Here is a 72,089-nt window from a genome sequence, read left to right as displayed (position 1 = left end):
AGATGGAATTCCATATCTACTCCCATCTACATCTAAGTTTACTTGGACCTGGGTGGAGTTTTGTTTACAGTGGACTTTCTCCCAAGGGGTCCATCTCCTCTCTTAAACCCACAATTAATGACGAGGTCTTTAGCATATGAATTAATGATAGGGTGGGTGTTCATGCCGTCCTGCTATGACAGATGTACATACCTGAACATTGAACTTATTTCAGGTACTTTTAAAATAATAAATGTATTTGTCTCTATTAATTGGAAGGAAACGCCTATAAGGTTTGTGGCCTTATTACTGTGTTGGTGTGATCGTGGGGCAAACATGGGATTCCAGATTAGACCAAACTCATTTTTCTCTGCTTTAGCGGTGACGCAGCTGACTTCAGGGGATTAATGCACAGTTACATTTATAATAAATCTTAACATAAATGATCACCTTTTGACAGATACCCTTTCTTTCATAAATTCAAAGTCACAGCCCATCTGAACTTGATTCATGGCTGTCTTGCTCAGAGCTCCACCCAAACTCGTACCATATAAAAGCATTAATAGATGTTGATGTTAGAGTTGTTTTATTAATCTTTTGATTTCCTATGCAGCCCTGTTCTCAGTCATGTGCTACAATGTGCTCTGTGACAAGTACGCCACACGCCAGCTCTACGGCTACTGCCCACCTTGGGCTCTCAACTGGGAGTACAGGAAGAAGTCCATCATGCAGGAGATCATGAATTGCAGTGCGGACGTCATCAGCTTACAGGCAAGCTCACATTTATGGCTTTTTGTTGACTGTGAGTTTGGACTATGGCAATTAACCCAGACACTGGCCTAATTCAGAACCCATGCCTCATCTCCTGTTGCTGAACAAGTTAAGTGATATTATATATGATTGGCTGACAATGTAAATGTCCCAGGTCAGGTGAAACTTCAATTTGTCAATAGTAATGTAGGTGAACTATTAGAAAAGGATGCTGGTGAAGCAGCCTCATGTTGATCTTGTGTCATTTTATTGTGTATTGTATATTGAACAGGAAGTTGAGACTGAGCAGTACTACAACTACTTCTTGCCGGAGCTGAAGGAGCAGGGATATGAGGGCTTCTTCAGCCCAAAGTCACGAGCTAGGACCATGTCGGAGTGTGACCGCAAGCATGTGGATGGCTGTGCCATATTTTACAAAACGGACAAGTGAGTGCAGATGCAGTCCACCAAATCTTTTTGAGGGATCACAGTGTTTCAGCTAGATCTGTAGCTGTTGTCTTTTAGGGCCTGTTTTCTGATTTAAAAAAATCTCCCCACCCCACCCATCAATGCTTTCAGGTTCAGTTTGGTCCAGAAACACACCGTGGAGTTCAACCAGCTGGCCATGGCCAACTCTGAAGGCTCAGAGGTCATGATCAATCGAGTGATGACCAAGGACAACATTGGCGTGGCAGTTCTTCTGGAGGTTCGCAAAGAAATGATGGAACAGTCGGGTAAGAATTGCCCTCGCTGCAACACTCTTTTGTTCTGCCTGATGGCTATTGATATGAGCAGTGGCAGGTAGAACAGCAACATCCTTCTAAAATAACTTCCACTCTTCTTAGCTGGCAAGCCTCTGCATGGCATAGAGAAACAGCTCCTCCTGGTGGCCAATGCCCACATGCATTGGGACCCGGAGTACTCGGATGTGAAGCTGGTGCAGACCATGATGTTCTTGTCTGAGGTGAAGAACATCGTGGACAAGGCCACGCGCAGCCTCAAGCTCTCCTCCGTCTCCGGGGAAATCAACCCCATTCCCCTCTGCCTGTGTGCTGACCTGAACTCCCTGCCTGACTCTGGTGAGTTCAACTTGTGTCCCAAGCCGAGGTTGTCTCTTTGAAATATTTACAGCGAGTCTGTACTTTTGACTTCTCGAGGCATAGTTTGCTGCATGGCGAATGCGCAGCCTTACTAAGTTTCTGTGTTGTAGGAGTGGTTGAGTACCTTAGTACAGGTGGGGTGGACAGCACACACAAGGACTTCAAGGAGCTGCGCTACATCGACTGCTTGGCAAACTTCAACTGTAATGGCAAGAACGGCACGTCCAACGGCAGGATCACCCATGGCTTCAAGTTGAAGAGTGCCTATGAGGATGGTCTGATGCCGTACACCAACTACACATTGGACTTCAAGGTGAGACCCTTACCCTTACCTCATGCAACACTGGCTCAGGAAAGAAATATTATTCGCTGACATGCAACTTGGTCAGTGCAGTTGAATATAACATCAATAGACTTGGGATGGAAAGGTCTTAATATTCAATGATTCCGTCTTCATAGTGAACTCGCCATAGTTTAAGAGCAATGCCGTAGAATGTCCAAGGAAAGGCTTATTAGCACTGGAAGCTTATGTCGATTGTGTGGAAATTAATTTTCATGAAAATGTCAGGTCAGAGCTGTGAGTCACACCATTTGTGCCAGCTTTCTGTGAATTTCTTAGAACTAGCAACAGTAACTAAGAGACCCTTTGTGTTGTTGTCCATTTGTTTTGTTCCATTTTAAATATATTTGTAATCCTCAAGTCATAGGGCTAAGATCTATTAAAGTCCAAAAAGTATAGATACAGCCTTCAACACTAGTCTCAGTCCAACATTATTCCACTTGACTAACCTTTTATAAAAATGGCATTGAGATTTTTTTTTGACTGATTTACAGCTGGCCTGTATGTTCAACCTGTTTGTGTCTTTGCAGGGCATCATCGACTACATCTTCCACTCTCAGCCTCTGCTCAACGTCTTGGGTGTTTTGGGTCCTCTCGATACCCAATGGCTCTCTGAGAACAATATCAGCGGCTGTCCTCACCCCCACGTCCCCTCTGATCATTTCTCGCTGTTTGCACAACTGGAGTTGATTCTTCCCTACCCGCCCTCAGTCAATGGAATCCACCTGCCTGGACGCAGGTAGTTCTCCGAGCCACCAGGGGGAGCCAAACCACACTGGGCCTCTTCCTTTGCCACTGGCCAGGGTTGCAGACATCTGAATCTTGTAAGAGCGGTGTGGTATGGCTAACTCGTAGTTCCCAATGGATTTTAACTGAAATGGACGCTAAGGTCAATCTTTTCTGTATCACCTTTTTTCTGGGGCACAATTTTAAAAGAAATGTTCTATACTTTTCACACTATGTAAATGTAGGGGTCCTGAGTATTCTGTGTAAGTTTACTTACAGAAATCGAAGCTTTTTAAAAGAAAAAAAAAAACATAAGGCAATACCTTAAGTCACATGCAGGGCTTTTCGTAACTACAGTGTCAGAACCTACCTGATAACATATGAGGTGTTTTGGAACATGCCATCCCAAGGCCAGTTAAGACCAAGCAGCTACTTTAAAGGGGGGACCAGAAGCCAGCCGTGTGACCGAGTTAAACAATAACCTTTACCTTCTTTGTCACGTCCAGTCAAACCTTCACACACACACACACACACACACACACACACACACACACACACCCTCTAATCCATTTTTAAAGTTCATCTGTAGTGTACAAGGCCCAACGGCGCTGGACCTGTTTCTGCCGTACACGCTGGTGCTGAGCCCAACATCTTGGGTGCTACAGGCCTTATGAGAGCAGCCGCTCGCTCACTATTTTAATTGGAGTAGTGGCCCAGAATTTAGTAAACGGGGTTCAGAAAGTCACTGTTTTGCTGTTCACTTGAGTTCGCTTCTATGATCTGCTTTTTGTCTCTTTAAAAAAAAAAGAAAGAAAAAAGAAAATGCTTTTTTGTCTGATTTTTAAATCCTTCTCTCTGTCTTATTGAAGAACTCGATCATGCTAAAATCATGCCCTTGGTTGATGTCTTTTACGCTTTGTCCCCTGCTGTTTTTTATGATTATCTGGATGTACTGCCACTGACCTGTCCCCCAGCCCTGCCACAGCCCATTCCCCCGACTCAGGCGAATCTCTTCTTTTTGAAGATGTGTTTTTCTTTGGTCTTCTGTAGCTACTTCTAGATCTCAGCTGTACCCTCCCTTTCCGTATAGTGCCATCCTATGCATTCTACCATAAGGCCAAGTGTAAAGCTCCCAGTCCATCTGCTACTGTAAAAACCTTTTCAGAGGCTGAGAGGCACTCAAATGGACTTTCTTTTTTTTTTTTTTTTTTTTTTTTTTGTTGTTGTCCATGTGTTTTGACGACCTTTTTGCTTTGGAAAAAATGTGTTTTTGCATCACCATAGTGGCACAATAGTAGATACCCACCCTAAAAGTCTGATTCATAGCAATTGTTCACATTAGTCTCTCTCTCTCTCAATCTTGGTCAGGTTATTTTAAAAGTAAACAGATTGACAAGCACTTAATGCAGATCACTGGTGCAGCTACTCAGTGTGTTATTTTAGAAGTTGTGTGTTTTGCTACAAAGCAAAAGCAAACTGAATGATTTCTTTCCCACCGAGTTCTTTAAAGTGGTGGGGGGGGGGGGGGGCACTCCTGTCCCTCTCTGGTGTCTTTCTTTTTTTCCTTTTTTTTCTCCACCCCCCTCCCCCTCCCTTTTCTGTTTTAGCTTCATTTCAATACAACATGTCTGGATATTATATTGACTCTCTGGTGGTGTTGTGGTAGCAGAAAGAGATTTTTGTAAAGTGTGAATAAATTATGTATCTTGTTTCCTTTCTTTGACATGAATTGTGTTGATGTGTGCATCATGATTGATATATACTAGTCAAAGTGTTTTTTCTTTTCATTATGCTCATTGCTTTGTTTTGTTACACTCAAACCAAATTTTTTTTTTTTGTAAAAGTTGTTGGCACACTGAATATTAGACTTATATGGTCGCTAACTTGACTCAATATTTAAAGGAAAGTTTCACTGAGAGCTTAGAGGAAAGTCACCAAGAAATTCCCGTTATCGCCAAAAGAAGTTTTCCAACATTTGACGTTAAGCTTTATGTGATGAGAATATTGCGTCAGCACCAAGTTTGTGGTAGTTTTGTGTTGTGTTGGATGCACCCACGTCATGCTAAAAGAAAAAACTGAGAATGGAAAGTGTCACAGTAGAAAGAACATCTGTTTATTAACCCATACATATCCTTTGCTCTGTCTGGTATAACGTGGGGCATCCCTTGAGTGGCCAGGTAGGGTTTGGACCCAGCTGTTCCGTCTCTGCTTTGCAGCGGAGTGCAGTCTGGGTCACTGACAGGACGAGGCAGGGGCTGGCTCTGAACCACTGACACGCTTGACCTCTCGGAACACACTAGCTCTGTGCAGTGTTCTCGCTTCTCAGTAGAATCCGTTATCCAACCCTTCCTTTTCCAGCTTCAGGTGTAATCGAGTGACGCGAATGTGGAGTAAAGCTATCATGTCAGCATCCCAGAAACCTTGCAATAATAATCATTTTAAAATCAAACTCATTTCCCGAGATGTAACCGACCCATTTCTGTTTGATCGGGCACCAGTTTTGCCACTGATCTTTTTTTCCTCTTAATACGCCATTTGACTGTCTGACTTTTTGTTTCTCTGTTAGTAGAGGTAGGCGTGCAATGGTACAGATGGTCAGCTGAAAGTCAGTAACTCCATAAGTAATGTCACTATATAATGCACTGGACCAACTCTTGTTTACCATTTGTGGAATACCAGCAAAACACTTGCACAATGTTTTGAAAGAATGTTACATAAATATATATAAAAGTATATAGATATAAAAAAACATGGCAGCTGTTTTTAAATTGAATATTTGGAATTGTAAAGAGACCTTATGGTAAACAAGGCATTTTCAATCTGTTACCCTCCAGTTTTTCTTGGTAGTGATGTGTTTATAACAGGGTCAGCTTGTTTCCTCTACTCCTCTGTATTCTTTTCCTACTCTTGGTCAAATAAATTCTATATGTTTCAGCTCCTGCTGTCCTCGTTTGCTTGGTCTTGCCTACTGTGAAAGCCGTTCTCTCGTGTGCTAGTCTCGCATGAGATCCCAGTCCTCCTCCAGCTGCGCTGGGTTGCGGTGCCCTCTTGAGTGGGTCGGGATCGGCAGCGCACTGGCTACTGCAGACATGGAGGTGACCAGCAGGGGGTGCTCATGCCACACTGGCCACTGTATTTGCAAGCTGGTCTGCCTGGATCCATTCAGGTTGATTAGTCCTAGCCAATCTTAAGTTGACAGATACACTGGTGGTGAGAGTACTCCGTTTGGATGATCCGTGGTGCCCCGTTGTCTGTAGGAGATTACGTTATGTGCTGTACTTCCAGTGGCTAATGGCTTGCTGGTACTGAGGTTACTTTGTTTCAACAGGGTTATGCATGTTTGAATAACTAAGTACATGGGTTAAGTCAGAGTTACTTCCCAAATGAATGGAATGTGTTAGTGTGGTGTAATGTTTTGATGGTGCACAGATCTCTAGTTTATTGCCACGTGGCCATCATTTACTCAAGGGAAAGGCAAAAACTAAGTCATGCAGGATAAAATGAAAGTAAGGCACTGCTTTGATGGAGGCTTTAACAGGTCATAAAATGTGACTCCTTTGCTGATATATTTTCTGTTTTATCTTTTATCTAAGATGACGTATGCAGCATACAAATGTCCCATATGTTTTCTTCTGAATCCCTGCTGGGATGATGAAAGCGTTTAACCTTTTGGACAGGACCACCACTGCCACTTTGGAAAAAAAAATACCACGGACAGTTTTGGAAATGTGAGCACAATATCACAGAGACCATTTACTGCTCCTCAAGCAGACCTTTTATTTGTCAAATACAACCTAAAGAGTTCACCCTGTCCACCTCGCCTCTGTCATGCTTTACTGAGGCTGGTCAGTTAACCTAAGTCTTCTGGTGATCCATAGCTTGCAGGACATAATAAGTCTTGTCTATAGTCTTACTGTGACACAGAGAGCCTTACATGCATCTGACTAACTCAAGTTGGCGAAACGTCAGCGCTGACCTGTGACCCTGGGTTGTTCTCAACAGTGTTTGCTCTGTCCATTTTTCTAGCTTGACAAATGGCTTTGCCTCTCAGGACTGGGGTGTTATTTCTTGTGTCTAATAGATTTGTCACCTAGTTACCTGGAGTTTGTCATGCTCTGTGTGGATGGAGTCTGTCTTCCCACTGTCCCACTGCACTTTGGCCTTTGGCCTCCTCTCCTGATCCTGCTGCACAGTCGCTCGGGGTCATTGTCCTTGTGGAAAGTGAGGGTTTCTGCTGGTATGTATTCGTCAGCAGACTGACCACAGAGATTTGCTTGCATGTGGCATCAATTACTCTCCAAAAGCCCCAGTTTGTGACCTATTGGCCAAGTATCCTTGTGGTGTGTGGATACCATCGCCACAAGGTGTAGGAGGAATGTCATCCAGGAGAAGACTGGGCCTATGGAGCTTAGTGCAAAAGAGGGGGGGGGGATAAACAGCAAGAGAGAAATAACAGATATTGTGAAAGAGTTAGACTGGTATTACATTGATCTGAAATGCAATACCCTACAGATCCTAACTGATTTAACTTACTCTCTGGCAAGAAAATAAACTCCGTAATGGAGACACCGCTATGAAATTTCCCGTAGTCAATGCATTTCACTCTGGGCTGGTCTTATCTTGGCACTGTTATGTACAGAAGATATTAATGTCCCTCCTGAACTGTCAGAGAGGCCATCTAGTCCCATCTGTTAGTGGAATCCCCAGGCTGCGGGCTGAAGAACAGGAGAGAGGCTGATCTATCAGTCGTGTCATTAAAGTACACCCAAAATTAGCTCTATTTTCCCCACGGTTGGCAACTTCAAAACAGAACATTTTCATTTTTATACTGTTTTTAAACAAATGCTTCACCTGTAATTCTTTGGGTATGCTGTACATGTGAGTATGCCATACAGTACGTGTTTCCCCACCCCTTGCGAACAGCGTGAAGCACACGAGTTACCTTGGTTCTCTAGGTCCCGTGGCACACTGACTTCACACCTCTTCTATTGCCCACAAGCAGTTGATAGTCAGACTCCGACTAAGACTTTGATAGCATGCTCCTGTCTTATTCTCCGTTTTCTTCAGTTGTCTGTAGCACCAAAGCGCCACCAACAGGCGTGGGGGATGTACTACAGCTGAGTCAATCGGATTCACTGGGTTCATGTGCACGCGATGTAAAAAGTGGGTAGGTGTGAAATAGGTGTGAAAAATGAACCCGGGTTCAGGCAAACTAGAGTCCGTCTGCATGGGGCCTAAGGTATGAGGTGTTCACTGTCACATGAGGCCAGCTGACTGCCACAGGCTCCTTGTTACAGCTCCACTGTGAGAGGCACACAGACACCCGCTCTCTATATGAGAACATCTGGCTAATGCGAAATGGACATGACATCCAGATGGGTGCTAACGTGTGGACTTCAGTAAATGATGCTCTAGACCCCATTCCTCCCTCCCATCGTAAACACTTTGGTTAATCTCAAGTGACAAATGCTTAGGATACAATTTTAAGAAGACAACAGGCACATGAATTTAAGGACTGAACCGCCATGATGGTCCCAAAGTCTGGTGAGTCTGGTGCAGAATTTTCCTTGTGTAACCTAAAAATAAACCATAGCACAACCACCTGTCGATGAAACGCAGAGGCCAAAGTGACCATTTCATACATATTGTAACTGTTAAAGCAGCATGACGGATGAAAGCCAGGGGCTGTAGCAGCTGTTTTTCATTGGCATCAGTAGACAGACATTAGCATTAGTTTAAGGGCGTTACAGAATGTGAGAATGTATGAAGAAGCATGTTCCTTATGCTTTATGTTCTGTAGTCTTCAATGGCAGTTCCCACAAACCAGTGAAGTACATTTAGTGTCATCCACATCCACCTCATAAGTCATGACACAAGCCACATCAGTAGAGAGTTCAATATCTGACCTGTCTGGTCTGCTTTCCCCTAATCAAAAACCCCTATAGGATTCCAATAGGTATAATCCTATAGGATTTCTATCATATTTTGGAACCAAAATCCTATAGGAATCCTATTGGATTTTTTTTAACAAGAAAATGATGATAAAGGGAGTTCAGTGTTCTGACCGTCAGCGCAAACTAATAAGAAGCATATGTAACAGCAGTCTGGTGTGTGTAGAGCGAACATCACAGCTGCACTTTTGAGTTAGTTACTGACTGAAATACATAAATCGTCTTCAGTGTCTGACATATGGAAATTCCTTACTACTGTAATATCCAGACTATTAACCACGGTTTATACATTGATGCTGCATTGTGCAGCCCTGCAGTTAATACTCAGGTGCGTCATATACACGGAAAAGCAGTTTTTTCCCACTTGGTAACGCGCACAGTAACTCTGCCAGATAAAGCGTGAATGGGTCTCTCTCTCTCTCCCTCTTTCACATATGAAAAACAACATCAGATAGATAACACATTTTCATTCACACTCAGTCAAATTCAGTCTTTCATAATGATAAAGTAAGGGGTGTCGTGTATTCCTACCAGACTCTATTTAACAGGATGCTGTGAAGCACAAACCTCCGCAAAAGGTGTGTGAGTTCTCATGCCAGTTACCCTGGCTATGAACTATCCTAGCAATATCTAGCTTAGGGAACCATCTTAACAGTTGGTAGTTGCTAGTGTGTGTAATATGAACTCATTTTAATATGAAGTGAATATGAACACGTGTTAATATGAAGCTGCACAGGCCCCCTGGGGGTTTCTATCTTTTCCTATTATAATTGTCTAAGTTGAGACCATAACATCAGCTAAATAACTAGTTATCATTTAATGCAAATGGACCTCTTCCATTTAAACCGTTTATGAAACCGAAATATGTAAGGTTGATTGATTAAAGATTTTTTTATCTATAAATGATCATAACTGTTTATTTTTTGTCTGTCATTTTTTAATTGCGGGAACAGAACTATGGAATACTAGTTAGGTAGCATAGCAACTAGATAACCATAGCAACACAACATAAGCTGCAAAGTTTAATTTCTCAAGATCAGCACACCAATAAAAAGCTTGGGCTTGGGTTCAAAGTAATCACAACCACTTGGTGATGTTAAATGGCTTCACATAGATATTAAACAATACTGAGAGAACGAATGGCACATCAACAGAGCAAGGGCTCTGATATCAATGTAATGTCCCCCCTCCACTTTGCACTTCTCGAACACGTACATTTAATGGTTGCAATTTTCATTCATTCATGGTACTATGTTGCCAGGGGATCAATTAACAATTAGCCTTTAGTGTCCACACCATAACACTAAATAAATACTCAAGAAATGCTTTTCACTGTGAGTGGGAATGGGGTATTTCTGTGTGCACATGCCGGTTGGGGGTGTGTAGGTGTAGTGTTTTTGCTTGAAATGCCTATCCCTACTTCATACAACTTTTTAGGCTAGTAGCGCTTGCACTACAACTATATGGCATGACGTACAATAAACTGCGGTTAATACACAGGTGCGGTCAATACACGGGTTTGTTTTTATACAAATTTCATAAAATACTAGAATGCAGTTCATATACGGTGCTGTGTATAGTCAGAAAAACACAGTAGTATTTCTACAACCCTAAACCCTATTGGTGAGTGCACCCATGACTAGGCATCTAATGAAGTTCCAAAGGAAACACTCTGGCAGACTGCAGCAGTAGAAAGGCTGATTTTATATGACCATAGCTTGAGAAGGGAAAGACATGAGAAGTAAGAGTGTGTGTGTGTGTAAGTGTGTGTGTGTGTGTGTGCGTGTGTGTGTGTGTGTGTGTGTGTGTGTGTGTGTGTGTGTGTGTGTGTGTGTGTGTGTGTGTGTGTGTGTGTGTGTGTGTGTGTGTGCTTCAGATTTCACTTCAGCACCCATCTGGCAGAGGCGTCTTACCTGGGATAAGGACCAAAAGGACTGGACAGTTGCTCAGTGGTCCAAAGTAAATTTTGCATTTCATTTGGAAATCAAGGTCCCAGAGTCTGGAGGAAGAGAGGAGAGGCACAGAATCCAAGTTGCTTGAGGTCCAGTGTAAAGTTTCCACAGTCAGTGATGGTTTGGAGTGCCATGTCTTCTGCTGGTGTTGGTCCACTGTGTTTTCTCAGGTCCAAGGTCAGCGCAGCCGTCTACCAGGACGTTTTAGAGCACTTCATGCTTCCCTCTGCTGACCAGCTTTATGGAGATGCGGATTTCATTTTCCAGCAGGACTTGGCACCTGCACACACTGCCTAAGGTACCAGTACATGGTTTAAGGACCATGGTATCCCTGTGCTTGATTGGCCAGCAGACTCATCTGACCTAAACCCCATAGAGAATCTATGGGGTATTGTGAAGAGGAAGATGCGAGACACCAGACCCAACAACGCAGAAGAGCTGAAGGCCGCTATCAGAGCAACCTGGGCTTCCATAACACCTCAGCAGTGCCACAGACTGATCGCCTCCATGCCACGCCGCATTGCTGCAGTAATTCATGCAAAAGGAGCCCCGACCAAGTATTGAGTGATGTACATGTTCATACTTTTCAGTAGTCCAACATTTCTGTGTTATAAATCCTTTTTTTTATTGGTCTTCAGTAATATTCAAACTTTCTGAGATACTGAATTTTGGGTTTTCATTAGCTGTCAGTTATAATCATCAAAATTAAAAGAAATAAACACTTGAAAATATATCAGTCTGTGTGTAATGAATCTATATACTATATGAGTTGTGGCACGGTGGCTCAGGTGCTTGCACTGCCGCCTCACAGCAAGAAAAGTCCTGGGTTCGATTCCCGCATGGGGCGCTGTTGGTACTGGGGGCAGGTTCTCCCCTGGCCTTCAGTGGGCTATCTCCCGGTGTACCAGGCCATAGTATACCCCCAGTCCGGACTATAACTGGGGTTAAAGGGGCCTCGGCTAGATTATACCCTGGGTATATTATGGCCTAGACCAATTTATACTCCGGGGTTTAAATTGGCCTAGGCCAATTCGTAACCCCCATGATATCAGTAGTGTTGAGTGATATACACAAGAATTACTTAATGTTTCAACATTTTATTGGGGGTTCAGCTTTGTCAGGTAAGTTAAGTGAGAAAGCTAACTGACATAAATCTTAAAACTCTAAAAACATAGACTTTTATTACTTCAACCAGAAAAACAGAAAAAAATATTAGACTTCCACAAAGATTACTACGTCCTGAAACTTCAACTTGTAAGACTAGCAAGTCCTCGCTACAATATAAATGTTCAAAGTTAAACACTGATAACAAAATCAAAACATCCACAAAGGTCAAAGATTACTACAACACTTCGCATAATGACATCGCATAACATAATCATTGACAGTTACTAGCTAATTTACCGTAGCATAAATTACAGGGTTGTGCGCTTTCAGGTGCCTCTTGAGGTTTGTTGTGTTCTTCCAACCTATTTTGAAGCCACACGGTTTCTCTCCCGTTATTGCAGTGCGTTGTGTTTTATTATCTGTCAAGTTATAATAAAAGAGGGTCCAGATATCTATTCTTTTTCTTCCAGTACCAGAGTCCAGAGTGCTTGAACTTTAGCCATCATCTAACGTTTGTTAGGACGTCTCTTGCATGTCTGGGCATCTCAGGGAGTGGAGGAGGGATACAGAACCGGGCAACATTCAACCAATGATATTAGGAATGTACTGCACTAGGTGCATGCAAGTTTCGCAAAAATTATTAATTAAATTTTGTACTGTCTGTTCGACCCACACTCGACCCATACCAATCAATGCGCTAGCATGTTCTGACAACACCCCTACCTCTTTAGATTTGTGGCAAATGTTAAAAAATATATTTTTCAATGTCAAAATATTGGTTGGAGAAATAGAAGGGGCGCAAAAAACTCTAAATAAATATATATATATATATATATATATATATACTGTATTTCTTTTTTTGCTAGGCGCAGTTTTTGGCGCCCCCCTCTAGGTGGCGCTCTAGGCCACTGCCTTTGTCGCCTATAGGAAGGACCGGCCCTGTCTGGAGGGGTATAGTCTGGCCTAGGCTATTTTACATCTCCGGGTATAGTTTGGCCTAGGACAGTTTATCCCCTGGGGTAGACTCTGGCCTGGAGGGGTATAGTATGGCCTAGGCTATTTTACACCCCTGGGTATAGTTTGGCCTAGGACAGTTTATCCCTGGAGTATACTCTGGCCTGGGCCAAAGTATACCCAGGTTTAATCTGGCCTGGGCCAAAGTATACCCAGGTTTAATCTGGGCGGGGGTTAATTTGGCCTGTTACACCGGGCCTTTCTGTGTGGAGTTTGCATGTTCACAAGGGGTTTCCTCCACTAAGAACCCCAAAAAACAGAACACTCTCCTGTCCGTCCCTGACCAAGACGGAGCGATTACTTGACTTGGTCCCTGGGCGCCATAAAGGCTGCCCGCTGCCCTGGAGGAAGGACAGTCCAGGATGGGAAAATGCAGAGGAAAAATTCTCTGCGACCCCGGTGTGTGTGTCCTGTGTCGCCACCCTAAATGCACGTGTGTGTTGCTGTGTGTCGTTTGTGCCAAATAAACTGACTTTGAGTTTCACTTTTTGAATCGAATTACTGAAATAAATCAACTTTTTGATGATATTCTAATTTATTGAGCTGCACCTGTAGTGTGATTCTGACATCTGTTGTTGTGTGTTTTGTATGTGTTACTGGTTATTCTGAACGAAGACAGAGAATCATTCTTAAACCATAGTTGTCTCTAAAAAGGTTTCAGTATACTCTCTCTCACACACACACACACACACACACACACACACACAGGATGTACTGAACAGCAGGACATACTCCGGTGGGGATGAAGACAACCTGAAGTTAACAGCAATTGACAGCTCTGCCTCCTACCGCATTCGTTTCATTCTTTAATCAGCTACGCGTCCCTCACACCGCTACCCGTGCTACACAGGACCTCTTTTTATTTTAAAGTGATTGATCCAGTCAGATTTCTTCAGATGATGAATGTCAGCACCACCCTAGCCCCCACCAGAGCCTTGCTCTCTCTCTCTCTCTCTCTCTCTCTCTCTCTCTCTCTCTCTCTCTCTCTCTCTCTCTCTCTCTGCTCACTGTGCCAGCCCACAGCCCAGGCTGTCTATCTGAGTAACTGTGAAGATGCGGAAACCCTGAATTATTCAAATTGAAGAGAGTTCGTCTTCCAAAGTGACTGTGGTGGCAATACTCTCTCAGGCCAGCACCATGACCGTGCTATTTACTTTTAGGGTCAAACTGATCCTCGATCCTAAAAATAATAGACGGAAAGTTTTAAGGTAAATACCTCTGTACACGGAACTGTTTGTCTGTATCCTTCTAATTCTTCACAGTTTAGCATGATATCCATGCCTGTCGCCATCTGTCTGCTGTTTTTGCGTGGTTTATAGCTTTGACTTTCTCTATTAGTGGAGCGTGATAGAGATTCTTCACCACCTTTTGTCTTCAGGTGACGAGGAAGGTCTGGATACCGGGAAGTTTATGAAGAGAAAAGGAACAGAAAGTGGACATATCAGGAAACAGGGACTTGCTGGAAAATGGGCAAAGTGACAGTGAATCCAAGATAGCTGAGAACTGTGTGTATTTGCATGAGTTTGGTACCAGCAGTGAGAGCATTGGAACCTTCTAGAACCACTTGAAGGATATGAAGTCTGACACTCTGTTCAATGACTACCTTTTGGTATATCTTTGGCGAGCTTCTCTCTGGAATGAATATAGGGCCCGTGTCAACCCATGTGTTTTTGGTTAAAGGCATGCACTAATCTCAGATGTATAGTGCAGGCCCCTGAGATGCAGTCTACTTTGAGGAGTGTATCACAGAAACATGCATGTGAGACTAACAGGAAATGTAACAGCAGAGGCCCCGAGAAAAAGGACTTGGGTTTGGAGAAGTCATTTAGCAGAGAGCACAGAGAGCAAGTGACAGCTGCCTTTAAGGGTCTCCAATGACTTGGTAGGAGTAATGTGTCAGGCATGCTGTTTGTTCCCGTGCAGCACTTTTGTTAATGGAGCTCCAGATGATGATGATGATGATGTGCTAAATTCAGAAACCTAGCAACCACCAAGGAGCAACAATGAAACTAAGAGGCTTTGATTTGGTATGTGTATGTACAATAGTAATGAGGGGAAGGGTGTGTGTCTTGTCATAGATCATTTGAAATACATGACCCGGGGATACATGGAAAATTGAGATCTGCGTTTACTGTTGACAGTTTGTTTCCTTGTTGTTTGGGTTGGCATTCTCCACAGTGGTGTATGTTCAGTCACACTGTTGGGCATACTGTGCCAAATGCCGATTTCTGAAAGGTCACACAAACATTTTCGGAGTGAATAGGCTTAGTTGCTGTCATGAAGTGATGCTGAATGCTCAGGATCAACTACGCAGATTCACAGAACTGTTTGAGTGCCTGGGTGAGCAGTAAAAATACAAACTGTTCCGCAAAATCTGGGACTGGTTCAACTCTTGGAGACTTTATTTAGGAAAACTCTCTCCCTCATTCCATTTTATTCCACTCCAACATTTCCCGTGCTTTTGATCATGGAACGGGAGACAGCATTCCTGCCACACGTTTGCCAAAGCCACTGCCCCTGCCCCTGAGGCTGTTCCTGGTTAGATCACAGACCTGGCCACTCGTACACAACCCGTCATACGCTAACACACATCACAACCGGAGCTGAAAGGAGGTGATGTTGCCCCAGTGAAATGTTGTCAACACCGTGAAGAACTCCACTGCTTTCAATCAGTGGTGACCATTCTGCTGGAGGGCACGCGGGGGTGACGAGTTAATCTGCGTGTGGATTTCTTTTTTCTCTCTCCTCTCAGCATCTGTCAGGCTTCTGCGTGGCTCCGCAGCGCTGCCTCTGTGCGCCTGCCAGAGCTCCAGACCCTGATGCTCAGCATGTTATGCTTTTGTTTGTGTGCTGAGAGAAAGGCATCCCCTTATTCTTTGCAACCACTCCTCTCCTCTCCTCTCCTCTGATATTCGGTGTCATCAAAGATACTGTGTTGGGGGAGGCTTCAAGACAAAAAAAAAACCCAAACAAAATCCTAAGAACGCGACAGGACCTAATGAGATTCACGTTCTGTTCCTCTTGGCACCTCTCCTCCTCCTCGTGGGGCTGGATACATTGAGGTGCTGGATAATTGCCATTGTAGTCTGTGTCATCTGAAGCGCACTGACATAATGAGGGAAGCCACGATCGCTCTGGTGGAACAACTCTGCAGAATTGATTTCTGCACCAACACCAGCATCACCATCTAGCCTTGAGGCCCTGCTGGACCCTTCTGGAATGTTACTGATCCAGCATATGGCTACTCAGTTGGATTTATTGGTGGTTACAGCATGGAGCTGATCGACCTCCCACCCCAGCAACTGACTAAGTGTGGAGTGGCAGATAACCTTGATATGAACCGCCTGAGGATTACGCCATCAAAGCTGTGGCCCTATAGTTGGGCTCTCATCCACATTGCACTGTCTCGAATCCTGTTAAAAGGAGCTCTGACATTTGTTGGGCCTCTCAAACATCAACCTATCCCTCCCTCTCTTTCCCCACATCATTTTTTAAGTGTCAACCCTTCCTGCTGTCTCTGTTGGAGACATAATATTTTATTGGTGGAAAACTAAGTGTGTCAGGTAGCATCGGAACCAGACTGGAGACGACTGGAGGGGAGACTTTGAAGATATGGCTTTGGTTTATGAGGTTTTGTGCTGCCTGAAAGATTCCCATACATCATCAGTGGGCCTGTGTGGGATTATATGAGGGTATTTGCAGCAAGCGAGCAGTGCATGCCTGTGTGATCATGTGTGTACGTTAATCATGCATTTTGGAATAGCAGGACAGTGTACGTCATAAGGATGCCAGTTTTACCCTTTTAATAGGCATGAGTTTTCTGGACCAGTAAACACTACAATGTCTAAGAAAGAGTACTTCAGGCTCTCTGGAAGCGATTCACTGACCAAACCGGTCCGTTTATTCTTTTGTGCTGAACAGCTTTATTAAGCTGTTAACATTTAATTTCACTCTCTCAAAGGGAAAGAAAAACATGTCTGTCCAGTAAAATAATAGAAATGTAGCTAGAGGGCAAGTCTGCCTGGCAGTTTTACCATATGGCGCTTCATTCCACCACAAGATACTTCAGTTGTCCACAGTCCATGAAAGTGGAGATTATGTTGACAGCATAGAGCTGTGCGACAAAAACATGCCCACTGTTTACGGTATAATGTAAATCATTCAGAAGTTTACATATATTTACATCTGTGAGTTATTCTGTATATTCAGTGTGAGTGAGTGTGTGTGTGTGTGTGTGTGTGTGTGTGTGTGTGTGTGTGTGTGTGTGTGTGTGTGTGAGCGAGACAGAGAGGGAAGGAGGGGTAGAGAGAGAGAGAAAGTGAAATAGCGAGATTGATAAAAAAGACTGGCTAGCAGCTGCACGTGTCATATAAGAGCCTGGTGCAATATCCCCTGTAAAAGAGAGGAGGAGGAGGAGGAGGAGGAGGAGGGGAGCAAATGTGAAACACACGTCTGGCGGGACACACTGACTCGGCTTTGCTTGGGTTAAGGGCCAGCGATGACGTTGCCCGGTTCCACTCTTTCATAGACATACTCCGCTAACAAGTCCCCTGTCTCTATTACACCTAAACCACTACTAGTCCTTCAAGCCTGTCTCACCCCAGGCTCTGGGTCCCAGCCAGACCATCTATTTCTCCTCTGACGTTTGAAATGGTCCACAGCTGAGTACTACGAGCCTTAGGCCAAGATCCTCTTCATGCCTATAAGTGACAATCTAATAGGTTAGCAGAGCGTTTAATGGGTGTTTCCTTATGTAAAACGTGCAATGCAATTATCTTTACTCTACAAATACATTGCAGTATTTTAATAGCCACTTAACTGTGGCCATAGAAACTGTGGCCTAACTGAGTATCTGAATTTAGCCAGAAGAATGCCACAGCACAGGCGATACATGGTCCACACCAATTTTCTTCAGCTGTTGACAGTGACGCACCAACTCAACAATCAATGTGGTTTCAAACTCCATCATTCTCATCTCCTCATGCCCCACACTGACGGACCACCGCCCTGCTAGTCAGCTAACACAGCCACACCTGACTATACAAGTGGAGGCCAAGCAAGCTCAAATAAAGATGCTAACTTCTACTGTAACCACTCCTTTGCTATCATTACCTATCCTTCGGTATTAGCTATTCTTTATCAGTTTTCGGTCAGCTTTAAGACACACCACACACCGAGAAATAGAGAGTAACTTGAAAGTTCCCTGAGTGCAGTATCATGGATTAATATGGATGACCATCTGCCTAACAGACCTTCATACATTAGAGGTCAGATATTTCAATTTCCATGTATTTTTTCCCCATCTGTCGATGGCAGGCTATGTAAAATGCATAGCCTTAATTTGCAGAGTTACTATTTGGGCTAGTAATTGCTGCAGGCAATATGTGCATGGTTAATGATCCCCATTTACCTCAGATGCTTCTAAACCACTTACCTTAAAGTTTGCACTTCATTACCAGGGTTGGGAAGATGACTTCAAATGTAGTAGGTTACATATTACTAATTGCCCTGTTAAGAATATAATAAGTAATGTAAGTATTTTAATTACTTCATTAAAGTCATGTAACGTATTACATTTGATCACTTCTGATTACTTTTTTTTTTGGTTTTTGGGCTTTTTGCCTTTATTCAGATAGGACAGTGAAAGTTTGGACAGGAAATGAGATGGGGAGTGGGATCGGGAAATGACAGCTGGTCGGATTCGAACCCAAGTCCCCGTGGGCATTCGAGCCCGTATATGGTCGGGGCTACTGCTTGCACCACAGTGCCCACCCCCTGATTACTTTTTGATTGGCCCGTGGCACTGCAAATTCAAACTAGAGAATCAATCGAAAACAATGCACTAAATTTGAGTGCATGCTTTCAAATGAATGGAGAATCACTAGACAGCAAAAAGATGCAAATCACCTCAAAACTTTTGACCAAAAAGAACATATTTGGATGTAACCCCTTTGTAATCGGCAACATTTTGATTGTAATTGTAATTTGATTTGATGGTAATTTGATTACATATTTTTCTCAGTAACTATAACAGATTACAATTACTTTTATTTTGTAATTTAATTATGTAACTAATAGTTACTCCCCGACATTGTTCATGACGTGGAAGTGACCTTATCACAGAAGTAATCACTTTGATTATGGAGGGGTAAAAAACAGCACACCAGTTACAGAGGTCCTTGTCCACTGCGTTCCATAAGTTGCCCGCTCCCAATACTGCTTCATGGCTGAACGTTGAAATGAAAGAACTGGGGAAAGATGCTTTTAAAGTTGACTTTGATGTCCCTTTCATGGACTGCTACCTATAACACATGATAGTAATGTGTAAGAAGTAGTGCATTCTACTATAAGAGGGCTCTTTTAGCGTGCTGGTTATATGGGTACTGAATGCGTGCACGGGTCATTTATCATTCCTTTTGCCTCATTAGCTCATTTAACTGATACCTGTGATACTGAAATATCCAGTAATTAACTGTTCAGGGAGGCTACATCTCCTGACTGAGGGCAGAACAGAATGAGTGACAGCAAGACAGACGAGCCTGTGGTAACGGCAGGAAGAGAGAGTGCATCAGTAAATTAACTGGGTTTTTTTCTATGACGACTGCAACTGGCAATTCATGGGTTGGTGGTTTTATGAAATAGCAAGAAGATTGGCTCTGTTCAAACTAGAAATGTATGTACACTGTCATTTGTGACGTGAGAAAGACATGAAATCAGTCACCTCACCCATCACATCTGTCAAAAGACAGATTCCTAAATGACTCTGAATCACAAAAAGGGAAAAAACACATTAGGTATGACCGTTAGGCGAATGTAAACACAAACATGTGGCTTGTAAAGGGCATTCTCAATGACCATCATGCAAGACATAAAAGTAGAATGTTGACGGGATAAGTTACACCAAAACTTCAAGTGCCGAATGTGCAACAGCAACGCTGAGAGAGAGAGAGAGAGAGAGAGAGAGAGCGAAAGAGAGCCGGGAAGAGGGAGGGAGGGAGAGAGAGAGAGCTATATTCTTCATGGTGCACTTTGCGGTGGGGTAGGGAGGGAGAAAAGAGGGGAGAGGGGACCACGCATATGCTGGTAGATCGCTTATCGGAGATCTCAAAGTCCGCCTCTCTCCCGTGCGATCTACCTCTCTTCGGACCTGACATGGATGTTACGCTTGGATATGTTTTCTTTTTTGTTTTATTGCGGTTACAACACATGAACGGTTTATATCTCACCAATACTATAGGTAAGAACTGTTCAGTATGGTTTACTCTTTGATGTACTATTGCAAAGCCAGTTCAAAGCGTAGCAACTAACGTTCCTATAGGCACAACACATTTCGAAGGAAAACGTGATTCCAAGTTTTCTTTTTCTCTGTATTTGTTCGTGTGGTAGACCTATTCAGCAACCTAAGTGATATGGTGGCACATAAATGCAATCGTGTGATTCTGTCTAACCCATGTCATCCTCATTTGTCCATTTCTGTCGCGTTAAGGCAACTTTTACACAATAAGCTGAAGCGAAATTGACCAGTGTAGTCTACTGCGAGTACAATCATCTGCGAGTTCTTAGTTTCCTTAGTGTAAGGACAGTAGCCCGTCCAAGTCAATGATATAAAGTAGGCTACTGATTTGGAATTTTTCATATGGTGGTTCTGTTTTAAGTTTCATTTAACTAATATAGTGATTTAGTAACTAATGTCCCAAGGAAAACACTGGTGAGATCCGGCAAAGCACAGGCTCTCGTCTGAAAAAAATAAACATCCCACTTGAAATTCACGCAGAACGTTGCAGCCGGTGATGCTTATAAGGTTTCATGGAAAATCATGCAATTAAAAATATCGTTTTACATCGACGAAACCTAACACAAAGAAACAGTACATTTGTCGCGGAAAGTCTCTTGTATGCTTCAGAAAGGTATAAATTAACGATGAAGCTGCAAGATGGTCTGTCTCCAGGAAGGTGAAGGGCATGCCATGTCTTCGTGCCGGGCGGGAAGGTTGGCACTCTGACACAAGCCGCAGCCTAGATCTGGACGATTACAGCATGATTACAACTCCGCGGACACAATGTAGCCCATCACTTACCCTAGGCAGTTGCCACTGTGTGCGGTTTAGTGTTGTTGTATGACAGCTATTACATTATTGGGGCCTTCCTTTAACGTGCAGACACCCACTGTTATCTTTGCATATGCTCTTGTTGTTCAGGCATGAAAGTAACTGGGAGCATGAACGTTCATGGCTTTCTAATGACACTTGGCATAATCAGTGGAAGGTCAAACATATAGTTTTAACACACTGGGGGCTCTTTCTTTCTAATTTCTGTATCATTTGGTCTAGACTGTTGTAATGTTGACAGGGAACATCAAAATGAGCAGGCTGCACTAGTCATTTCTAGTTTCTATAGTTTTCTATAGCCTATTTAATTGCTTCCCTATCAACAACCTGTTTTGTTTTCTGTTAATAGTCTACCAAGCATCAAATAACGTGCTCAAAATGTAGCCTGCTATATCCTTAAACAAACCTAATTTGAAAATGACGAACATTTAACATGCTCACAGATACATCATCATATCATTTGGTGTGGACCATCTTTACAGAACACCTTGGAGTAGGCTACATTCCACTCTGCTCTGGAAGTTCAAGCCATCTCAGACGTTCTCTCTACACTTGCTCTTGAACTTGCACTACGGCTCTTATTTGTAGTGTAAGCAATAAGCATACCCTTGGACCCCTGACTAGGCTCGTGGGAACGAGCCAAAATCATTTCAGGTCATTTCAGTGAGGCCTGTATCCTGCAAGTGAGCAGTCGTGTCATAAAAGCTATTGCACTCAAAAATGAGCCTGTTTGGAGTCTAAAGATGGTGCTAAGTGGGAAGTGGGAAGTAGGTGTAAGATCCTTAGCCTTTAGGTGTGACTAGGCAAGTCTTACAAACCTCAAAGCACAAAAGCAAAGCACTTGATTTGTATGCATTACAACTTGTGGATTCATGTTCTAATCACCTAATGGAACCATGACCTGGGTCTTATCTCTTCAACAGTGAAACACATCTTGAAGTATGTTTTGTCCCAGACACCTTCCTCTGTTCCCATGGGAGTCACAGTGACAGCGTGATGCAGTAGGCAGCCGTCATTGCTACTAGTAGCTGTATCTACTAGTCAGCTCAGATTCACCACTATTCCTATTCTCTCTCTCTCTCTCTCTCTCTCTCTCTCTCTCTCTCTCCCCCTCTCCCTCCCCTCTCTTTTTCTCTGACTCTGTACGTGAGCATTTGTATGCAGAGAAACTGATACAAAGAGATAATTATGATTCTATCCTACTGTCTATACCGTTCTACCTGGAAAGTTCTATTTGAAAAAAAAACGATGAGATTTCTATGGCACTGAATGAATGTGAGAAGTGTTACACCAGAATAGCATTTAGAAGTATAAAACAAATAACACTGAATAGGTTGTGCATTGTGTTGACTATAAACTGTATGCATATGTTCATTTGGGTCTGGGTCTTCTTGTTTATATGTATATTACTTCTTGTTTATATGTATGTTTCTTGGTGTGCTTGTTTTGTCCATGTGTGTCTGTGTGTGGGGGGGCATCAGAAGGGGAAGGGAGTGAGAGATAGATTTAGGGGAGAAGTTAATCAGTACAGAATCGTGTTATATATTGTATGTTATATATATATATATATATATTGTTTTAAATCTAACCTATTAGGAGGATGCTAATTGGGATGTTATTTAATGGTACTGATATGATGCTGCTCTTTTGGTTAGATGAATAGCCTTTGCTTAGGGTACGCCTTGGGGCCATGATCTACAAGTAAACTGCAATATGAAATCTCAATATATCAATATATTGCAATATAGCAAACACATTGCAAATTGGACAAATTGGACAAACAAATTGGATCACAACACAATATGTTGACAGTAATTTGGATATATTGCGGGGCCTTTAGTGACCACTATGATCACTATATCTAATGCATGCAATGGAAAATGGAGCCGTAAAATATTTTCAATAAAAAGAAAATGTTTTCACTAAATATATTCAGTCATACTGTTACTGCATTAGATGAATTGAATGTCATCAAACATATATAAATGCATCTAAATATGTTGATATATATATATATCAATCTTCAATTATGGAAATGGTTTAATTTGGAAAGCAGCCTCATATGCACAGTTAGGCCTTGAAGGTTGATGGTGGTGGTCTTGTATGTAAACTAAGCGGTGTGTGTTTTGCTGTGTGCTCTCAGAATCCCTTCAGCATAAGCTCAGGGACTACGGCCTGGTGCGGCCGGTCAGCACAGATGCCCACGGCCGCTTCCTCACTCACGCCGTCTCAGCTGGGCAGCTCAGGGAGCAGCTGCCGGCCCGGCGGCGCAGGAGGAGGGATGCCGAGGGTCAGGCCGATGCCCACGGGCACACGGAGACGCTGTTCTACAACGTCACCGTGTTCGGCCAGGAGCTCCACATGCAGCTGCGCCTCAACTCACGCCTGGTTGCCCCGGGAGCCACGGTGGAGTGGCACGACGATGGCAACGGGACGCGCTACGAGCCGCTTCTGCCCAGTGACTGCTTATATGTGGGCCACGCCACAAATGTGCCCGACACAGCGGTGGCTATCAGCAACTGTGATGGCTTGGTGAGTCCCTTCTCTTGAGCGCTGTCCTCATGCACTGAGTGTTCAGAATTGTTTGTAATGCTTAGAACTCGTTATTTGATTGGTTTTGTGGACATTGCATAACTGGTCTTTTATTGCTCTTTCCTCTTTATTAGACTGAAACAGTTATTAGTGCTCCTTGCGTAACCACATGCCAGCCTCTTCATTTTACGATTGCCATACACTGATGCCAAAGATACATGAACACTATATGAGTTTGGGTTGGGGGTGCAGTGACTCCTAGTCATTTTGCCAATTGGATGTCTGTTTTGGTCGTTATACGGCCTGTTGTATAACAGAGAACCTCCCAAGTGTTTCATAGATTTCAGTTTTGTTTGTTGAAAGTCATCTGTTAACTGATAACACTGTTCCTACACGTTAAAAGTGGCACAATGTTTAAGAGCTGGGCAGAGAAACATTCTTGTGAGGCCAAAGCATGGCTGCCTCAGGCAGCTGTGGCTTCTCTGCAGGGTGGTGCACAAATCAGTCTGTCTTAATGATGAAGTGATCATGGTATGACATACTCTTCGGCCATGGTTTTATTTTAGGAAGTCTCTTGGACAGAGACACATGATGGGGGTTTGAGTCATCTCAGAGTTCCTGATAAGTCTTAATGTCTCCGGCTGTTATTAACTGCTAACACTTCATCTTGGTCTCTGTGGAAATCTCAGGTGGTAAAATGGTCTGTTCAGAACGAGACATGGAGTAGAATTCAGATTGCTACATTCATTAATTATGCTGACATTAATTAATAATTTAGGCATGATCACTCCGAGTCACATTCATCACAGAGTCTTTTCGATTTACATTTACATCGATTTGTCTGGCAGAGACATTTTGCAAAGTGACTTACGGGTAGAGGAGAGTACGGAACAACGCAAGCCAGCAGCTAATCAAAAGAACCAGCTTACCGCATGACTGAGTTTACGTTTTGGCCAGGTAGCTTTAGGAAGTCAAAGAAACTAATTTTGAAAGTAGATAAAAAAATGTAGGAGCTACAACTTTAAATATGACCAAGCACAAACAAACGAGAAAAGAAGATAGATTTTGTGTAATTATTCTAGTGTCTCTTGAAGCACACTGAAGATAATGAGCTCTTCTGAGGCACACATCAGCACAGTGTCTGTGTGTATGTTGGGTTTCCATGGCTCCTCAGAAGGACAGAAATGCATTTCTGTAATGGGAAAGCGCGAAGGAAAGCATGTCCAGACAAACCGAGAAGCGCCTAGTCTTAATGACCTCACAAGTACAGGCTTCTGTTCACACTTCTGCTCCCTATCCTGAGAGATAGCCTCCTGCTGAACCCACAGCGCTGCGCTGCGTGCTGGAAGGAGAGGAGGGCATATGTTGTCATCACGCTAAAACTGTGCAAACTTCACTTGGAATTAGCAACGCATCCTGATGCCGGGGAGGCTTTCAGTTGAATACAGTCATGAGGTACCATATGTGTGGAGCCAAAACTACATGTCCAGGTCTCCATTCAATTCCGTACATCGCTGGAAAGATTATTGTTTTTACTAGGTAATCCTTGGCAGGCATGTGTGTGCATGTTTGTGTATACATGCTTTGGGAAATCCTACAGTAAATATGGTAATGTATGGCTTTTGACGTTTATGAACACGTAAATGTTTTATTCATTGGATGCATCTAACATTAGATCTTCAGACCTAGAGGTAACCCTTTGATAGAAAGTGGTTACAGTCCCTCTATACTGCACACAGAGGTACCTTCTAAGAGAATGCAGTATTTCTATTTCATTAATCGCCCAACTATAGTAAATCAGATGACCATCAACTACAACTTAATTCCCCTACATGAGTGAGTGAGTACCTTGACAGTAAACCTTACTCGGAACTAAGACAAGCATAAACAAAATTAAGTTTGATGCTGTTGAATAAACAGTGATTCTATTTTAATACAGGTAATTGCCGAAATAGAATGTCAGCATAATACCTGTGTATTTCAGCTAGAATCGGGTGTATCTTAAAATAACTCCTTGAGTGTATCAGAGAAGACTCTTTTTTGCTAATCCATGATTTGGTGTCATGCAGATGATAGAACACAGTATTAGGCACCACTGCGATCCCCAAGGATGTCACAAGAGTTGAGAAGCTGATTATTTTATGCTTGTCAAATCACTGATAGGCCACACATTCCACAAGCTACGAGAATGAGACTCCTCCAAGCAGAATGCTATAAAGACAGGGTTCCAGCAGAACTGGTTTGTATCAGGGTTGGAACCCAAGACACACTGTAACTATGTTTTTCACAACATAACTCAAGCTGATTGCTATTTCTGCAAATCGTTGCATTTTATAAGTTTATGTTTTGCAGTAGGTTGAAGCACTATCCGTACTTGTAGCTAGTGTAGTTAGTACTACATTGTTTGTGCGAACTGTTTCACATTTAGTGTCTTGGTAACACTTTATTTGAAGGGTGAGTGCATCGTTCACTCAAAAAAACGTACATAAATGCTTCATAATACATCCAGGAATGCACAAATCAACATTCAGGCACTAAGTTACATTACTATGGAATCATTTTCTTTTTTTTTCAAAATACATTTCCCCTTTTGCAATCATATTTTCCAGACAATTACACATATTCCTCTGTGAAAATGCAATTTTTCCATAATGCAAAAGTCTATTATCTGTGTAATAAGCTATTTCTATTCCGAAGTAAAATACTTCAGCAAAAGATCAAAGAAAGACCAAAGGGCAGTACCCCTCATTGCAATATTTTCATAATCACTTTTGATTATTGTGGTCATAGTGCATTTTCATGTACTTTACTTACAAATATACTATAAAACTTTACAATGTTGTTGAATTCAATAAAACAGATTGCAAAGAAACTACAAAGACTAAAATGTAAAAATAAAATGAAATTGAGGTACTAGTTTAACTGAAATAATGTTGCATAATTGCTCACAATAAGATGTTAACAAACAATTCTGTTGTCAGATATATATGAGAAAATATTGTGTAGCCTAGACAGTTTTTATTTGCACGTTTAAGTAGCTCACTAGGTACCCTAATGTGCGTGCGATTTACTTGAACGTACCCACAAAATTAAGAAAACAACAAGTATTTGACCACTCTCAGGCTTCGTAGACACGGAAGTGCGCGCCTGTGCACAAATGAGACCACCACAGCATGAAGAAGAAGGAGAAGAAGAAAAAGAGGAAGAAGTATTGTGTGACGGTAATGTATGCTGTACATTTCTAAGAAGCTAAAAGTAGGGAGATAGGTGATGTAGAATAATTTTGTTCGGCATAGTTCATGTTGGAAGGCATAACTTCCACTAACACATGCCAACTAACAGGTGTTAAAATACACTACATGGCCAAAAATATGTGGACACTTACCATACGAGTCTGTTGGACATCCCATTTCAGAACCATGGGCGTGAATATGGAGCAGACCCCCACCCCACTTTGCAGCTGTAACAGCCTCTACTCGTCTGGGAAGGCTTTCCACAAGATTTTGGAGTGTGTCTGTGGGGAATTTGTGCCCATTCAGCCGAAAGACCATTTGTAAGGTCAGGCACTGATGTTGCGATTGGCGTTACAATTTTTCCCAAAGGTGTTCAGTGGGGTTAAGGTCAGTGGTTTGTGCAGGCCTCTCGAGTTCCTCCACTACAAACTTGTCAAACCATGCACCCCCTTGCTTGGTGCACAGGGGTACAGTCATGCTGGAACAGGAAAGGGACTTCCCCAAACTGTTCCCACAAAGTTGGAAGCATACAATTGTCTCAAATGTCTTTGTATGCTGCTGTAGTATTAACGTTATCCTTCACTGGAACTAAGGGCCTAGCCCAAACCCAGAGAAACAGCCCCAGACCATTATCCCTCCTCCACCAAACTATACAGTAGGTTCTAGGCATTCCGGTATAGGTAGGTAGCGTTTTCCTGGCATCCACCGAACCCAGATTCGTCCATTAGACTGCCAGGTAGTGGAGTGTGATCCATCACTCTAGTCTAGAGAAGGTTTTTCCACTGTGTCTAGTAGAGGTGGGCTTTACACCAGCGCATAGTGATCTTAGGCTTATGTGCAGCTGCTCAGCCATGGAAACCCATTTCATGAAACTCCCAACGCATAGTTCTTCTGCTGGATGTTACTGTCCGGGGTCATGTTGGAACTCTGTAGTAAGTGATGCAACAGAGGATAGGTCATTTTGACTCGCTACACGCACATGGAGGCCCTGCTCTGTGAGTGCGCGTGGTCTACCACTTCATGGCTGAGCTGTTGTTGCTCCCAGACGCCTCCACGCCACAATAATAGCAGTTGACTTGTAGTTGACAGATCTAGCAGGGCAGAAATGTCACAGACTGACTTATGTCAAAGGTTGCATCCTATGACAGTGCAACGTTTTAACTCACCAAGCTCTTTAGTACGACCCATTCTACTGCCGATTCTACTGTCTATGGAGATCGCATGGCTATGTGCTTGATTTTGTGCACCTGTTAGTAATGGGTGTGGCTGAAACACCTGAACTCAGTAATTAGAAGGGGTGTCCACATACTTTTGGCCATATAGTGTAGCTAGCAGCTAGCTTATAAACAGTGGCTAGCTAGCTGGATAAATATAACTCATTCGAAATATGAGTCACACGCAAATTAGCTGTAATGTTAGCCCTAGTAGCAGTTAAGTTAGCTCATTCTTAATAGTGTTCTTACGGTTATTTAGTTAATAGTGTTCACATGGTCAGGTCCACATAACCTATCTAGCAAATGTTTTGTACTCTAACTAACACTGGCTTCCTTCTCTAGCTGTTATATTAAGGACAGAACACAAATGTCTGAACAAGAAACACAAAAATGTTATGCTTATTTGCCACCTAATGCTAGCCAAATTAACATTAATTATAGCCTACTATTTCTACTCTAATTTCAGTTACCTAAAGTGAAACATCACATCAGGGAGAAAAACTAAGCCACAGATTGGTGCTTGAAAGAAAAGAGAAAGTCAAACACATTTTTGATGACATTGCTTATGTTGAGGAAACTAACTTTGCAGTGAATTGAGAAAGAATTGTTTTTGTATCAGTAAACCATTTGCTCTGACAAATGATGGCACAGCTTAGGCATTAGTGAGAACATAAGCGTCACGGAATAAAACAAATGTTTTCTTCAGAGGTCTTCCTTACTTTGTGTTGTTCACATGTTCATATGCTATGGTACCCTATGTACTGCATGTGCCTATTAAAGCTATTTTCTTAAATCTGGTTGCATTTACTGAGACACACCCTCCACCTTCCATTATCCTGCAGTGACTGCCGCTTTGGAGTCTAAGTCACTTTATTATATGGTGTTGTCCAACCTTTGTAAAAAATGTTTTATTATGAATAGCTTCTGAATGCTGCATTTTAATTTACGTCTGACTCCATGAGAATAGTGATGAATACACAGAAGAACCACTCCTATGCAGTAACAGCTTCCTTCCAGCCATCCTCATCTCCACCAGAAATGCATGGCCCTGTGTTAGCACTTCTTTCCCATACCGAATGGCCTGAGTTGTCAGTGTTATTCCCTCCCCCCCATGGCTGTAAAGCCTCTGTAAGCAGCTGGAGATGCATCCCCATTATCAGTGGCAGGTGATGCCCAGAATGAGTTGCTATAGTTAGGAGGGCAGGTGGCCGTCTCTAGCCTGAGGCCTTGCTGAGTGAGAGGTGTGTGGGAGATGCACTGCAACCGTCCGCTGCAGGTGTCCAGCTCGGTGACAGCCTGTCACCACAGCCATAATCTCATTCTGTAGACAATCAATGGCAGTGCATTTACTCTCTTGTAACTCCTGAAATGTTTACCTTGATGGCATACATCAAGGTATGACATTATAAAACATTCGTGTTTTAGTAGAGGGTCACACATATTTAATGTGAGAGACATGGACACTGTTTTTGTGTGTTTCAGGACCAGTTGTTTCAAGTGATGACATATTTCATCCATGTGAAAAGGTGACGGGGCCTGTCTCTCTCATTCCTCTGCAGTGATAACAGGATAAACAGTCCGTCTGACGCATCTGGAAATCATCACATTAAATGTAGCCTCAGTCCAAAAGTGATTAGCCCAAACGAGTTGAAATAAAACGTCATTGCACTGGAATGTAGTTTGAGCTGTGCTTTAATTGGTTCTTTCATCCTTAATAGTAATTATTACAGGTGACCTCTGCGCTATACTATAATTACCGTAACAACGTTATATTGAATGTTCCCCATAATATACATTACATGAACCCTATCAAAGAATGATTAAAAGATTGCTTTAATGCTAAGTTCTGTGTATAGGCTTTTGATGATAGGGATGTTAAGGCTGTGTCATTAGACCATGGTCATCCTTTTGTATTGCTGTCTGGCTGTGTTTAGGGTGACTTATCATATTTGTGATTGCAGACATGAAAGGCATCAAACTGGACCCAGGTTTGTGTTGCAGTGAACCTGTGCCAACGAGCCTGTCAACCTCCAGCTTTGCTCCAATAGATGGCTCTTTGCTGGGCGCAGTTCACAGTAGCGTGGGATGAAAGAGGAATTCTTGTCATGGTGGGGTGTTCCAGAATCTTCTGGCACCTGTCTTCATGGAACTTTTGTAGCCTTTGATGATTCCATCAGCCTGACATGTCAAGGGGAAAAGCATTAGGGGAAAGAACTGAAGCTGAGTCCTCAAAAGCCACACTGAAGTCCCAGGCAGGCTCATGTGAAATGAGACTGACATGACAAATGATGTGAAGTGTAACACCATCTTGTACTGGCCAGTGTTGTATGTGCAGCTTCCCTCTGTTAGAATGTGGATAATAACATTTGGCCCGAGAGAAGTTGTGAAATCACAGCAAGTGTTCATGTGACCGATCAGTTTAGGAAGCGGGAGAGGGGCCCTCTGTTTTCCCTCCTGAGTCTCTCGAGGCCTTGTACACACCTACCTCCTTCCTGAAGAGGAATTCATGGGAGTGTGTTCCTTTGCACTTTGTAGGTTATCATGGGAGGAAATGGATAGGATTATTTCTTAGGCCTCATCTACTTCTTGGAACCCCTCCTTGAGAGCCTTACAAAGGCTCCTTTGCATGGAAGTGTGTAGGGATCTCTTATGAAGCTATTTAGTCTCTCTCTCTCTCTCTCTCTCTCTCTCTCTCTCTCTCTCTCTCTTTCTCCCTGTCCCATCTCTGCATGCGTGTATCTCTTTCTCACTCAATCCTGCCTTGGCCTGAGGCCCAACAGTGCTACCAGCAGGTTGCTCTATCTTATGAGAAGGACATATTGATCTTGTCAGGATTTATAGTAGACTAAATTGGTCCTGCTAGACATCGTCAGAGTCTTTTAAACTGTGGAACACAACACACTTTCCACTCGCACCACCTTTGGCCTTACTTTGACGACACAGGGATTTTTCTGGGCTCCTATGTCTCACTTTGATTTTGTGTAGTTTGAAAGGGTTTTTATAGCAATGTTTCCAGTCACAAATACTTTTTTATTTATGGACAAAAACAAGTTTGGGGGATTAGGAAACTATAACTGCTGAGTTCTGCATTGGAATGATGCAAGAGTGAAACAGCCTGTTGACTTGCCTGCTTGATTTATGTGGAGAAATGCAAGACAAAAAGCCAAGGGACGGCGATAAAGTGTGTTGTTTATAGATCTGACTGTCTGTCCGGGGGCCATGTTTTTTCCTTGAGAGAAAATATGACTGGCTTTCCAAAGGTCAAAGTGAAAAATGCAGATGTGCCGATGTGCATAGCTGATTTCAGAGAGGAAGCCATGTGTGAGGTCTGGCCCGATAGGCAGAGCCAATCCGACCAGTGGACAGATGTGCTGAAAGTAAAAGATGGGGAATGTATTTGTCTATGTCAGTGGACAAAAATGTATGCAGTGACCCCATCGCTTGATTTGACCTTGACCTTTGACCTTGACCTTGACCTTGACCTTGACCTTGCCTTGTTTCAAGGTCGTGTCCACGCTGGTGCTCTGCCCTACAGTGCCCATCTCAGGTAGGACTGTCCCCACATAGTCTTCTTTTGTTTGTGTCATTTGCTTTTAGAAAGTTCCCTTTTCTTTTAGTCAGTGGATTGAAGCAGAGCAAAAAAAGTTAGCTCACAGCATATGCTTTAATGGTTTTGACATGCTGAAGAAGAAGGCTTTTGAATAATCAACTTGGCGTAGGGCTGCCCCAGTGCCTCGGTTGACCCTCGAGTCCTTTTCTAACATATTCAATCTGGGAGAACAGCTGGATATCTGGCTCAACTCCAGATATTTGAAGCATCTTAAGAATTTGAAACAGATCATATCTGTCCATCAGTTTCACCTTTAACATGGGGTGATGCACCAGCTCACTCATAACGTTCTATGTGTTTTTGTTAGAATGACTATGATTATAGCTGTTAATCACTGCTGTCTCTCGTCCCTGTGACAGTTCTATAGGGGATTAACATGCCGATGCACACGAAGCTACCTATTGCCACAGGAGGACACCGGGTTATGTGCTCCGCTGTCTGTAATATTCAAGGCTGTAATAGTCTTGTCGAGTTGAGGGAAGAAAAGCCTCTCATTTTGAAAGGGTCAGGAGGGTCCGTGGATGCTCCCAGCTGGCAGATGTTGTCCTATGCTCCCCCCCTTAGCCTCTCCCACCCACTCTCTCATCACCACCACCCAGCATCTGGAGTTGGACAGACAGACACGGCCTCCCTGTTTACAAACAATTACTTGATTGCAGTTTATTATTGGATTCTGATTATGTTATTGTTTGAGCCGTGATTCATTTCTTGCAACAGTGCATCTGACAAAAATGTACAAATCACATTCATTTGTTAAGGGAACTGGCAATGACCAATGTTGATGTTGTGCGCACACACACACACATAAACAGAGAGGTAGAAAAAGAGGGAGTTGTGTTTGGCTGCATCATGAAAACCTTAAGCATCCCCTTCAGCATCTGTCCAAATAGCAACCACATCGTTCATCTCCTGAGACATGCTGATTGGGAAGAGAGATTGAGTAAGAATGACTCAGGCCAGTGATGGTCTTTGTCTCATCTCTCCAGGTACATGGGCTTCCTTAACTTCCTCAACAAAACACATGGCTACACCATTGACCTGTTCTTCTTTTAAGCTTAAGTTGTAATTTCATTCATGAAGCACACAGGTCTAAAGAAAAGAGAGGTGCATGGTAAGAAAGGCTAAAACCTTTGGGTATATTACGTTATAACCTTCCTCAAACAGATACTTTCTATATTTTTCCGTGGTGAGTGCCCACCCCCCACCCCCTTCAGCTATCACCCGTCTACCGTACATTTTTAAAGAATCAGCTGGGAGAGAATGTTCCGTGAGGTTAAAGGTTTTGTTTCACTTTTTTTTCACACTGACGATTTTGGTGTGGACCAAATGGAAAGAATTATCCGGTTGAACCCTAAACTCAAACCATTGTTGAGTAAAAACCTCTCTTGCTTCAGTTTATTGATTTTTCCGAGTTTTTGAATGGATAGCCTTTTTTTTTCTGTGATGCAGGAGGATGGAAATTATGCCTCTGAGTCTTTTGAGTCATGAAGCTGGAATCAGGACTTGAAACATTCCTCCAAGAAAACCAATTGGCAGGAGGCATAATTTTCCCCCTATAGGAATTCTACTTACTTCTCATTTTTCCAAAACTGTCCCTTACTTTGTCGTTGAGTTACTGGATTATGTGGTTGTGGTTTGACTGTGTATTTCAGATGCTACAGATAGCTGGTGAGGTTATTTTCTGTCCATCTTAGTTGACCTTTAAGTGTCACATTAAGTTTCAGAGTAAACTTTTATGTCCTTGTCTGGTGATTTTCATGCTGGTTGTAGTTCATATGTGGGATTTTGTGCTATGTCAACCATAATTAAACCTGGGTCTACACACTTTTTTTTTATCCTCACTAGGCAACCATTAAACTGCACATCTGCAGCCCTTGACATCACTGTCTGGACCCATTTGAGGCTTTAGATTAGAGGCTTAACAAACTCTTGGAATCTCAAGGTGTTCCAGGTTCAGAGCACCATAAATGATGCTACAAACCACCTCCCAGGGTTGTTAGTGGAGTCTTTTCAAGGTTTCCCTATGCAGAGAAGCCAAAGAATGCTGGGGTGTTCAACCCAGCTACTCTCTTTTAAAAGTGAAGAGTGGCAGCTCTTCCAGTTTGTGCTGCTCACACCTGATAGCATTTGTCTTTGTGCTAAAAGATTGATGGAGGCGCAGTCTGAGTATGATCAGTCAAGAAACAGGCTTTAATCTTATACAGTGATGCGCATCAAGGGAGATAGACAGAGGTTTCACTCAAAAGCTTCACCTATGTCTCATCTGGTCAGCCATTGTAACAGTTTGGTTATATCTTACAATATCTTACATAACATAAGAGGTTTCACCCTCATAGCCCTGTCACTCCATGCATATGTATCAGTCTGCTACCCTTGTAGACGGGAAACTCCACATTTGTTCATTGGGGAAATTGATTAAGAGATCCAGCTGTGAGCAAATGTCTCAGAGGTCTGTATTCATGGGGGTGGAGGTATAAGGAATATCATAAACACTTTGATAAGACCAAGAGAGGAGGGGTGGTGAGAACACTCATTCACACCTCTCTCAGGGCATCTCATCTAACAGTATATTCAACCAGAAACTCTTACATTTGAATCTAAATCCAATTAAAAGCAACACATATAAATGAATGTAAGATTCATTGGATTATTGATTATACTCAATCATTATTAACTCTGATCCTTAATTCAGATTTTTCAACTCCTTCACACCCTTGCTGCTTAAGAGTCTGTAGTATCTGACTAACGACTGGAGCCTGATTTCTGCACTGCATGTCAAGTATTGACACTGCCCCCGTCAACCCCACACCTTGCTCTCCACATCAGAGGCAGCAGGAACCCTTACTATTGGGGGAAAAGGCTCCGGTTTTCTGGCGGAAAAAAAAAGCGTGATGTGTCCCATCCTTGGACTCACATCGATTGGACAGCTTTCAAGTCCTCATTGCCTGCCCTCTGACATCCCATAATGAGTCTGATGCAACAGAACAGACATTTTAAAACTCAGTGCTTAAACTTCCTGAAGATCAACATTGTTATGATATCATTTGTAGTGCTTTTGTCATATAACAGACAGAGGATGTCCGATCCTTTTGTCTTTCAGATTTGATAATGCCTTGTAATATTATGGGGTGGTGGCGGGGGGCAAGTCTAAAGTGCAGAAGAGTGGACAGGACATTTTCTGAATCGATTAGAATATCAGGTTCACTGAAAGAGCTAACACAGACGCTGTACGCTATGCAGTGCTCAGGTTCTGAAAACAATTGAGGAGTTGGAAGAAATGGGTTGGCTTAGTTTATAGCTCTATGTGAAATGATTGTTGTCTATTTTTCTCTATATATACCTTTCTTTCTCTCTCTCTCTCTCTTTCTCTCTCTATCTCTCTCTCTATTTCTCTCCATCTCTCTCTCTCTCTCTCCATCTCTCTCTCTCTCTTTCTCTCTCTATCTCTCTCTCTATTTCTCTCCATCTCTTTCTTTATCTGTCTGTCTCTGATGCTCAGGCGGGGATGATCCGTGCTGGGCAGGAGGAGTTTTTCATTGAGCCCTTGGAGAGAGGAGGTGTGCTGACAGGAGAGGAACATGGAGGTCCTGGTCGCCGCCATATTGTGTACCGCTCCTCTGACATCAACAGGCCAGATGTCGCTCCAGCCGCCGGCTCTCACCCTAAAGGTCAGGGCTACAGCCATAACTGCATTTACGTGCTGCATATTCATTGATTTATTTCAAATGTATTTATTTCGATTTTTTCTTTTACTTACGTAGCAAAGTAGGGGCCACTAAATGTAATTTAGAACCTTTTTGTCAGTAGTAGTAAAAATGCACAATGTACACTTCAGGAAACATTTACAGGCATGATGTTTTCCCCCCACATTTTTTAATTAACAGCTGAAGCCATACATGTATGTATATAAAGTGTAAAATATATGTCAGAAAGGTATTTTTACAGTATATCTTATTTGGATTGTAAAATACACAGTGACAGAAAGGATCATTCCTAAGCCCACTGTCCTCGCCTTCCCTCCTTCCCTTAGACATAAGTATTATAACATTTTCAGCATATGGAGGATCCATTGAAAATATATTAAATACGTAAAACAGTTCCATACTACAGTATAAAATACATCACTGTGGTCTATAGGATATTCTTAATATATTTAATTTCTTTAGAGCCCACCATGGCATCAAGCTGTCATCAGCCATTTGAGACGCCTGGTTTTCCCAGAACGCCTTGTTTCCTTGCCTCCCCCGCTCTGATAGTCTAATTTCGCTTCTCTCTGCCTGGGCGTACGTGGGAGAATCTCTGAGGAGGGAAGTGAATTTAAAGTTATGAAGTCTTTGAAGAGCTCTCATTTGTCAATTTGAGTTACAGCCATGAGGTCTGACCACTGTGTATTGTAGGGCGAGAGCTGGGTCTTGGTTACTGTAAATTGCAACTTTTAGATTACAGCGATTTCAGATAACATATCCTAAAATAGACTTTGGTTCCTGTAAAGCCTTTATGTATGCTACCTGGTGATCACAAAAACAGACAAAACACCCACACACACAAATACACACACACACACACACACACACACACAGAATGCTATGTGCAATGTATGTGTATTGTGTGTGGCTGACAAAGCTATGGACTTCCGACCTCAGAAAGAATAGCGGACTGCAATAAACAAACAAAAAAACAACATTTGTTTATCTTTTATGTTTTGCTATAGTTATCTCTAAAGACCTTATTGAGAGCCTGGCGGAAGGTCACTGTCAGTGTTTTTGTTTTACCAAATGATCTTTGCCAGATGGTTGTTGTGGTTTGTGAGGAGCCAATGTAGGTCTGTCATTGCTGTAGAAGTGCAGGAAGGGCAGAAATGGACTATTATACAACAGTTGGAGACTTTTATTTCCAAATCCAATGTATTAACAAGGCACTGGTTTGGTCTGAAAATGATGGAATTTATTTCTGAAGATACAGTCTCACTTAACTCAAACTGACGTTGCATCTACTTTAAGGCAAGGATACGAAATGTGTATCTATAAATGTCCGTGATGTTGCCATGTAAACACAAAAGCGCATTTCATGCGTGATAAATCAAGGGAAATGGCATGTGCGCGCACGTACACATGCACGTAGCTCGCCAAGTACACTGTAGGGGTGGGCTGGAGGAGCCGAGGCAAGCTGGTCTTTGGCGACATCAGCTGGAATTCATAGATGTGGAGATCCGACTCCCACTCCAGCACAGGCATGTTGCAGCCAAGACTCGATCCCGGCAGCCAGCGTCTACGTGGCAGGCTTGATGGGATTTTAAGCTCCACTTGGCAGCCTGGACGAAGGGCAGAAGTACAGTAAGTTACAGAGGGAGCGAGGAAGGGAGTGAGGAAGCACGTGAAAGAGTGGTGTGTGAACAACAGTCAGACTCTCAGTATCACCAGAAAGTTGACTTTTAGTTGAGTTTTCTTAATGGTTGACTTTTATGTCATTTTGTAAGGGCTCGGGCACTCTCCTGTTATTCAAACAGACAATGAGGACATATCCAGATGTGTGATCAGATCACATCGTCCTTTCTTATGGTCAGGAGCATTGTAAACATGTCGGTGTTTTGTGAAATATTATATATTTTTCTGTCTATAAATCCATATACACACTGAAACACACACACACACACACACACACACACACACACACACACACACACACACACACACACACACACAGAGAAACACTCACCCACTCAAGCAGACACAAACCCTTGAATTACCAAGTCATGTTTCCCTGGGATGAAACAGAGGAGGGTATCTTTTTTAACCGAGTGACAAGCTGATACCTCAGCGCGGGCGTTTCTGTCCCGGCAGCACTTTCATCTCCGCTCGTTGACCCTGAGATGCGACAGACAGCGGCGGCCTGGTGAGGAACGAGCCCGGCGTCTCCACCAGCATCCCTCTCCATTTCTGTCGCATTTGACTAGTGAGCAGATATTTCAGTTTGCAGCTATTCCACTCTATCACAGTGTTCTCCCCGGGGCAGATGAGGTGCTCGATTTTTGTATCTAAATGGGTGGAGCCACCCTTGGGGCCCCAGTTTATAACAGGTGGCCCTTAGCCAAGGCCCAGACCCTTTTGTCAGGGTTCACAGCAGAATTAGCTGGCAAGGCTGCAGAATGTGCGCTGCCTTCACTTGAGTGTCTCAGATTGATGTCAGTGTTACATACACTCAAGTCCCTGTGAAAAAGATGGGAGAGCTCAGCCCTGTTAATTCCCCACGCACGAAGCCTCAGGCCAACAGTGACCGGTGAAAGTAAATAGATTCTGAAATGTGTGAGTGTGAGTGTGAGTGTGTGTGTGTGTGTGTGTGTGTGTGTGTGTGTGTGTGTGTGTGTGTGTGTGTGTGTGTGTGTGTGTGTGTGTATGTGTGAGAAGAGAGAAAGATATGGAGGGAGAGAGAGACAGAAGGAGAGAGAAAACACATGTGTTTTCATTTAAGGGCTGTCCCTGACTAATAGCTGTTGGCTGGCCAAAGTGTTTTCGATAGGCACTTCCTCAGACACTGCAAATGCACTATCCTGTTCCTTTGCTTGCTGACTGAAGTGGTCATGGATTATGTGCAATGCAGATGTGCTGCATGGTGTTGTCCTTAGTCTAGCTATATTTCGGGGAAGTCTTTTTTTCCAATGTATTTTGGCTATTGTAGTTAGGACTTCAGACAGCAATGTTGGATATGGGAAAGCAATGTCAATACAGGCAACGTGCATTTGAAATTGAAAACCTAAAACCTGGAATCACATTTAGTTTTCCTGGATTCTGATAGTGACTGGTTGATGACTAATTCAAAATAGTTTTTTTGATTCTGTAGTTATTTTAATAGTTTCTGGAATCTTCCCTCCTACACTTCGTATCTCAGGAGATAGCACAGGCTACGGTGCCCTTGGAATGTTGAAGGGCTGAGAGATTCCTCAAAGTGAAATTTGTGCTACAGTGTGGTTAGCATACTACCTACTACTTTCAAAGCTCTGGAAGTATCCTCAAAATGCGTTTCACCTCAGTGTTGACCGTAGAGTAGTCAAGTCAGTATACTTCCCAGCCCGGTGTTGTGACATGTGGACTTTCCTGAACAGCATTTCCTTTTATTTATTCATCCTAAGCCTCTTACTTGCCAGGTACACATTTTGTTACTTACGGAGAATGTATACGTTTTGCCAGTATGTGTGTTCTGCTCTGTGGGGAGAGACTGCAGTGGAAGCCATGACATAGCCTAGAGTCACAGCTGTCTAATATCTAAGCCCCATCTGCATCACATCTCTACTTCATCTGTGTGGCATATTATTTCATAGTTTCACAGGAAATGTAAGCACTGTCTTTTGGTAGCTTTAGACCTTTTCTTCACAAATTCAAGATGTTGTTGGTTTGTTTGTCCATGGAGGATAACCTTCTCTGCCCCATATACAAGCTCATAGCCAGTATTTATATTTCCATTAAACACTTCTCAAGGATAATAACAGTACAAGCAGACTTGTGTTTTCATTGTTGTTTATGGGCCCATAGCTTGTTTGACATTTACAAAAGCAGAGTGTCAGATTTTGCATTCACATTTAACGTAGGGTTTGGATGGTAGCAGTATTAAAGGAAATGTGTCTCCCGCTGTAAAAAAAAAAAAAAGGTCATGGCAACAAATTCACTTCATAGTCCGCTTGCTTCTGTTGGTTCCGTCTGTAATTTAGACCCAAAGGAAAAAAGCAGAGACACATTTCAAATCAATTTCACAGAAAGATGAACATTTCCACTTAGACATCGTGCCCAGTTTTCATCTTGGCTGATATAAATTTGGCAATTACTTGTCCCAGGGGCAACTTATTCTCAGAACATCACATATTCATTTAAATGATGTCAGGAAAAGGGGAACAGTTGAAAGAGGACCTCAACTTGCATACACAATAGCAAGTGGTCTTGGTTTGTGTTTTGAGTTGTAAAATTGTTTTTGTGGACTGAAGCTGAGGTTGTGTGGTGAAGCTGATGTGTTTGTAATCACTGCACAGGGCCGGCTGTTGATTAATGAATAGTGTTAAGCCCCTGCACACTTCACATCTTTCAACAGAGGCAAAAACAAACTCTTGCATCTGGAACATTTGCGTGATTGCAAATTATTTATTGATTGATTGTGTGTTAATCTGAAAAACAAAACGTGTGCTGTGAATTCTCATTCACACTGTTACACATGAAATGAAGTCACAAGTTTATCCATAACATAGATAAACTGAGAAACATAAAATGGTTCCCTTGCTAATACAAAGCATTTCTGACATTTCTGGTCTAACAAAAATATTCTCTAGTTTGTAAATATTCTCTAGTCAGTGTATCCCAATGAGAACTAAGCCAGTATGATTGGTCACCTCAAGGTTTGTTCATATAACCAGTCATAGACTTTGATGATTTATACCAATTAAATTCCATAATGGTCATGTTGTGACAAAGCTGTCATGCAAATTGGCAGTGGAGACATAGATAGTTATTTTAGTTATGAATTCTGTCTGGTGATTTTGTTTGCTGTCATCCATATTAAGCCAAGTTGACTGAATGCATAGGAATGCATAGGTGACACAGGAAGCACTGCAGGAGGGCATAGGAGTAGTGACACCTCTCAGTGGATATCCAGTAGGAAATGTCCATATGCCAAAATAACATGTGGCCTGCCTTTGTAGCCTTCTATTTTTATCCTACAGCCAGGGATGTGTTGGTGCATTGGAGCCTTTACCCTTGAAATATGATGACTCAGCTATTTAGCTCCACATCAGCTGACATCGTGATACCTCCTATAATTGGAGAGCATATACCATGACTGTGTGTGTGTACTTGCGTGGTAGTGTGTTTGTGTTTGTGTTTGTGTCTGTGTGTGCATAGCTATATCTTAAATAGAATGCCATTGAGACATTAGTGAGACCTAGAGGTGACTTGAGCCGTGTTTGCTGTTCTTAGCAGAGCCCTGGAATGGATATAATGTAGGTCTTGGCTTCAGCCATCTTTTGGGAAGAGAGCAATGATGTAATGGTTGACAAACCCTTTGAAAATGTCAGCAAATATTATGATGTATTTCTGTACTCAATTTGATGATGAACTTTCCCTGCGGCATTATGTTACACCTTACTAATCATGAATTTTGATTAAATAATAATTAAATCTCTACCTCTAACTTATAATTAAATTCCTACCTTAAAGGATTAAACGTTTTTTTTTCATCTAGAGGTTGCTCAGCATGCGAAGAGCGGTTGTACATGCACACTGTTTATTCCTTCGAGGGGAAACCAGATGCGCCCTCTGCCCGAAACACGAACTTCCACACCAAAATCCGAGCTTTGCAAATAAACGTTTCTTTGTATCTGTTTTTCCTGAGCGTACGACTCACCCATTAATGTGGTTTATGGAGACCGTTCATCTAGCATGCTACATAGTTTCGAGATGAACAAACATTTCCCCTCATAGACTCTTGGAAGTGGAGAGATCCTGAAGAAGAAATGGCTGACCTGGCTTGAACCCGTTTCCCTCGGATGCAGGCATGTGTGATGTGACTCCTGAAAGCTGGCCATCTGCTGATTTGAAAGCACTAATAAGTTACTGGGCACTGGCCTGTGACAGCCTGCTCTTGCCTCTTGCTTTAATATAACGAAGCTGCTGCCACCTTCCTCTCTCTCTCTCTCTCTCTCTCTCTCTCTCTCTCTCTCTCTCTCTCTCTCTCTCTTGTGTGGACAGTGCAGAGGTCTGGGGAAGCAATGGTCGACCACAGTTCATTCCAAGTCATTCCAAAATATTTGTTGTGAGGAATACTTTCATGTGATATTGGTTTCCATTGGATATTGGTATAGATGGTTTTTTCATCTGTACGTTTGGTTGTTTTGATACACATAATTTATTTTCTGCTACCTGAGAAGCTGGTAGAGTGTATCTGTGTATGATAGCAGATAATGCCAGAGGACTTCTTAGCCTAAGGCTTGCTGCTGGGTACCAGCTTAACATAATATTAAAAAAACATGTTTTTTTTTTTTTACACCAATCTCCCTCTTCTCCTGTCCTTTTTCATCACGTCGTTTATTTCCTTCCTCCCTGACTGCTTTTCTCTTTTTCTTTCACACTGTGTTTCAGAATGTTATTTGAACACCAGGAAGTAATCTCTCATTTCAACCATGCAAACAGTTTTCTTTTTCCTCAGCTGTCCAGATTATATTTTATGGCAAAGTCAAAGGTTCATTTGATTGGCTAATATTTCAGCGCTTGTCCATATCAACACAGTCTTTGTCATGAGTTAATGAGTTAGTCGTGTGAGTCGGCCTTTTGCAGAGACAAGCTTGTTTATTTTATACCCTCCCAGCACAGCACACATTTTTTTAACTTAATAATATAAAATAATATGATTGCAAAAAAACGAATATTATATCAAATAAAAAAAATATGAAAACAAATTTCATGGAATGATTTTCAATCGCGGTTTTCTCAAAAGTGCACTTGGACCTTGTTAATTGTCAGTTGACAAGATGTGTGGGCACCAATCCACATTCAAACAGCATTACTCACACTGACAGGCACACACACACACACACACACACACACACACACACACACACAGAGAGAGAGAGAGAGAGAGAGAGAGAGAGAGACCGTGAACACCAAAAATCCATAAAGCTACACATGCATAATAATAAATATGCGTATTCCCACAAAGACTTTATATTAAACATTTCCATATGCTGATTAAATATTATTGAATTCATAAACCTTCTTCTTGCTGCTGCTGTTGTTGTTGTTGCTGTTGTTGCTATACTCATGACGATCGTTATTGTTTGTCTCTGATTACATGTCTCAAGATTTAGGACCTTTAGACAGCTAACCACACCAGCCATGCAATTTGCCCCAGCTCATGAACTCCATGCTTGTGTTCCAGTGGTGGGCCCCGACCTGAGTGGTCCCGGCGACCTTGAAGTGCTCTCCCGAGGACTCTTGGAGAAGGTGAATCAAACCAGACGTGTGCGCAGGGCTCTGGAAGAAGAAGTGTTCAACATCGAAGTGCTCTTAACGGCTGACTTCTCTGTGGTCGACTTCCATGGCAGGGAACACATCCAGAAGTATCTGCTTACTCTTATGAACATAGTAAGTATTTACTTACCAATGTCCTGATTCCCTGTTTTTTCTGCACAGTGCTATTTGTAACAAAATGTTCTGATAATATGTTACGATAATGGCAAGTTTATTCTCTTTGTTTGACACAGTATGATGTTTGTGTGAAGGTTGTTCCATACACTTATGTAGAAAGTCAGTGGTAAGTCTGCTCAGATATGAGTCACATATCGAAATGACTGTGAAAATATTCACATTAACCACCGTTCTGAGGCCTACACGGAAAACTGTCCAAGACCAGATGATCGGAGTCTATTCTGGAACATCCATATATCAGAGCGACAGGTTTTGGCCCAGGGGACCCCATGCAGCGTGTGAAGGATTTATATTGCCTTTCTATGGGCAAGAGAAGACCTGCAGTGGGCTGAGTCCCTGCTCTCCCCTCTCTCACGTGTCTGTTTCGTTTCTGCATAACTCCCCTGGTTCCTGTGTGCTGCTGCCAGGCTGCCTTGTCCAGTTCTTCACTTCCTTGTCATTCTTCCTCCCTTCCCCTTTCTCTCCTCGTCTTCTCTCTGTCTTTCTGTCAACCTGTCTGTTCTCTGTCTTCCCTCCTCTCCTCTCGCTCCACATCCAGTCACTCAGTCTCTCTTGCCCCCCACCCCCTCTCGCTCTCTCTCTGTGTGTGTGTGTGTGTGTGTGTGTGCCCATCTGAGCTGACCAGGGCTTCGATGCAAGACCTTGCTGCATTATTAATTGGATCCTAATGATTTTCTGGTGCTCTAGCCTCTCTGACTTCAATTAGCTACCTGCCCTGCTGAAAGCCAGCTAGTCGAGCACACTCCAAACCCAGCAGTGAGCCAGAGAGAGAGAGAGAGAGAGAGAGAGAGCAGTGGGCCCAGTGTGTGTAAGAGTGGTCGGGCTCCATCAGAATAAATTGGGCTATGGCGAGCAGCAGTGCTCAGATGTGACAGGTTATTGATAGGATCGGATGACTGCAGCAAGTCTATGGAGAGGGAATGGGGATAAAAGGAGTCAAATGTCCTTTTCCGCTGAGCCGCAGGAGCGGTGAGGGTCAGGGTCGTGTAGTCAGAGAGAGAGAGAGAGAGAGAGAGAGGGAGGGAGAGAGAGAGAGAATGAGGTGTGGAGAGAGCAGATGGAGGGCTAGAGGTGGGGTCCACACGAGCGGTTAACCCCTTCTTTCCATCCTTCCTTTCTGCTGGCCTCCTTTTCTGTTTGCCTTTCACTCTTTCTGGCTTTCTTTCTCTGTCTGTCTTTTTTTCTTTATTTCTTTCTGTTTGTCTGTCTGACATTCTTCCGCTCGGAACGCAGAGTCTTTGCTGTTTTTTTTTTTTTGTGTTGTTTTTGTTGATATTAAATCCAGATGATTCCTTAGGCCCTCTCTGTCATGTGTCTACTGTGCGAGCGTGTTTGTGTTCCCGATGGCTGGATCGCTGGATCGGGGTTCTGTCTCATCAATCACAGCCCTGCAGAGGTGCAGCCTCGCAACGCCAGCCTTTCGCATGACACCATGAATTTCCCTCTCAGAGTCGTTGATCTGTGATGGCTGAGTTTCGGGATTAGAATGCCCATCCTCCCCGCACCCAGGTGAAGGGGTCACTCCTTCCCCCTGACAAGCCCCCGTTACGGTATAAGAGGGCAAGCAGAGCCATGGCAATCCCGAATCGGAGAGAGTCCCCCCCCCCCCCCCCCCCCCTTGATTTTACAGGTATCTGCAGACAGCCTGTTGCCCTGCAAACAGTGGGAATGTCAGAAGGATGGGTTTGTTTTTGACATGCCCGCCGAGGTCGGGCTTTTAGCATTCACCTAGCGGCACAAATGTGTGTGAATTTTAAAAGGAGCCTCACTCGGGCAGGCGCACTCAGAATGCTCAATTAGATGAGCGTTCTGCCCTGTGTGTGTCTCTGGCATCACTGGAGAAGAGGATTAACATTTTTGGCCGTTCATTTTCATTGTAATGAGAGGATTTGAAACAAACCGTCAGAGGATTAACTTAAAGGGTCTAATTATTCATGACTCATTTGTATTCAGATGAATACTGTATCAAGAAACATTCTTTTTTTATCAAGTCTTCTTTTCTCCCACTCAGTATTTATTAGACACACACCAGTGGGTTGTAATTAAATCTGTTATTTGAGTGCTACGTATCTTCATTGATCTTGTCTGTTTTTCTTCTCCAGGTGAATGAGATTTACCAAGATCATACTCTGGGTGCTCATATTAATGTGGTGCTCGTCCGGATTGTTATACTTGGCTACTCTCAGGTGAGGGCACACACACACACTTGCACAGCTGTATTAGTGACCTCATTAATGTTACATGTACATATGTGTAATATGAATAAATAAGTCATATAGGTATAGTTATTGGAAGAGCAGAGGGATTGCATGGTAGTATTTACCGAGCAGAATTTACATTCCAAATTAATCTCACCTTAAGGTTTCTGCAACAGCGAAAGCTGCCCAACCCCCATCCCTTGGCACACACACACACACACACACACACACACACACACACACACACACACACACACACACACACACACACACACACACACACACACCGACACACACACACACACACCGACACACACACACACACACACACACACATTCCCACACACGCTATGAGAGTCACACCTATCTTATCTCATGCACACAAACATGTTAGGTCAAGTATTGTTTACTCAGTTGCACTTGGGATTGGTTGCTTTAAGTTGTGATTGGCATTGAGAGAAGAAAGAGAGAAAAAAAGAGAGAGAGAGGAAGATAGGGAGGAGAGAGAGGGAGGGAGGAGACGAGAAAGAGAGAGGGAGGAAGGGAGGGGACGAGAAAGAGAAAGAGAGAGAGAGAGAGAGAGAGAGAGAGACAGTGAGAGGAGGGAGGGAGGGGATGAGAAAGAGAGAGAGAGAGAGAGAGAGAGAGAGAGACAGTGAGAGGGAGGGAGGGAGGGAGGGAGGGAGAATGCAGGTTACAGTAAATGAGTGCAGCACTCATTAGCCTCGGGGGCCGGGCTCCTGAAGGACACCGGCACACATAATAAATGAGCCTGTGCAGGAGAGCGCAGCTTCCTCACAGGAGCCTGACCATGGCTCTACCCCTACAGAGCTGCACCCTGTACTCACGACGCGGCCGGCCAAACGTGCCCTATCATTTCAAGCTCCAAACCAGGTTGTCACTGTGTAAAATAGAGGACAGAGAAAGAGAGAAGGTGTAGGTCAATGCAGATAACCACAGGTTAAAGCTTGTAAATCTCTCCTGTCTTCTCCCTCCTGAGCGCTAAACCTTGTGTTTACTAAAATCACAGTGTGTCCTACTGTGTCATTGTGCTTTTGAAGGTAGACATGAGTGGTAGACTTTACAGCTTCAGCCTTGTTCACGTCACACACTGTGATGCGGAGTGGAATAGAAATGTCTCTTCTCTGTTTCGGTGACAGTCCGTGAGTCTTATCGAGCTGGGGAACCCGTCCAAGAGCTTGGAGAGGGTGTGCCAGTGGGCCTTCCTGCAGCAGAAGCGGGACAAGAGTGATGTAGAGTATCACGACCATGCCATCTTCCTCACCCGCCAGGACTTTGGTCCTACTGGCATGCAGGGTATTGTGCAAGCACCTCTCTCTCTGGCTGTGTGCATACAGCAAAACACACACACACACACACAGACAGAAACACACACAGAAACACACACACACACACAAGCACATACCAAGGGCTACTGCAGCTGATCTGAACAAAAACATCCCTAAAGCTTCTACTTACAAATATTTATTAATATTGAATGACCTTTTCTCCATCTGTCCCTTGTCCGCTGTGTGTTTGTAGGGTTCGCCCCCGTGACCGGAATTTGCCACCCTGTGCGTAGCTGTACCCTCAACCATGAGGACGGCTTTTCCTCAGCCTTCGTGGTGGCCCATGAGACCGGACATGTGTGAGACACTCTTCTAACGCCTGACATCATCAGTGAAAGCACATTTACAATCACACACATGCAATCAATCAGTCATCAAATCAATCAGTCAATCAATCAAATAATCTCTTTTTCTCTCTCTCTCTCTCCTCGCTCTCTCTCTCTCTCACTCTCTCTCTCTCTCTCTCACTCTCTCTCTCTCTCTCACTCTCTCTCTCTCTCTCTCTCTCTCTCTCTCTCTCGCTCTCTCTGCCCGTCTGGTTGGTGTGTGAATGTATTTGGGGGTTGGCAGGCTGGGCATGGAGCATGACGGCGAGGGCAATGACTGTGAGGATGAGGTGCCAATGGGTAGCATCATGGCCCCTCTGGTCCAGGCAGCCTTCCATCGCTTCCACTGGTCGCGCTGCAGTCGCGAGGAGCTCCACAAGTACCTGAAGTGAGTGAGCCCAAACCTTTGAGCTCCTCCTCCGCTCTCCCCCTCTAATAAGTACTCTACCTAATATGTATTCAAATTACAACCAACTGATTCAAGCTAGACAAGTGCATTTGACTGTTTTGTAATTGTGTATTTATTACTTGGAGGATTGAAATATTTGAAGGAAGTTAAGAGTTTTGAACTGAACTCCCCTCTGCCACCTGACGCAGTACCTATAACTGTCTCCGGGACGATCCCTTCGATCACAACTGGTCTGACTCGGGCCGGCCAGGACTGCCAGGCCTCCATTACTCCATGAATGACCAGTGCCGCTTTGACTTTGGGCTGGGCTTCATGATGTGCAGTGAGGTGACTGCATTTCTCTCTGCTTATGTTTACTAGCTTTATTATTATAGTTTGTTTCAACTATGTTTTTAAACTATGTTTTTACTATGCAACTGGCTCTGTGGCACTCTGAGATTCTTTTGAATGAAAAGTGCGCTACAAATAAAATGCATTATTATTATTATTATTATTATTATTCAAAGTACAACTCTCTAATGACCATGTAGACCATGAATTTGAGTGAGTCCATAGAGATGTATTTGGTCTGTGTGAGAGGTACAGTAGTACAAAAGTCATAGAATATAGCGAGGGCAGTTTGATAAGAAGGCTGGCTCCCTTCTCCCTTCTCCCACCGCACATCTGCGCTGCACTGACAGATTAAAAGCCTTGGCTAGTTTGAGAAAGATGTCCAGGTGGTTTGTGCTGTCTCAAAAATGACCATGCACTCTCGGAATGGAGTCAGCCATCCGTAAACTAAAAAAAAGTTGCAGACGTGTCGCCCCCTTTAGCTGAACAGTGAGAGTAAGGTGTATACTTTTCTTGGGCTGACAGTGCAGTGTTTTTCTCTTGCCTCTGCTTGCTTAACTGGTTTTAGGGTCTCAGAGATTTGTTGTGATGGACACATGTGCATTTGTGTGTGTATGTCTTGATATGCAACGGCATGCTTCTATATGAGTAACATTTGACTGTTGCTCATGGAGCATATCTCTTTCCTTTAGTACAGCACCTACGACCCCTGCAAGCAGCTCTGGTGCAGCCATCCTGAAAACCCCTTCTTCTGCAAGACCAAGAAGGGCCCACCCATCGATGGCACCAGGTGCGGATCAGGCAAGGTAGGACATCGTTTATCTCAGTTTGATCTCTTTTTACCTCTGTCTCTTTTTTCCACTCTCTCTCTCTCTCTCGCTCTCTCTCTCTCTCTCTCTCTCTCTTTCTCTCTGGTGTTTCATCTCAGGTAACTGTGACTCCCTAGCACCCCCTACTGTCCTTCTCTCAACATTGCAGACCAACACATGCACTGTCATGACATGAAATTGAATCTGCTGAATTTTGTCTACTTCATGTAAAGATGCACCTCATAATTTATTTCTCATTTTTAACTCTTACCTGCAACATGTCTAACCACAACTTATGAAAACCTGAAAATGCAATCTTCAAACTGAATGCAATAATGTACACAACCATATAATATTAGTTGTGCAGAGAACTGTTTCACCTACATATTCATGCACATTCTGTATATATTTTTCATGATGATGCTTTTTTCTTACCAATTCATTCACTCATTCACGGTGATTTGCAAATTCCATGCAAAATCAGCAATTTGTTTGTGACGCTGCATATTTTCTTATTAACACACATTGTCTTTCTTTATTTGCCTCCCAATGGTGGCATAAGGTTACACACAGTCTGTCTCAACCACTGCTTAATGTCCCACTCTTTTGGTGTGATGGATTGAAGAAGGAAATTGTGATTTTGGAATACAGTTCAAAGGTTTAAACCAGGGAATGACATTTAGTTTCAACTTAATTTCAATAACTTTCTAGTATGGATGACATGACCATGTTTGACCAAGTATGATAATGAAAGTTCTCAGAAATTACACATCTATAATGAGTGTACTGATGTCTCCATTGCATGAAATAAAGATTGCAAAAAATCACAAAACAAATTGGGAAATCGTGGAGGGCTGATTTCTTAACATATATGCTGCTGGGCATAAGCATCCATAGATGGTTATAAAATACTTCAAGTACTTGAGATTTAGTCTCCCTCTCTCTTTAATCTGGTTTTAACCCTTTGACATTGGTGGTAGGGCTATTTTCGAAAATTTCTATTTACAGCCAACACTACCAGTGTGGCTGTGTATTGCTGAGGTTGTATTTGTATTGAAAGCCAACACTACCAGTGTGGGTGTGTATTGAAAACCAACACTACCAGTGTGGGTGTGTATTGCTGAGGTTGTATTTTATTTACAGCCAACACTACCAGTGTGGGTGTGTATTGCTGAGGTTGTATTTTATTTACAGCCAACACTACCAGTGTGGGTGTGTATTGCTGAGGTTGTATTTTATTTACAGCCAACACTACCAGTGTGGGTGTGTATTGCTGAGGTTGTATTTGTATTGAAAGCCAACACTACCAGTGTGGGTGTGTATTGATGAGGTTGTATTTCTACTGAAAGCCAACACTACCAGTGTGGGTGTGTATTGAAAACCAACACTACCAGTGTGAGTGTGTATTGAAAGGCAACACTACCAGTGTGAGAATGTATTACTGGGGGTGTATTTGTATTGAAATCCAATGTGTGTGTGTGTGTGTGTGTGTGTGTGTGTGTGTGTGTGTGTGTGTGTGTGTGTGTGTTGACCTCCTTAAAACAACAGTATGCAGCTTTTTGGCATTTTTGAAGTATGTCTTTATAGGCAACTAGCTTTGCTACCATTTCCCTAGTCATTTTGATGGTATGTGGTGTATGGTCATGTGAAGGACAGATAAACACACCTGTCACTCCCACTAGCTGTCCAGGCTCTGCCCTATTTACTGTATTCAGTGGTCCGAGTAGGACCACCCTGCAAAAATGCAAGAGAAGCACAACATTGCCAACTATATTGCCAAAAGACCAAAAAACACTGCAGTTATGTGTGCCAGTTGGGCCGGTGTTGGTGTGTGCAAGGTTTTTCCATGCCTTTTAGGTAGTTAGCTGGCTAGATTAAGCCCGGAAATCTTTACTCCTGTTTTAAAGAAAATATATTTTTTTTTAATATAATCATAGTTTGACATTTTTTCCATTATTATTATTGTTGTTGTTTTACTACTAATAATATGATGTTTCACATCATGCATAATAAACTACAGTCAGTATAAACAGCAGTTTCAAACAGCTGAGGTGCAGCAATATCTCAGTTTCAGGAACAGTTGAAGTTCAGTTAAGTTCAGTCTAATTTGCCAAAGTGCTTGTGATTTCTGCCAACCTGTCACCTCTTTCACCATACAGCTCTCTGTGTCTGTGTCTCCCAGCACTGCTTCAAAGGGCATTGCATCACCCTGACGCCAGACATCTTGAGGCAGGATGGGAGCTGGGGTCAGTGGAGCAAATTTGGCTCCTGTTCTCGCACCTGTGGCGGTGGGGTGCGCTTCCGCACTCGGCAGTGTGACAACCCAATGTGAGTAGCAGACGCTGGTCTTTCCATTACTGCAATTTCCATACCAGTCACAGACCAGACAGTGTCTGGATTTATTTTGAATTCATGCTTTTTGTTGGAGACACCTCTAATAGTCAAATAATTGATCAGCTAAATGTATTGTGTGGTTTTAATTATATTCTCTTATTTCTGTAAAATGATACTAACTTCTGGCTTTGGCTGGATGTGTGTTCATTTGGGACTTATAAACACATTACTTAATTAAATGTGTCAAAAACTCTGTTTTCCGTCTGTTTGTCTGTTGGAAACTTGATGAATTTCTCTCACCAGCCCTGCCAATGGAGGACGCACCTGCTACGGCAACAGCTATGAATTTCAACTCTGCAGCATGGAGGAGTGTGCTAAAGTCCTGGCTGACTTCAGAGAAGAGCAATGCAAGATGTGGGACCCCTACTTCAAGCATCAGAACACCCTCCACCACTGGCTACCATATGAGCATGCTGACCGTAAGTTATCATAGCTGGCCAGGAAATAAAGAACACACACAGTACATATTCACTCTCTTTTTTTCTACTTCGCCTCTCAAATACCGGCATGCTTGTGGCCTGACAATTCCATTATAAGCAACTTTATTAATTTCTGTAACTTATTTGATTTATTTTTCATTTTTATTATTAGAAACCTATTTGATTATATTTTGGATGAAATGGGTGGTGAATCCATTTGGATTTCGGAAGAGGCACCTAAAAAGTTTAAGGTGTAATTATGCAGACTGTTGTCTTGTTGAATTTGAATTAGCAGTATCTTTAATAGTACGCATGCAGTGCCATGATTTCTGTCTTTAACCCAGTTTTCTTTTACTTGACGCGCTGTGAGAGATTTACCATCCCTCCTCCTGCCTTTCACATTAAAGACACTGTGGGGAATGTCTACTTTATGGCCCAGGGGCAGCAGCTGTTATTTCCAACTGTATGTTTGTCTTGGCCGGGACGCACAGCCTTCAGGAGCATTCCTCCCCTGGTCCACCCAGGGCAGCGTCCCAGATCGACTTTTATGGTAGACAGTCGCAACCTACAGTATTTGATACATAATGTGGGCAATAGCGAAGGCAGAATGATGAGTTAGAGAATAAAGGAATCAATTCATTTGCCTGGAAGGTATCATTTACTCTCTTAAGACTGGACGTAAACTTTGTCAGGAAATCTCTACCCTGAGGGATCAGGGGCCCTTAAAGTTGGAGTCCGTGATTCTAACACAATACACTTTGTGTCAAATTCATCCAGTTGCTCCTTAGGGTCCTCTAGCTGTCCGTCCGGTGTGCACTAAAGAAAACTTTTTTATCCTATATTCTTTCTTCTGCCTCTGTAAATGGGGAAAAAAAACCATAAACATTTACCAGCCAACATTGCTTTTGACTTTAAAAGTTTTGTTGTTGTGGCTGTTGGTTTTTGATGTTGTTTATTTGAGGTAATATTGATTCGATTTCCCCTGAGGTAGTTCTCTGACTATGAGAGCACATGTGAAGTCTCAGACTGATGACTCGTGGAAAAGGCTATTCCACATTTCAAGACTCCAGCTTTCCACAGGGCAGGATTGCACTTATGCTGTGCAGAACTCAATTAAGCTGACCTGGAAATAAAGCTGAAGTGTTTACTCTTCCACCGCTGCTCAGCGGACATGTGTCCATTTTAAACGTCAGGGGTACCACAAATGAAGTTACATTTTCCTCTCATGTGGTCCATGTTTGAGATTTTATTATTATTACAAATTGGTGTCATTAAATAGATATGCTAACCACACTGCAGAATGTCAAATGGCATGGACATTGCTGTGTTACTTCCAGACAATAAAAGTATATATTTATCATCAGTTTGGGAAATACAAAAGCAAGAAATAGAAATGGAAAACAGTTTGTAATAAAAGTCATGCAACATAAAAGTATAAATGGAAAAAAAATGGATTCACTGAAAATAAAACAAAAATTACGTACGTAAATCCACAGATGCAGTCTCACGGAAAGACACTGAGCTGAACACTTCACAGAGGAAACCAGTCACATAGATATTTATTTATGTTTTCATTCTTATAAGTGTTGTTTCACTCTTCACTTCCCCATACACTCTCTCTGTATATCAATTGCTAGCTAATTTACTCATTTATTTAATATATATTATATGTAATTATATTATATAATATATTTTAGAATACATTTATAATCCTTCTGTATAAATTGCAAAAATATTACTTGTTAAATCTTTAATGGCCAGAAGCAAAGCTTCTTACAAAATATGAAGCGGTGAATCATTTCAGTGCAGTGAGTTTCATACACATCTTTTGATCTTTCTTCTCAGCGGATGAACGTTGCCAGCTTTACTGTCAGTCAAACGAGACGGGAGATGTGGTCCCAATGAAAAGAATGGTGCATGATGGGACGCGTTGCTCCTACAAGGATCCCTACAGTATCTGCGTGCGTGGGGAATGTGAGGTCAGTATCTGTATGTTGGATAATGTGAGATCAGTTTTTATGTGTGGAGCAACATTAAGTTTCATTGATATGCAACTGGCAATGAGCAAAGCCGCACATGAACTAAAGCTAATTTCATGACTTGGCAAAATCATTTTGCTGATTTAATACCATGAGCAAGATCCTAAGCGCTAAAATGGGTGGGTCAGCGCAATGCTCCCACGCGCCACTCGATAGCCTTAGTTAATGCATGACGGACTTTGCTCATTGCTCGTTGCCCCTCAATGAACTTAGGGCCCAGTATCTTAGGTCACTGCCATAGGTCACTGCCTAGTTTTGTTGAAATTAGAGTGTTTGTGTGCAGAAATCTGAAGAAGAAGAGCAATTCTGTGTGAGGTTGATTCTGAGTCAGTGGCTGGGTGAATTGTGAAAAATTACTGTGAAATCAGGTTCTGTGTGTGAAGAAATGTTTTTTTTTTTGGTTCTTTGTTTAAGGGAATGTGGGTTTCTGTGATATCAGGTTCTTTGTCTAAGGGAATGGGAGGCCAGTATATGTGCTGGGGAAGTGTTAGGTCAGTTCCTGCAAGGAATGCAAAGTGTGCTTTGCCAATCTGTTATCCCGCCAAATCACCCTGCAAATCTCAGTCATCTACTGCATATCTGAGCTGCCAGAGCCTGTATTCATTATGCTTTTTCCACTGCTCCGTGCTTAAATGATCTATTCAGATTAACTGTGTGGAAGAGAGTTAATCTTCACATTGTGATCTGGAGAATTACCCAGGTGGTATGTATTAACGCATACAAGCCATTTTAGGCTCAGATTGCAACACAAAGAATTTGAAGAATTATTAAAAAAAAAGGAAAATAAAATATAAACAAAGTAAAAAATGCTTGTGTGATGTGGATTGGAAGAGGGAATACATAAAGATTTGATTGTTTATCTTACTGATTTGTTTCAGTATATTGCATTGATACTATCACTTTTTAATACTTTATGGCTTTATGGTTTAATATAATTCAATGTATCCATTTAATTAGTAGCTCTTAATGGCTTATTCTACAGATAAACACACTCACACTCCGGGAGGAAGGTGGAGTTTTGTCTCTTGAATGTTTGTTCGTGTCGTGTTTTATTATTTGTTTATTAATCTGGCTGGTCCTGTGTCTCCACAGAAAGTGGGCTGTGATTGTGTCATCGCCTCAGAGGTGGAGGAGGACAAGTGTGGGGTCTGTGGAGGGGACAACTCCACCTGTAAGATTGTCAAAGGCAACTTCACCCGAAGCACCAAGAAAGAGGGTGATTCCCTTTCTTCAAGTACAGTTCCATTTAACCTCATCTGTTTCACCAGGTCATTTTTTTTTAGAGGAACAGCAGTAATTGTGTTTAAGTGTTGTCTTCCCACAACAAGGTCTAGTAAACTGCAGCAAATACTGCACAGTTGGGTGTCTTGTTGAGTATGTTCAGTTCACATTGCAGAAGATGTGTTTGGCTGTTCTCATAGCATGGATGAGAAAGTGTGGTGTCCTCTGTTATATCCCTTTAATTGCATTATAATGAATTAACTGAATCACTGAATCACTTTTGAGATCACTGGGATCTCCGCTTATATATACCACATTTCTCTGCAGACTAGACAGGGATGATGTGATGTGCTAGTTATTATCTTTCTGCATGTGCAGACACTGTGCTATGGCAGAAACCTGTGGTACTGTAGCTGTTGGGATTGGAAGTGGAAATTGGAAGAAAAGGGATTAAAAAAAAAAATTCAATACCAATTATGATGTGGATCCAGCTCCAGCTCCTACAAGTCTGTTTTGTGCTGGATGAATTTGGGTGGTCGGGTGCATTTGGAGTCCTCCACGTTGTTTTTTCTGCTCCTGTGAGAATGTTTCAAGGCAGAGCTTCACATATATTTCATTTCAAGGCTTCCTCAAGATCCTGGAAATCCCTCTGGGGGCTAGGCATCTGCTGATCCGAGAGTTCAAGGGGACCCCTCATATACTAGGTATGACAGACAAATATTTCCAAGTATCTATAATACATAGGCGTACTCTGAATTCTAGTTGCTAAATCCACCCGTGGCCACACACACACACACACACACACACACACAGAGACACACACAGCTACACACAACTCAGTTTAATTGAATTGCCCTGAACATTAATAGCCTACCTTTTGTATAAAAGTAGTTTTTGTTTCAAGACCACTGGTTCTGTGGTGGCCACATGCACCTCAGACTGTCTGTGCAATGAGATGGAAGGGAAAAGAGAAGAAAAGTAAATAAATACGTTAAAATGTAAAATATCATATAAATGAATAAACGACAAATATAGAAATTGCTTTTTGTTTTTGCAGCGGTAAAGAATCAGGCCACGGGCGATGTGTTCCTGAATGATGAGGATGACTTCCCCGAGTCTCGGACCGTCATAGAGAAAGGAGTGGAGTGGGAGTACCAGAATAATGATGACATGGAACTGGTGCAGACTTCAGGGCCTCTAAAATATGCTGTCCTCGTAATGGTCAGTCCAAATTCATACATAAGCCTCATATGGAAAAAAAGATCATTCATTCATGTCATTCTCATAATCCTACGTAGTGTAGAATAATCCTACGTAGTGTAGAATCACCAAGCTGCTTTGTAACCCCTGTGCCCTTTGGAAGCAAGATCTAAATGATTACTGAAAAGCATTACAATGCAGTATTTTGCAAAACAAAATTGTTGAGGAGAAATTGTGAAAATGTACAGATAACTCTACTTGTTTTAATTATCAGTATTTAATTATCAGTACATGTACCTGACCTAAAACACCCACATGGAAATGTGTCTTTGATAAGTCTTTCTTCAACCTCTCAGGTACGATCATTTGGCGATTCCAAAGTCACTCTCTCCTACAAGTACATCCTGCATGAGGGCCTTCAGTCATCCATCGAGAATAACCTTCTCCTGGAGGACACAGCCTACTTTGAGTGGGCGCTGAGGAAGTGGTCCCACTGTTCCAAACCCTGTGGGGGAGGTAGGGCAAACACATTCTTTAATCCATACACTCTTAGGGCCCTAATTTCAATGATGGGCAACGCTGGCAACATGCACGCATGTCCTAAAGCTAATTTAATAGCTTGGTAACTGGGTAAAGTTAGTTTAATATTCAACATTCATTTGTGTAGCGAAGGGAGAGCGTGGTAACCCCACCCGGACTCGAACCCGGGTCTACAGGGTGCCAAACATGCGCTCTGACCGCCACACCAAAGAGCCCGGCTCAATGGCATGGCTGGCAGAAAACATATTCAACCGTAGGGACGATCACATCGTCACACTGCCCTCCCCTTCGGGAAGCGCACCCATGCGCTTCACGTACACAGACATCCCTACATACACCAATCATGCTTCTCCCATCCAGAGCACCCCACACGCAAGTGCTTCACCCAACCATGGGGTCCTTCACACGGTGCTTCACCCAACCATGGGGTCCTTCACACGGGGTCAACATTCCTGGGGGTCCCTCACACAGTGTTCATGGGGGCGCCTCCGATGACCTCACAGCAGGGCATCCCACCACTGCCACCAAATGTTAAAGGTTGAGATAGCTTTGCATCTTGAGCAGTTGTAAAACTCGAAGAAGGACTCAGGAGGTTATAGATGGTTAAGATGATGAGGTTTTTATTTCCTCAAATAAGGCCCATAAGGCAAATAAAATCAATGACAATAATAAATAAATATAAATGAAACTTTTATAAAAGACAAATACATGGGCATCATAGCCACTGACAAATAAGTAATTAGCAATAGTCGACTAGACCTAAAAGACCACATTAACTCGTAAGACTTATGCCTTATTAACACGACAACTCTCCCGAAACAAACAAAAAGCACGTTTAAATAGCCTAGGCACTACCCTGCAATTGGCTCATGCCAATCATTACCTGCAGGTGTGTCATCAGCAGGCACCAACACCTGTGGCTCAAATCAGCCATATTTAAACAAACAGTCCCATACAGCTGGGAAAACAGACTACTCAAATCGTAGTAAACAATGGCTTGGTGACGGCATAGCCGACACATAATAAAGCAGCCTAATATTATTATAAAAACTCGGGTTAAATCACACAAGCGAAACATTCGCTAAACAAACAAACTCATGTACATAACACATGTAACACACACATAAGAGAAACACTAGCACCCTGTTCCTTAATGAAGGCAGCTCAATGCTGCCGTGGCGGTCACGTATGTGCACCGTCACAATTTGACATTCAAAATACGAATCTATTGAGCCATTTGAGTGGATTACTCAGTGTTTACAAAGTCATCTGGTTTTGTACCTCTCTAGCATCCCCAGAAGGCCACATGCATTTGCAAATGTGTAAAAAACGTGAACCAGTTCTATTATATTCTATGTCAATGTTCAAAATGTTGGTTAGAGCGGAAATGGAAAACTGACAAATGACACCATCTATGAACATATTTAAATGAACACGTTGAAGTTGTCTGTAACATCCACTTACAAATGGATAAGCAGGGTAGAGTGATGGCTCACTGAAAAAATACAGAAAGCAAGTTTGTACAAGGGGGTGTTCTAGACAAACTTGGACATTTCGGACCTTTACACCAGATAAAGCAGATTATGTAAGGGTGGGGTGTGCATTTAAGGGAAATGAACACCCACCCATTGCAGGCAAATGGAGCACAATTTGGTAGCTAACAATTATGTGCAGTGACCATCACCACAGAGGCTAGGTCAAATTTGTAAGTGCTTAGGTCTAAACATATCTAAAAATGATGACTCAAGCAATTATGTGTAAGTGTGTGGATGGGAAAATCAGTAGAGGGGAAAATCAGTGAAAAACATGGATACAGTGCATTGCTGGTAAGCTAACTTGCTAAATTAGATTTCTTATAATGGACACTTGACAATGAATTATGAGTATGAGGAAAAGGGCTGACTAGTTTATGGCCCACTGAGTGAGTCAGAGCAGCTCGTCTAGCCTGCTCCACGTCAGAAGTTACTTTGGGTCATACTGACCCAAACACAACAGGCATTCCTTTTTTTTACACTGAAAGGGATTACAAAATATGTTTTTCAACATTAAATATCATTATCATAGGAAACTAGATGGACAGCCATGGGGTTTCATCACCGATTTCTATCCTTTTGCAATGTTGGGTCACTGTGACCCGAACACAGTAGAAGGGTTAAGGGAAGAACATTGTCTCCTCTTGTGTGAACCGCTCCAGTCCTGACCGGACACTTGTTCTTTGCTACATTGTAGAACAATAACGGAGCTCCGTGTGTTAATAAGGCGTGTGCGATTTGATTGTGATTGGCTGATAAAGAGTGACTTCATTGCCATTGCCCAGATAACTCAACCCATTTATGCCTGATTGCGCCCTGCTTTATGTCAATGAAATGAGCAAATATAGATATCTCTAGTTATTCTTGCTGCGCGGTTACTGCTGCGTGAAGCTTGTTGTGCTTGTGGCCCTATGAAAGTAGGACCCTTAGAGTCATTTAGAAGCCATACCTGGAGACACAGAGGTCTTTGGCTGGTCCTTATAGCAAAGGTGATAGTGCTAACTGGAATCCTTAAGTATTCTTTGATTAAGGTTATCTGAGGTCAGCACACCCTCCCCTGGCTCCTGAGAGATAAATCTCCAAACCTTCCCCAGGTTGCCTAGCAATGAGAGACGTGATTAATGAAAGCTCCCGTTGGCTAATCAGTGCTGGGGATCCCTGCTGCATCATCTTGTGTCTCTCTACAGGTAAGCAGTACACGCGCTTCGGCTGCAGACGAAAGGCAGACGGAAAGATGGTCCACCGCACGTACTGCTCAAATATTCCCAAACCCCGCGCCATCGGCCGAGTGTGTAATGTGAAGGAATGCTCCCAACCCATGTACAGTATACCAACTTTTTCAATACCAGTTTTTCCAAATATAGCTGTAGGCTATCATGTTAAAGGCTATACAGTGTTTTATTTCTCAGCATGCGAAGTTTCACGCCAATGGATCATCAACCACTTTAAGGCAAAGTGATTAGAGCATTTTCTGTGTGTGTGTTTGTGTGTGTGTGTGTGTGTGTGTGTGTGTGCCTCTCCTTCCCCCAGCTGGGAGACGGGAGAGTGGGAGGACTGTAGCCGGACGTGCGGTAAGACGGGGTACCAGATGCGCAGTGTCCGCTGTTTGCAGCCCCAGGCAGACGGCACGCGGCGCTTCATCCACAGCAAGTTCTGCAACGACGACCGACCCGAGAGCAGGCAGCCCTGCAACCGCCAGCTCTGCCCTGCACAGTGGAGAGCTGGACCCTGGTCCTTGGTGTGTTGGTGTAGAAAAACATTCAAATCACTCAGCTGGTTAAAAAAAAATCATGAAGAACACAACGAGTATTTTTGTGTGTGTTTTTAGTGTTCAGTGACGTGTGGGAATGGAACCCAGGAGAGGCAGGTTCAGTGTAATTCGGCTGATAATGCAGAAGGACAGTGCTTGGAGCCCAAACCAGGCACCATCAGACCTTGCCATCCTATCCCATGCCCCAGTAAGTGGCCATACCTCATACACAAACAGCTAATTGAGTAATAATTTTACTTGATCAGGTTTTCCTCATGCAGACCATTCTCAACTGACATAACTGTTCTATATCTCTCTGTCTGCCCAGATCAAACAAGAAACTTCATAATCCAGTGGCTCTCCAGACCCGACCCGAAGGTTTCTGCACCCAAGACCTCCTCAAGTAAATGTCCTCTCTCTAGCCGCCAGTGCCCTGTGCAGTGTGCGCCTCTGCTGGCCTGGGCACTGCCTCTTTTCCTGTCCCTCTGCCTGCGAAGCTCTCTGCCCTGACTAACTCCTCCTGCTCCTCCTCCTCCTCCTCCTCCTCCTCCTCCTCCTCTTCCTCCACCTCCTCCTCTGCTGGGCCTCTGTCTGGAGCCTCACTCTTCCTTTGATTGTTTCTGGAGTCAGGCACTCCTCTGCTGACTCTCCTCCTCCTGCTGCTGCTGATGCTGCTGCATCTCCGTGACGACGCGTTGCAGTATGTCAGAAGGGGCGGCACCTGTGTTGGGTGGAATTTCAGAAAACCCAATCGGGGGGGTTTCCTGTTCGGACGAACAGAGGGCCAATGGTGATTGTGAACCGCTGGGCACAGAGAAGTGTCGTTGTTGTGGGTGCACTGCACAGCGGGGAGAATAAAACCTGACACATTTTTGCTGCTATTTCACAACTAGTGCAGTGAACAAGAAGCTCATGAACTCTCTGAATGGAAGGACATGAGCAATATTATTCTTCAGAGATGTTCGGCTGTCTATGGAGACTTTATATTTTTGAAAAGATTGTACTTGAACTTTGAAGCAAACGATTGACGTGTATGTGGATCTGACCTATTGGTTTAACCTATTCTGAAACTGACAACTACTATAAGCACCCTGAGCAAACTTACGTGCATTCGAGGGCCAGACTGCAACTGTCTTTTGCCATATCTCTTTCACAATCAAACATGTCTTCAAATGTATCTCTGTTAGTAGCAGTCTTCATACAAAACCGTTCAGATGTTTAATATATAAATTGGGCGTTAATGTGAGAAACATAGATATATTTACCTCAGTCGTCTACTTGTTTTTATCTCTTAATGAAATATTCTTTGCCTTACTTTGGAAAGATCAGCCAGATGAAAAGTTTTCCGTCACTTCAAGGTTACTTTTCCTTTGGATGGAGAGTATAGGCAGCTACAAAAAGGCCAAATGAGTCTTAACACCAAATGCAGTTTGCTGTTATTTAAATATCACTGATTTCTGTGTTATCTTTGCTGTGTAAAATCAGAAGGACTTTAACATTGTGGTTCCCTGGAGAGAGATCTACATAAATGTGTCAAAAATATCAAAGGATGTTAACTGTATTCAAGTAAATGTCAGTGTCTCTTGAAGATTACCATATTATATGATTATGGAGATGCTCTATATTGTGGATAAATATTTTGTTGACCACTGTCTGGACATTCAGCCTGCCAGGTTAACTTTGAAAGGATACTCTGGCATGAAAATGTGTAGACTTGCTTATATATACTTAAGAGCACTGTTGAAATTTTGCTGTCAAAATGAATTACTGTATGTAATCGTAAAAGTATTAATAACTTCCCTCATGTTGTGGTCATGATTTTTATGTAAAGGTTATTAGCTCAATGTGGTGGTCTTAGGACAACCCTTCTCCACATTCTGAACACATATATTTTTCTATCACATTTTCTATAGAACTGGTTTGAGAATCGAATGCATCTAGAAATGAAGTGAATCAGCAGAAGGAATTCAGTTTCCCAACTGTGTCCAGTAAATGGTTGAACTCTGCTCTTCTTTATTTAAATGCTCACATACTTTCCCTAGAATGTGATGTGCACTGTAAGCAGGAGAATTTGCAATGTCTCCATCAGCTTCGGCAGACTAACCACAGAAGTTTAATTTGAGCTGTCTGAACAATTAGCCCTCAATGACCATAATTATTCAGTCATCCAATTCGAGATGTGGTCGCTAAGGACTTTTCCAGCACACTGTAGAACCGGCAGAACATGTGAAGGGTGGCGTAGGCACGTGTGTACATTGGTCTTGGCCTTGGCCTAGGGCTTGACGCCTGTTAACCTTTTTGAAATATAAGTATTTTACCAGATAATCTTTTGAATGAATGTCCTCTTCTGAAACAGGCACTGTAGTTGCAATATAGCAGCCTTGAAATGTGAAGATTGTCACCTTGCTTTTTAAGTCTCTTGTTTCACTTTTTTTTTTTTGCATTTGGGATTAACACAGGGCTTTATGGTACATGTGTTCCATTGTATTCCAGTATTCTGATTACATTTTCATGAAACAAGTGTTTCATTTATCACTGCAAAATGATTTTGTGCTTGCCTTGGTCTCTTCCTAGTAGGTTTCGTGAGGTTTAAGGAATAAAAGACAAGGGAAATATAATACACAAATAACATTGCATGGATTGTACTCATTTCATCTTTTTATATCTTTACACACCTCTGTGAACTTTCTATGGTAGGTCAGTTCCTTCACGTACCTGTCAGCTTCTCTGAACTGTGCTGGTTTGTCTTTCAGGGCAGAGCTGTAAGACGGATAAGTCTGTCTTCTGTCGAATGGAGATGCTGAGCAAGTACTGCTCCAATCAAGTGTACAAGCAGATGTGCTGTAAATCCTGCAACGATGGGAACTTTAGTGCCACCAACTGGAGCCTCACCACCACCCCAGCTCATGTCAACCGCACATACACCAGCTCCCCATCCCCAGCCTACACCTTGGATTCTTTTGATCCCACTGAAGACTATTTCCCTCTTATCCCCATAACCAGTGCGTACAGGACAACAGTGAGTACCACTGACCTCTTCAGTATGAAAAGACACACAACAGCAAGCCCTACAACCACTTCAGAGGAGACTACATTTCCCATAAGCACTAGCACCGAAGGGGATACCATTGATAGTACCACTTCAGGACCAAGAACAACTTCCTCAACTCCCAGGCCTGTTGTCCCCACATCCTGGCTTGATGTGATTAGGTCCTGGAGTCCCACCACTAACCCCCCTGCCAAGCCCAGGGCCGAGACGAGCCAGCAGCCTCCCGAAAAGACCACGCAGCTAACAGTCACAAGTTCGCCCCACACTCCTGTGCCCCCGAAGTCAAACGACAGGAGAGACAATAACTCCGTCGACGTGTCATACCAGATTGTTGATGTTGACAATGAGGTTTCTCCGAATGTCTTTATTCTCAGGAAACGACCTCATCCATTCCAAGAGAGAACGCAGAATAAACGGATTCAACAGCTTCTGGCAGAGAAGAGGAGGCAGGACTTGTTCAAATTGCTGAGAAGGAGACCACCAGTGCAATAGATTCTTGGCGTTTTATCTCTTAGAGACATTTTTTCCAAATTGTAGTCTTTATGTCAAGATCACATTTCAGCTCTCCTGATAAGATCCCTCCGGTTTCATGGCTACTGTTGTTGACTAGCCGGCTACTGACCAGCTAAATCCAGTGGATAACAATGACTGCAACATGGTTGAATTGAAAAGGTTCTCGTTTAGGAATATGAAAGACATGTTCACATTAACATTTACAAGTAAACAATGTTTGAAGGGTAAAGCCAGCTTGCAAAATATGCACTTTTTTAACCTTTAAGGATATTTTAAAATATGCAACTATCCATTTCAGTTCAGGAAGAGGGAGAAGTAAGATTGCACATTGTTACGAACCAATTTAGCTTAACTTCCATTTTGACAGCACTGTGAATTTTACACAGTGAATTTTACACAGTGATATTTAAAAGATACAGTGAGCACACCTTTTGTTCCACGTTGTTTTCATGCAATCTGTAGAATGAAATATCCTATCATAGCTTTTACAAGCAAGGCTGCTTATATCCTGAAAAATCACAATTCTTTGCTATTGCATCCTGTGGAATGGTCCTTGCACATCTTTCTAAGCTGCTTCTGGATAATATTGTAAGTAGCTTATCTGTGGTCTTGGGTTTTATACTGTGGCAAAAATCAGGTCTTGATGAAAATGTTGTATATGTGGACTAAAATGTTCTCCAGCCAACACTGTGGCAAGCTCTCAAGAACCCAAAATGTGGTATTAATAATTAAAAAATTACATCGCCATCCTTGACTTTGTACATATGGTTTAGATTTTTATTTTTTATATTTATTGAACTGTCTGTTGCATTATCTTCACATTATCATTGCAGCTTACCTCAGAGTTTCCATTTTTGCTACGGAATGGCAGACTGTTGAATGCTTTTACAATATGCAGGTGCCTGCAGCATGAGCAGTATCTCAGCACAGACCATCACAAGTGTCCTTTACATTATTCACACCCACTCTTAAAAAAGAAAACATGAAGAGATAAAAAGTGACTTTTTTATATTAATTTAATAAATTTGCAATTGAAATAATTATTGGTCATTGCGTTGTGTTTCTTTATTAATTCACACTAAATAATATGATGACTGCCAGCTTTTTTTTACTTCGCTATTGCTCAATCTTATATTGTGCAATGTAACAACACAAATTAAGAACACTTCATTATTTAGAGGAGTTTGTGAATAACATGCATATTCTTGTATTTTTTGTCAGTTTCAACAGAGAAGTCTTTTAAAGTTCTGCCATAGGATGGCAGTGTAGAGGCAAACTTTGGGAATTACATTTTTGTTGTCTCACCGATGTTTCTACTGTTGTTTCGGACCTTTCCCTTAAAATGTATAAGATTGAATTAGAATGGGATTTCCACAATTACAGTCACAGACAGCTGCACCCTCCACAGAGAAAAGGGTAGCTATACCAGCAGCCTGTCAAACATACTCTATTAGAGGACTGTTACTGTTAGAAGGACAATCCAGACTTCAATTTGTAGATTTTCAGTGAAAGCTAGTCACTTACAGCATTATAGCATCTCTGTACAGAAGCTCCACAGTAAAATGTCTAGTAAACCTGTCTGAGGACTAAACCTTAGACATTTGGAATAGATGCAAACTTCATTGGAGGAGAGTTTTGCATGTACTCCACATACAAACCATTCCTAAATGTATTAGATAGGTACATTTTTATACATACATATTTGCTGTCATATATTTTTGTATGACAAAACATTGTTTCATAGATTCATTGAAACACGAACATACATGTCGCAATAAACATTTGGATAGTTACCCTGCCGTCCATGTTTTGTGCTGAAGAGGTCTGTAAACAGCAGACCTGAAGCACTTTCTGTCATATTCTGTAAGCCTATGCCATTCATGTTTTGAGGGGTGGAAGGGAAGGGCAACCTTCCATTAACAATCATTGTGCTGCCTTCAATACAAAAACTGTCGTGTCTACAAATTCTCACAGTCCCAAAAGACAGAAAAATACATTGCTAATGCTTAATATTTCATGCAGTTATTTGTGGGAGAGAGAGCCTTTTCCGGTGCGTTGTCCTTTTCCTTAAGCATAGCACTGCATGCATTAATAATTTACTATGGGTTTACTATTCACTATTGATAGAAACCGTGCATACTATGAAGGCACAGGGGTAAATGGTGTATTATGCAACCATACTTTTGCAGAGTGAGTCTTTTTACTAAACTAAGTTTTGCAATCAAGATTTTAAGGGAACCACCATTAAAAGCCATAACAGCATAGAGAAAATTTTTGGGCCGTTGAAAAGGTATTCTGTGCTCAGTATTATGTCTTCTTAGACAACTCAGCTATTTATAAATCCTTTTGAAGGCCAGATTAAATTACATCAAAAACAAAATCACATTATAGAGCTGAATCCATGTCTTTGAGACGAAAACGGTTTGTCCGGTTGATGTTCACAGACAAAGGCAAGCCTTCACCAGTTTAAATTAGACAAGACAAATAAAATTGTGTCTCAAATTTTTTTCACATAATCACTCCCATGCAGAGAATGGTTTACACGTGAATCCAAACAGATTGATATCACGTCAGTTATGTAGCTGAGACAGTGGTCTGTGTCCCAACACTATATTCTCAGCGGGCTGAGCGGGTGAGAGAGACAATGCCAGACACGGCAGGGAGGCTGTCCTGCCAGACCCGGTGGCGCACCTCTTAGTTCTCTCAATCCTGTGATGCTTTCCATGGACCACTTGGTAGATAGGTAAACAGATGCTAGTGTAAGACAAAATTACATAAACCAAACAAATCTATACACATGTAATACCCCCCTAATCAACTAAACTGGACTAAAATCTAAATAATATATTAAATAATATTCCCTTACACCTAGCCAGGCAGCCCCTCTCCCTCTCTCCCTCGCTCTCTCTCTCTCTCCCTCCCTCTCCTCTCATATCACATTGCTAATGCTTATAATAATACTGATAAAATGGCCATATTGCCTACTGTAAATCTACTACCCAAAGGTATCTCCTTATCTGGTTCTGAAATAAATGTCTACTAACAAAAATGTTCTCTCTCCCTTGTAGCATGTTCCAATTGCTGATGGAAGTGGAAACATTGCTCCTCACCCCCACTACTCCTCAACTACGCATATGGACAGCCAAACTCTACCCACTCACTCTGTTCTTTTTCTTTTTCTCCTAATCCAGACTATCTTCGCTATGGGACGCTGCTGTAATCTCTCAACCCGGTCTACCCGTAGAAACCCTCTGCCAATTGCACCCACCGCCACCGCACTGCCGTACACTTACTCTACCTCATACCCTATGCTAGCATTTATATACAATATATAATATTGCCACCATCAACATGTTTCTCTGTTCCTACTTCCCTTACCCCTGTAACAGTAAACCTTTGAGCACAGTGTATACCCACTAAACTGGTCTTGTTTGTATCATGTATTTACCACCGGATGTCTGTATATATATTATGTACACCTACCAAATGCAGGATATGTACAACACCTGTTGTTTCCCATCCCCTTCTGCCACACAACCCTCCCCCCATCCCCCCTTCCTATCTCTACCCGGCCGACCTCAAGCAGATGGGTCCCCCCTTATGTGCCGTGGTTCTGCTTAAGGTTCCTTCCTGACTAACAGGGAGTTTTTTCTTGCCCGTGTTGCCAATGTGCTTGCACTAAGGGGGTTCAGGCTCTGGGCTCTGTAAAGCGCCTAGAGACATTTGTATTGTTATGGCGCTATATAAATAAAATTGAATTGAATTGAATTGAATATTGTACCTGAATACTGAATATTGGTCAAATACTAGTTGTACAGCACTGTGCACTATAAGCGTGTGTTTTGAACTCTCAGGCTACCACGAGACGAGTGCCAAGCCAGGAATGTCTAAACAGTATGTATGAATGTATATGTATGTATGTATGTATGTATGTATGTATGTATGAACTGTATGTATGTATGTATGTATGTATGTATGTATGTATGTATGTATGTATGTATGTATGTATGTATGTATGAATGTATGTATGTATGTATGTACAGTGCCCTCCACAATTATTGGCACCCCTAGTGAATATGAGCTAAACAGGCTGTAAAAAAAATATGTCTTTGCTGTTTATCCTCTTGGTCTTTCACTCAAAATATTCACAAAAATCTTACCTTTTCATTGAAGTAAAATTATTGAAAGAAAAAAAAACTGTTGACATTAAATTCATATTTTTCCACAAAACATGTGTGCCACAAGTATTGGCACCCCTAGAAAAATCTTGTAATTTAAATCTAACTGAAGTATATTTCCAGTCATGTTTTACATGTTTAAGTTAACCTGTTTGATAAGGAACTCTTATGAGGTCAACCATGACTTCCTGTCCCACTGGCGTACAAATATGAGGTGACACAGGCCAAATTCCATGAGTCATTCATCACTATGGGAAAGACCCAAGAACACAGTGACGATGTGCGACGAAAAGTTGTTGAGCTGCACAAATCAAGAAGTGGACACAAGAAAATCTCTAAACAGTTGAAAATACCCATTTCCACTACAATGGAAATAATTAAGAAGTTTAAAGCGACAGGAGATGTTAAGAATCAGCCTGGAAGAGGACGTGTCTGTACATTGACCCCACGCACCGTGAGGAGGATGGTTCAACCGGCAAAATAATCTCCAAGGATCACAGCTGGAGAATTGTAGAGGTTAGTTGAGTCTTGGGGTCAGAAAGTCTCCAAAACTACCATCAGACGCCACCTACATCACCACAAGTTGTTTTGGAGGGTTGCCAGAAAAAAGCCTCTGCTGTCAATCAACAACAAACTAAAGCGCCTACAGTTTGCCAAATGTAAGTCAGACTTTCAATGGGACCGAGTTATATAGTCAGATGAGACAAACATCAAAGGTGGGTTTGGCGTAGACAGAAAGATAGCCATACAGAAAAGCACCTCATACCCAATGTGAAGTATGGTGGCAGATCTTTGATGTTGTGGGGCTGTTTTTTCTTCCAAAGGCCCTGGACATCTTGTTAGGATACATGGTATCATGGACTCCATCAAATACCAGCAGATATTAAATGAAAACCTAACCGCCCCCTCCAGTAAGCTTAAAATGGGCCGTGGTTGGACCTTCCAGCAGGACAATGATCCGAAGCACACCTCAAAATCAACACAAAGATGGTTCACCAACCGCAGAATAAAGGTTTTGCCATGGCCATCACAGTCCCCCAACCTAAACCCCATAGAAAATCTGTGGGATGTGCTGAAGCCAAGTCTACAAATGTTGACCTCAGAATCTGAAGGATCTGGAGAGATACTGCATGTAGGGATGGTCTCAGATCCCGTGCCATGTGTTCACCAACCTCATCACGCATTATAGGAGAAGACTCAGAGCTGTTATCTTGGCAAATGGAGGGTGCACAAAACATTAAATTAAGGGGTGCCAATAATTGTGGCACACATGTTTTGGGGAAAAATATTTATTTAATATCAACATTTTTTTTTTTCTTTCAATAAATTTACTTCAATGAAAAGGTACGATTTTTGTGAATATTTTGAGTGAAAGACCAAGAGGATAAACAAGCAAAGACATATTTTTTCATAGCCTGTTTTGCTCATATTCACTAAGGGTGCCAATAATTGTGGAGGGCACTGTATGTATGTATGTAGTATGTAGTATGTATGTATGTATGTATGTATGTATGTATATATGTATGTATGTATGTATGTATCTTACATTTCAGCTAGAGTAGTTCTCTAGTTACCTTCTATGGTAAGACTGCAACATAATGCTCTGTCAGACTATTATCCTTTAACTATAACTATAGCTAACTATAACTTTAGCCTACTGACTTTGTGGAGAAACAGTGAACCTGATGCATGCATGAGTAAATGGAAGATGGTTAAAACTCATGTTTTTTTTTTTTAAATACATGGTTTGAGAAATTAGAGATGTATAGTCCAAATAGAGACGCAACAATTTGAGTTTTTAACGTGTTTCATCATCAGCACTTGTTTCAAATGTCACTATGTCTAATTAGTATGCCCTCAACAAAACAGACCACACTCCAGGATGCGTCAGGAGAGATACACTGTTTAGGGTGAAGAGGACATAAACACTACACTAGAGCGAAGTGGTTTCCAGACACAAAATAACCTTGCAATGATGCCATTACTACCACCACCCATACCACCATCATAACTACTGCTATTGATACACTAAAGGTTCTCATCCTTGAAAATACACACTGCATGTCAAAGACTCCAGCTCATCTTCAAAGTCATCTGATATCCTGATATCTCTTATGAGAGTAAGAGGAGTAGGAGTATTTCCCACAATTCATTACACAATGTATTGTATTAACATGAATAGAATAGAGTAGAATAGAATAGAATAGAAAAGCCTTTATTGTCATTGTATTTATACAACGAAATTTTGAGTGCTTCTCCTGTTGGTGTGACGAGGGACAACATATAACACAACAACAACATATAACATAACAATACTACAACTATCCAAAAACAGTAGGAACAGCCCCAAAAAATATATATATATACATTAAGAGTAGAACAAAGTGTGGTGGCATAGACTAAAGTACTTCAATTAATACAGCTTTGTTTATGCACATGTGTAAGATGACTGAGATGGTATGTGACTTGTAGTCAATAAAGTGCTTAGTGTTTAGTGCATGTCGGTATTTAGAGTTCTGATGGCTGTCGGGAAAAAACTGTTCTTAAGACGCGTGGTCCTTGCTCTAAAGGATCTGTACCGTCTGCCTGAGGGCAGGAGAGTAAACAGGTGGTGGCCTGGGTGAGAGGAGTCTTTTAAGATGTTATTGGCCCTGCTAAGGTAGCGGGAGCGGGCAATGGATTCCAGGGAGGGCAGTGAGCAGCCAGTGATTTTTTGTGCTGTGTTGATGACCCTTTGGAGGGCTCTCTTGTCTGCTGCAGTGCAACCGGAGTACCACGCCGAGATGCAGTAGGTTAGTACACTTTCGATAGTGGTGCGGTAGAAGGCCACCATCAGTTTACACTCCAGGTTGTTTTTCCTGAGTACTCTCAGGAAGTGTAGTCGCTGCTGTGCCTTTTTTACTGTCTCTGAGGTGTTGACAGACCATGAGAGGTCATCTGATAAATTGGCTCCTAGGAATTTGAAGGTGTGGACCTTCTCCACACAGTCCCCGTTGATGTAGAGTGGGGCCGGAACTGCACTTTGCCTTCTGTAGTCCAGAATTAATTCTTTCTTTTTTGTGGTGTTCAGTGACAGATTGTTGTGTGAGCACCACACTGTCAGTTTCTGTACTTCATCCCTGTACACTGATTCGTCATCTTCTGATATGAGCCCGATCACGGTGGTGTCGTCAGCAAATTTAATGATGGTGTTGGTGGGATGGGTTGGAGTACAGTCATGGGTGTACAAGGAGTAGAGTAGTGGGCTCAGCACACAGCCTTGTGGAGAGCCAGTGCTTAGAGTGATGGTGGAGGAAAGGTGGGGGAGAGGCCTAGTGCAGTTAGTTTGCTGACTAGTATGTCAGGGATGATAGTGTTAAAAGCTGAGCTGTAGTCAATGAAGAGCATTCTTATATAGGTTCCACGGAGTTCCAGGTGGCTCAGTGCGGTGTGGAGGGCTACGTCGATGGCATCTTCCGTGGACCTGTTTGCTCTGTAAGCAAACTGATGCGAGTCAAATGTGGGGGGAAGGGTTGATTTGATGTGCCGTGAAACCAGTTTCTCAAAGCACTTCATGATTACAGGTGTACGTGCAATCGGTCTATAGTCATTCGAGCTGTTGATGGCTGGTTTCTTAGGGACGGGGATGATGATAGCTGATTTTAGGCAGGGTGGGATGGTGGCTAGAGTGAGAGAAAGGTTAAAGATCTTAGTGAAGACCCCAGCGAGTTGGTTGGCACAGGAATTGAGTACCTTTCCAGATACTCCGTCGGGGCCAGCAGCTTTTCTTGTACTCACTGATTTGAGCACACATCTCACCTCGTGTTCTTGTAGGGTGAGAGTGTGGCTGCTGGGGGTTGGTGGAGTCAGTGCAATTGTGGTGGGCCTGTTGACCTCAAAACGGGCAAAGAAATGATTAAGTTCCTCTGAGAAGAGGAAGTAATTTCCCGATTATTAACCATGGTTCATGCATTGATTTTGTAAATAATCCAGGCCTGCGGTTAATACATGGGTGTGGTCAATACCCAGGTTTGTTTTATAAAATGACATAAAATACCGTAATGCAGTTTATAAACACGGTGTGGTTAATAGTTGGGAAAATATGGTAATTGACTATAAAAGTTGCCTCTTCGTATAGAATCACTGGCTATTCGTCAGTGATTCGTATGTTTTTCCAGCCTTCTGTATGCTGTGTTCTGTATTTAGATGAAAGGGTATTCTTAGGTTATTTGGCTGGTTCTGCAAAGCTATACAAAATGGAGGCACCATGTAAATTGAGTGAGACATGTTACTCTGTCACGAGGCTCGACAAGTCTGGTTTGACAGCGTTGTGGCCATTTTCCTCCCTGCCCTCCTTCTCCTCTCTTCTCCTCTCCACTCCTCTTCTCTCTTGCCCTTCCTTCTCCCACTGCCTCACCTCCTACACTCCTCTCCTTTTCTTCGCCTCCTCTCCCATCCTCTCCTGCTTCTAATCCATCCATTAAGCAACGCTCCCTTTCTCCACACCAACAGAAACCCATTTGGCAAATGATTGCACGCAGCCACAGGGATGGGAATGAAGGTACTATTTTTAGCACCAGGGGACGGATGAGGGAGGAGTGAGAGTCTGAGGGAGAGAGAGAGAGAGAGAGAGAGAGAGTGTGTGTGTGAGTGAGAGAGAGAAACACAGAAAGATAGAGAGGAAAAAAGAAAGGGAGAGAGACATCAACATCATCCTTCTCAGAGCTTGTGGCGTGGGGACTGGAGTGAAGGACAGACTTCGGTGTGGCAGCAGAGGAAGCAGCAGCCGATCCAGAGGCTCTCCCTGGCAGCAGACACCCAAAACAACACAGGTGGGGCCGTTACTGGAGCATCCCTCACAGCCTTAAGCTAATGACACAGACAGTGCAAGGACTAGGCAGAGAAGGACAGGAATGATTGTATCATATTATATGCCTAGAGTTCATCTAGACATGCACAAGCCTGTTCATTGCAGAATTTGTAACATAGCCTGGTGTTACAGCAAATAGGTGCCAAATGAATGCGTGCATGTGAGGGCAAATAACTGTGCATTATGGCT

At 42.6% G+C, this 72,089-nt stretch overlaps 3 protein-coding genes across 4 annotated transcripts in view; all 3 read left to right on the top strand.

Moving 5' to 3' along the window:
• The window catches only part of cnot6a (CCR4-NOT transcription complex, subunit 6a), an 11,889-nt gene extending 6,060 nt beyond the window's left edge, over positions 1-5,829 (top strand). Inside the window, exons 7-12 of the mRNA XM_012832512.3 lie at positions 593-750; positions 1,022-1,176; positions 1,309-1,463; positions 1,575-1,808; positions 1,940-2,142; positions 2,700-5,829. Coding sequence (XP_012687966.1) covers positions 593-750; positions 1,022-1,176; positions 1,309-1,463; positions 1,575-1,808; positions 1,940-2,142; positions 2,700-2,912 — 1,118 coding nt within the window. The 3' untranslated portion in view covers positions 2,913-5,829. The remainder of the gene's footprint in view (positions 1-592; positions 751-1,021; positions 1,177-1,308; positions 1,464-1,574; positions 1,809-1,939; positions 2,143-2,699) is intronic.
• Positions 5,830-19,733: 13,904 nt separating this feature from the next.
• adamts2a (ADAM metallopeptidase with thrombospondin type 1 motif, 2a) lies at positions 19,734-63,914 on the top strand. Its single transcript, XM_031571353.2, has 22 exons — positions 19,734-20,156; positions 23,170-23,558; positions 35,115-35,283; positions 42,527-42,732; positions 44,898-44,981; positions 46,154-46,310; positions 46,536-46,641; positions 46,913-47,056; positions 47,266-47,404; positions 48,100-48,213; positions 50,399-50,544; positions 50,854-51,029; positions 52,875-53,008; positions 54,161-54,284; positions 54,913-54,993; positions 55,347-55,510; positions 55,846-56,005; positions 58,749-58,881; positions 59,092-59,299; positions 59,390-59,519; positions 59,640-59,714; positions 62,065-63,914. Exons 1-22 carry the CDS (start codon positions 19,997-19,999, stop codon positions 62,850-62,852), a joined length of 3,987 nt encoding a protein of 1,328 aa, XP_031427213.1. The 5' UTR covers positions 19,734-19,996; the 3' UTR covers positions 62,853-63,914.
• Positions 63,915-71,282: 7,368 nt separating this feature from the next.
• The window catches only part of si:dkeyp-72g9.4, a 2,688-nt gene continuing 1,881 nt past the window's right edge, over positions 71,283-72,089 (top strand). Inside the window, exon 1 of one of the 2 annotated variants that reach the window (XM_031572783.2) lies at positions 71,283-71,862. The gene's annotated coding sequence lies outside the window, so the exon portion shown is untranslated. The remainder of the gene's footprint in view (positions 71,863-72,089) is intronic. The other variant, XM_031572782.2, reaches the window with a different exon arrangement.

This window comes from Clupea harengus, chromosome 8 (assembly GCF_900700415.2).
Source record: "Clupea harengus chromosome 8, Ch_v2.0.2, whole genome shotgun sequence".
In the NCBI taxonomy this organism is placed as follows: Eukaryota; Metazoa; Chordata; class Actinopteri; order Clupeiformes; family Clupeidae; genus Clupea; species Clupea harengus.
Note: the sequence above shows the minus strand (reverse complement) of the source record. Positions and strands in the feature narration are given on the sequence as shown.

Excerpts from the sequence above, each read along its gene's own strand:
- adamts2a (XM_031571353.2), top strand. The coding sequence starts at position 19,997 with ATGCTGGTAGATCGCTTATCGGAGATCTCAAAGTCCGCCTCTCTCCCG. Across the intron at positions 44,982-46,153 it reads TTATACTTGGCTACTCTCAG|TCCGTGAGTCTTATCGAGCT; the intron begins GTGAGGGCACAC and ends TTTCGGTGACAG. Across the intron at positions 59,520-59,639 it reads CCATCCTATCCCATGCCCCA|ATCAAACAAGAAACTTCATA; the intron begins GTAAGTGGCCAT and ends CTGTCTGCCCAG.